Here is a 72,089-nt window from a genome sequence, read left to right on the forward strand (position 1 = left end):
CAACAAGCAGGATACAGGAACTCAGGTGCAGAGCTGCAGACGAACAGCACCTGATGGAAGCATCTGACAGTCTTTTAAAGAGTCCTTGGCGCAAAACAGCGCTAGCGTGAACGAGCGCGCGCGAACGGGAGCACTCCGGCGTCCCCTAGTGGGGATTTCAGCAGAACAGCCCTGGGAGAACCCCTCGTGCGCCTGCGCGCGCGCGCGCGCGCGCATGTTCGCCCGACGGCCACTGATATGTCCCTGACATCGCCGTTCTGTCAGGAAGGAAGGCATGGATCCTGGATTTGCAGAAGTAAAACGTTATATTTACAAAAAGGGGTAAAAACACTTAGAAAAGGGTGGATGGGTAGAAGCACATCATATTAGTAATATGGCGGGTGGTCCGGTGTTCTGGTGGTTCCAAGGAGTCTCAGGGATATCTGGAGGTGTGATTCTATGGCAGCATATTCTGAAGTGGCCGACAGATGGAAACCACAACTCTCCTGGATACTGGGAAGACAGCTAGGCTGTCTGAGACAACATGGAAGCCGAATCCAGGAAGTGACATCATCAGGAAGGGACCAACAACCAGCGTGGACAGCAAGCCGGAAGTGATGTCATCACTAGCTGTCTTCTCAGTATCCAGGAGAGTTGTGGATTCCATCTGTCGGCCACTTCAGAATATGCTGCCATAGAATCACACCTCCGGATATCCCTGAGACTCCTTGGGACCACCAGAACACCGGACCACCCGCCATATTACTAATATGATGTGCTTCTACCCATCCACCCTTTTGTAAGTGTTTTTACCCCTTTTGGGAAATATAACGTTTTACTTCTGCACTTAGAGGCGCCTTTTTTCTTTTCATTTTACTTCCAGAGTTTGCTTCTCTCTTCAAGTGAGCCGAAAGTGAATGAAGACCCTCTTCTATTTCTACATAGACTGATCTCTGCTTGGTCTGTTACTCAGAGCGCCCTAATGCCGCGTACACATGGTCGGACTTTACGACGGACTTTCCGAATGAACGGTCTTGCCTACACACAATCCACCAAAGTCCGTCGAATTCGTACATAATGACGTACGACCGGACTAAAACAAGGAAGTTCATAGCCAGTAGCCAATAGCTGCCCTAGCGTGGCTTTTTTGTCAGTCGAACTAGCATACAGACGAGCGGACTTTTCGACCGGACTCGATTTCGACGGATTGATTTAAAACATGCTTCAAATCTAAGTCCGTCCAACTTTTGAGAAAACAAAGTCCGCTGGAACCCACACACGATCGAATTGTCCGACGAATTCCCGTCCGCCGGGCAAAGTCTGCCGTAAAGTCCGCTCGTGTGTACGCGGCATTATACACACTTTTATATGGATCCTGTATTCCTGCAAAGCCGGTGTTCTGTCAGAACCGGTGACCCGTCAGATCACGGAAGTGACGTTCCATCAGCTGTATACTTACTGTGCATGCGCAGGTTTTCTCACCTGACAGAACACCGGCAGTCAAAAGGTGCCAGCGGACCAGCTATGTCTTGAATTTCACAGTCTTTTACCGAATAAAAAGTCTGTGGATATAAATTAATATAGTATATGGAGATCTGTCATGCTGTTTTCATGTTACATTTTCAAAGCCTAAAGATCTAGCACTGAGCAGTGCAGGGTGTACCAAAATGCCCCCCCGCAACCTTCCTACTGCTGGCTGTACCAACATGGCCTTTGCCACCTTCATACTGTGGGGGTGTACCAACATGGCCTCCGCCATCTTCTGCTGGGTGTACCAACATGGCCTCCTCCACTTTCCTACTGCTGGTGCCCGGCTTCTTTCAAAATGTAACATCCAAACCAGATCACAGATATCAATATACTTTATTTAATTATATCCACTCACTTTATTGCTAAAATGACTGTGGAATTCCACTCCAGACAAAGCTGTGACATGCTGGGTGTAGCAAGATGTCCGCTGCTGCCTTCTGACTGCAGGTGTTCTGTAACATTAGGAAACCCAGTAAGTATTCAGCTGACGGGACGTCGCTTCCGTTACCTAATCGGACGGGTCACCGGTTCTGACAGAACACCGGGAAAAAAATTCTATCTCTTCCCCTAGTACAAGCCCCTCCCCCACAGTAAGAAAACACTGGCTAAGCACACATTTAACCCTTTGATCGCCCGTTAACCCCTTCCCTTCCAGTGTCAGTGCATATTTTTAGCTCTGATCACTGGTTTTTTATTTACTAGTCCCCAAAAAGTGTCAAAAGTGTTAGTGTCTGATCGTCTGCCGCAATATCGCAGTCCCGCTATAAGTCACAAATCGCCACCATTACTGGTAAAAAAAAATCCCAGTTTGTAGATGCGATAACATTTGTGCAAACCAATCAATATACACTTATTAGGATTTATGGAGCAGAATACAGATTGGAATAAACTGATGAAGAAATTTGATTTTTTACATTTTTTTTATTGGATGTTATTACTGTTTTTTTATTCAAAATTGTCGCTCTTTTTTTGTATATAGCGCAAAAAGTTATATTTGTGGGAAAAATGACTTCAATGATATTTGTGTAGAGCGTGACATGACCGCGCAATTGTCACTTAAAGTAACGCAGTGCCGTATCACAAAAAATGGCCTGGTCATTAAGGGGGGTAAATCTTCCGGAGGTGAAGAGGTTAATATTAGAATTGTAGGGCAGTACACAGGCGGGAGGAATGTGAGGATATGTGACCCATGATCAATACACACAGAATGGAGATTTCTATACACACACATATATATAGATAGATAGAACGCACAGCTTGTCGCTGATCTACAGGGAAAACATGGAGCTGTTCTATCACTCCCCTCCCATATCCTATACTCCCCTCCCCCCTTCTCTGTCCGCTCAGGCTGAGAAAACGAAACTAAGAGAACAAAACACCAACCGAGATCAGAAATACCAGAGAGATGAGAGCAACTCTGTGCATGGTAAGTCACCCGTACAGAATAATAATGTATGGGGGAGCGATGTTCTGCAGAATTCGCAGGGGGGGGAGAGGTCAGTGATGGGATAATCTGCAGAATAGATCAATATGGATCTGTCAGGAGGGGGAGGGGAGGGAGCGATGTTCTGCAGAATATATCAATATGAATCTGTCAGGAGGGGGAGGGAGCGATGTTCTGCAGAATAGATCAATATGGATCTGTCAGGAGGGGGAGGGGAGGGAGCGATGTTCTGCAGAATAGATCAATATGGATCTGTCAGGAGGGGGAGGGGAGGGAGCGATGTTCTGCAGATCTGTAGAGAGGTCAGTGATGGAATAATCTGCAGAATAGATCAATATGGATCTGTCAGGAGGGGGGAGGGGAGGGAGCGATGTTCTGCAGAATAGATCAATATGGATCTGTCAGGAGGGGGAGGGGAGGGAGCGATGTTCTGCAGATCTGTAGAGAGGTCAGTGATGGGATAATCTGCAGAATATATCAATATGAATCTGTCAGGAGGGGGAGGGGAGGGAGGGATGTTCTGCAGATCTGTAGAGAGGTCAGTGATGGAATAATCAATATGTGTTTGTAGTATCATAATTGGAGTGACAATGGTCCAGCTTTGGGGTGCACTACAATAAGATAAGTTGGGGGGCTTGTGTTTGCAGAAAGGACATTTGGCTGCCATGTATATTGGGGGCTGTATTATGGGGTGAGGTGCCCCTGTGGTCTCCTTGGGGTGAGGTGCCTCCGCAGTCTCCTCGGGGTGAGGTGCCTCCGCAGTCTCCTCGGGGTGAGGTGCCTCCGCAGTCTCCTCGGGGTGAGGTGCCTCCGCAGTCTCCTCGGGGTGAGGTGCCTCCGCAGTCTCCTCGGGGTGAGGTGCCTCCGCAGTCTCCTCGGGGTGAGGTGCCTCCGCAGTCTCCTCGGGGTGAGGTGCCTCCGCAGTCTCCTCGGGGTGAGGTGCCCTCACAGTCTCCTCGGGGTGAGGTGCCTCCGCAGTCTCCTCGGGGTGAGGTGCCTCCGCAGTCTCCTCGGGGTGAGGTGCCTCCGCAGTCTCCTCGGGGTAAGGTGCCTCCGCAGTCTCCTCGGGGTAAGGTGCCTCCGCAGTCTCCTCGGGGTAAGGTGCCTCCGCAGTCTCCTCGGGGTAAGGTGCCTCCGCAGTCTCCTCGGGGTAAGGTGCCTCCGCAGTCTCCTCGGGGTAAGGTGCCTCCGCAGTCTCCTCGGGGTAAGGTGCCTCCGCAGTCTCCTCGGGGTAAGGTGCCTCCGCAGTCTCCTCGGGGTAAGGTGCCTCCGCAGTCTCCTCGGGGTAAGGTGCCTCCGCAGTCTCCTCGGGGTAAGGTGCCCTCGCAGTCTCCTCGGGGTAAGGTGCCCTCGCAGTCTCCTCGGGGTAAGGTGCCCTCGCAGTCTCCTCTGGGTGAGGTGCCCTTGCAGTCTCCTCGGGGTGGGGTGCCCTCGCAGTCTCCTCGGGGTGGGGTGCCCTCGCAGTCTCCTCGGGGTGGGGTGCCCTCGCAGTCTCCTCGGGGTGGGGTGCCTCCGCAGTGTACTCGGGGAAAGGTGCCTCCGTAGTCTCCTCGGGGTGAGGTGCCCCCGTACTCTCCTCGGGGTGAGGTGCCCCCGTACTCTCCTCGGGGTGGGGTGCCTCCGTAGTCTCCTCAGGGTGAGGTTCCACCTTTCTTTCCTGCACACAGTGTAACTGTTATCATTCCTGGAGAGCGCCCCACACCCATGTCACACCTCAGGTAACCAGAGTTCAGCTCAGCTGCATGAAATTTATTCTGTTAGCAGAACTAAGAGAAACCAAAGTCTAAATTTGGTCCTGTACACAGCGGTAGTAATAACGAGGTTCGTTCCTCGATGGCGGAGGATGACCAATACGCTACGACCATTACTGGTTCTGTTCATAAAAATGCGTTCAATCTTCTGGAAGATATGGTGATCAGAGAAGGCCATGATCCTCATATAACACATTGTCCTATCTCGTATCTCCTAGAATTGTACTGGTTTCTTACCTGCACTCCTCACATCCAATCTACACCTCTGGTGGGCACCTAGATCAGACCCATCCCAACATGGAGCCACTTCCTCCAGTCCCATGATGTCCTGCAGGTTGAGGAACAATACCATGAGTAGATACACCAGAAAATACAAACAACCCTACCATTGTTTCTTATTTTCATGCAGTACAGGGCAAAGGATCTATAATCATTATCATTGGGTTATATGTAGCTTTCTTCAGGTGAATGGACACTGGAAAAAGAGAATGATGAAAGGACCACCCACCTCTATAACCCCTCCCATATTCCAAGCCAGGACATCACCTTCTATAATCTCTCCCATTCCCAGCAGGGACATCTCCCTACATGAAACCTCCCATAACCAGCAGGGACATCTCCATACATGACACCTCCCATAACCAGCAGGGACATCTCCCTACATGACACCTCCCATAACCAGCAGGGACATCTCCCTACATGACACCTCCCGTAACCAGCAGGGACATCTACCTACATGACACCTCCCATAACCAGCAGGGACATCTCCCTACATGACACCTCCCATAACCAGCAGGGACATCTACCTACATGACACCTCCCATAACCAGCAGGGACATCTCCCTACATGAAACCTCCCGTAACCAGCAGGGACATCTCCCTACATGACACCTCCCATAACCAGGTACAAAAAGGTGGCCACTGCCCCCACCTATGACCGTTCTTTGTAGCAAGGAGCACTGGAATGGCAACTTATGTCACACAAATATAAAGGGATTTCCAAGCTCAAACTTACCAACCAGCCAGCAACCAACCATATTGACCCGTTTAACAATATGCGTTAAGAACAGGGGTTTAGTTTTATACATTTGCAAATACATACGTAAGCTGCAGGCCCCACCAAGGCACTCCGTTTCCTGCAGTCCCTAACTACTGAAAGTCTCCATCTTGGAAGCACATGCATTTATAATGGATAGGTAGGGGGCAGGTGAGCCTGGAAAGAGCCAACCCTCCTTAAAAGGTACAGGGTCACATTGTGGGTTAGATGGGTCAGTTTGGTTGGTCGCTGGCTGGGTGGTAAGTGGGAGCTTGGAAATCCCTTTATATTTGTTTGACCTCCCATAACCAGCAGGGACATCTCCCTATATCACCCCTCCAAAACCCAGCAGGAACCCGCCCCAATATAACTCCTCCCACACCCAGCAGAGGCATCCCCCTATATCACCCCTCCCAAACCCAGCAGGGGCATTCCCCTATATAACTCCTCCTAAACCCAGCAGGAACCCTCCCCAATATAACACCTCCCACACCCAGCAGGGACATCCTCCTATATCACCCCCCCCCCAGCAGGGACATCCCCCTATATCACCCCTCTCAAACCCAGCAGGAACCCTCCCTAATAAAACTCCTCCCACACCCAGCAGGGCATTCCCCTATATAACTTCACAAACCCGGCAGGGACATCCCCCTATATCACTCTTCCCAAACCCAGCAGGGGCATTCCCCTTTATAACTCCTCCCAAACCCAGCAGGGGCATTCCCCTATATAACTTCTCCCAAACCCAGCAGGGACATCCCCCTATATCACTCCTCCCAAACCCAGCAGGAACCCTCCCCAATATAACTCCTCCCAAACCCAGCAGGGGCATTCCCCTATATAACTCCTCGTACACGAAGCAAGGACATCTTCACTATATACCCACTCCCAGCAGGCACATCACCCTATATATCCCCCACTCCCAGCAGGCACATCGCCCTATATATTCCCCACTCCCAGCAGGCACATCCCCTATATACCCCCTCCCACTCCCAGCAGGCACATCCCCCTATATACCCCCTCCCACTAGGCACATTCCCCTATATATCCCTCACTCCCAGCAAGCACATCACCCTATATATCCCCTCCCACTCCCAGCAGAGACATCCCCGCTATATACCCCCTCCCGCTCCCAGATAGTGTCCTTAGGTGATTGACCTCTTCCATCTACTGAGAGAAGCTTACCTTCTTCCTATGGAGGTTTCTCTCTAATCGCTGGCGATTCTTTTATCAAGGTTTCTAAAGCCCCATAGCCTATGCAGCTTCTACTGCATCTTCCAGATGGGCCAACTCCTCGACAGAGCCTTGGGGGGATGGTACCCCAGCCCCCCTAGGGATTGAATGAGCGGGGCTGGCCTGTAATGTTGTTGGAATACCCTGGATCCTTCTGTAGGTGCTCCTCTTGGCACATAGTACAATGCATGGAGTTAACCACAGGGTGCTTTACTGGTTCAGGGGGTGTGAGGTGCCAGCAGCAGAGCTTTGTCCCTGAAGACCCCTGTAAGGGTATGTCCATCATGAAGGGTGGAGCTAAAAACCCTGTTTTTTAACAGTGTGCACAATGTGGATGCCCTTTAAAAATTGATGCCCAGAGTGCCTTTTATCTCCTTCACAAACCCTGGCACTCACTATACCTGCATGTTTCAGTCTCACTACTACAGCTGTGCACCCTCCCTCTTCCACCTTCTGGGCACACTTTGTCTGGCAGCAGCTCCTGGCTCTCCTCCATTGGCACAGCATAGCGGTTTCTCCACACTACCTGGGTTCACCTTAGTTTACAAGAGCTTGACACAGAGTACTTCCCCCGTCTGCACATCAACAGAGGTAGGGAGTACCTCTCTGGGGAGAACATTTCACAAAGCATGTCAGATTAGAAGTGCAAGGGAAAAGGGTCATATGGACTTGGTAGCTTAGACTCAAAGTTATTGTCAGGTGGACTTCCTTAGTCTTCAGCATCTGGGTCCCGGAGGAATGGAGTCTCCATCTGGAATTTTTTCAAGCCTCTTGCCACAGGCGGGGAACGCCAGATATGGATCTTCTAGTGCCCAGATTTACCAACAATCTGGACAGATTTGTCATCAGGTCCAGGGACTCTTGAACCTTTATAGTGGATGCACCACTGACCAGGCGGGAACAGTTAAATTCCACTCTACCCCTGAAGTTTCTCAGAAGGATCGAGATGCAAGAAATGATGGCGATTTTCATTGCACCTGTTTGGCCCAAAAGGTCATGGTTGTTAAAGTCCTCAGAGATAGGGGCCTATCTGACTTGATTTTTCTATACAGTCTAGGCATACAGTGAAGGCTAAGAAAATAAGCTTCTGACAGAGTCTATAAACACCTAGAAGGCCTATTTTCTTTCTAAATAACTTTGATCCTAGAAAACACTGTGTGTGACATATTCTGTCCTTTCCCTATGCTCAATCAGCATCTCATTTAGAGTACCACGAAACAACAAATCTCATCCTTGACACTTCTGTTTCATAAACCCTTGGCCTCCCAATCTCTACTTAAGGTCTATGTTCAGTGTACCATTCATATATCACACCTGTATACCCTCCTGTGTCACCATAGGACCTTAATTTGGTTATCTCAGTTCTTCAGACTTTGTCTTGTGAACCTATTAGAAACTTTCCTTAATCTGGCTTCATTCGCAAGGTGGCCTTTCTTATTGCTATCCCCTCTGCATGGAGCATCTCAGAGAGGGGCCTTGTCCTGTGAGGGACCCTTCTTAGTTTTGCACAAGGTTGTCTTAATGCCTAAACCCTCCTTCCTTCCACCTCAACAATGACATTGTCATTCTTTCTTTGAGCCCTGCTTTGAAACATCCAAAATTAATTTCTGCCAACTGCCTTGATGTAGTATGCACTCATATTCCCTCTTTGTATTTCCTGAGGGTTCCAACAGGGGTCTCCCAGATTTTCGCTCCACCATTGTTAGTAAGTTTATAGAAGTTATCATTTGAGTTTATGGATTGAAGAATAGGGTTCCTCCCTTCCCTGTTCAGGCACACTCCACCAGAATTGTTAGTGCTTTAAATTCATCAGGCATCCATTTCTGAGATTTGCAAGGCTACCGCCTGGGCTTCTGTCCACACATTTGTATAGTTCTACAGGTGGATGTACAGGCCTCCAGATGACATGTTCAGGCATAAGGTGCCACAAGTTGCTCTCCTTATTCTATTGAGCCATCTCGATCCATTTGTTATGTGGGCCAGTTGCCCACCCCAGTTGGATATTTTTTTGGTGTTTTATTGGTAATGTTACATGTTCTGGAAAATGTATAGATAGGCAACTGCTATCCTCATATTGATCAGTGGTTCCAAATTAATAAATTGTGCAGTAGGAAACCGACACAATGAAAAAAACGTGCTAAATACCGTGCTGTCCAAAGAAGGGGGGGGGGGGGGGAGCTGCCAGCACCGCAAATGACAATTGCAAAAAGTAAAATAGGAAAATGATGGTGCAGCGCTAGTGACAAGTTAAAATTTAAATGGGTAGTCTAAAGTGCATACATGACCTAATACACATCTAAAATATATCAAAATTGTAATAATTGTGAAGATATCAAACAGTATACATGTGTGATATTGAAAAAATGACAACAGGTGATTAAACCGATGTATCACATGCATATAAATTGCAGTGATATCAGGTGATTAAACCAATATATACCATACACATAAAATACAGTGAACAACTTATTATGAACTCAAAAGCAATAATAGAAAAAATGAATGAACAATGAAAGAGTCCACTGAGTGAGAAAAAAGTGTTTGATGAAAATGGAAGTGCCCAAAACATATGTATCTTGACGCCCCAAATGGTAAGTATCAAGCCACCGCAAAATGTGCATGAAAAAGAGGGGGGATAGAGCACCGCCACCAATAACACCGAGGCTTACCGGAAAAAGTGGATTCATTAGGACATACGCCTTATGAATCAAACAGACTTGTCGGTGATTCTTCACCAAAGATAATAAGGCCCAGATGGATATAGGTGTTGGTAGAATTGGGTAAAAAAAAAAATCTTCTCACAAGGACCACCAGTCGACAAGAAAGGAGGCTCCAAGATATATAAAATGTCTCATGGATTCAAACGTGTAAGATCAAAAAGGAATAAAAAACGCACATAGCGTGAATCCGCACAACACAAAATGTATTAAAAAATGAAAGATTTACACTCACATTTGGAAGAGGTAAAACAAGCGCTTGTTAATCGATAAAATGACGCAATGGGAACAGCAGGCTCGACCCAAAACAGACACAAAGATACACTCGGCATCTTTCCAATAACTGTTCTGTTTATTTGGCACAATTGATGGTTTTTATACACATGATTATATAGGTATCACAATATTATATTACAATTGTACTTTTATGGTAACAAGGGGCGTAACATAGGCAGGCTAATTCTAACCAGAACTTCAAAGAATGTAAACATAATCAAAACATTATTAGTGCAGAGTGCAATACATACAGTAGGCAAAGCATACAAAATAGAATACAGTTTTATACAGAATTTACAAATGTCTTTTACAATACAGATCTTGTGTCCCATACTGTGCTCCAAGAAACAAATTTCTTTAAGAAATCTTGGTTTTATCTTTGCTGGCCTACCCGATGTCAACTCTGCCACCTTGACCCTACAGGTCTATAAAAGAGTATTTATCATTCCCTATAGGCATTCCCTCGCTGTCCTTGTTTTTGTCGGTATCTGAACTCTAGGTCTGCACTGTAAATACACAATTTGTTTTGCTGCAGTACTCAGATGTCAATCTTGTATCTTTTCCCTCCCTCTTTGGTAGTGTGTTAGCTATGTCCCATCATACGTTGACACAAAGTAATCTGGCTGATCCTCATGTCAGCATAGTTCCCCCCCCCTGGGTGTCCTATACGGAGCGATTTTACAGAAGGTCTATGTGGGGTGATAAACACTCTTCATAGACTAGTTAAGAGGAGGCAAAGGGCAGAGTTGACTCACCACATGCTGACGTGAGGATCAGCCAGGAAAGGAGGATTTAAAAATATGCGAACAAATTTCCATAAACGAGGACCCAGACCATACATACATTCCATTGACACAGTAATGAGCCTGCCAAACAACATGTCTCCTCTAGCTGATGAATTCCGATGATGATCTTTCCATTGCTGCAACGAGAGGGAAGACATCTCCTACAGACAAAGGCAGGGATGGCCTCCTCACAGTTACACTCCCTGTAGTATCTGCTATCTCTGCAACCTGTTGGCACACCATTCCAGGTTAGAAGGAAGCTGGAGAGTCAATCCCGGTTTATTGCGTCTTTCAGGGCTGTACTGGTGAGATTGCTGAGAAGAGTTCCCAGGTCTGTACACCTGCTATGGGGTATTCAAGTCATAGAAGAGTTTAGGTGGAACAACCCATTAATGAAATCTGAACAAAGCATATCCCTCTATAGTGTGTACTTGTCTCAGTCCAGAGCACTAAGGGGTTGATTTACTAAAGGCCAATAGAGTGTGCACCTTGGAAAGTGCAGTTGCTCCAGAGCTTAGTAAATGAGGTAAAGCTTCACTTTGCAAAGAATACCCAATTACATGCAAGGAGAATTAAAAAAACAGCATTTTTGCTTGCACATGATTGGTTGATGAAAGTCAGCAGAGCTTCTGCTCATTTACTAAACTCTGGAGCAACTGCTCTTGCCGTGTGCAACTGCACTTTCCAAAATGCACAGTCTTTTTGCCTTTAGTAAATCAACCCCTAAGTGTCCTTTCTATCTGCTGCTTCCTTCCTCTGCTATCAGTATGAGTCGCTTCTGACAAGTTTTCCTGGCACAAGAGATAAAAAAGGTAACAGGGGAGAGGGCTCCAGCACACTTGTGATTGACAGCCTCAGCTCTGTGCCTGTGTGAAGGAGGAGTGTTACTTCGACTCCCTGCCCTGTTTTCTGAAATCTCAGACAAGCTGTATAAAATCTAGATTTTGGACGGCTATAGTGAAGAAAGGGTTGCAGATAAACAGGTACAACTTATGTAGGAGGATTTATTTCCTCTGGATATATATATATATTTATGGTCGGAGCCCTCCGTCCTGATAGATATGAAACACATAAACACGTCACAAGACTAACAACATAAATAGACCTGAAGTGTGCCCTGGCCTGCTGTATGGTAAACCCAGATCTGCTGGGCGGTATGCCAGAGAAGGGCGCATACCTTAAGAAAGTAATGGATATTTCTGTAGAGAAATTGTTTGAAGAGAAGTGCCTTGAGAAGGGGAATGGGTGGGTACCGCGCACTGGAACTGACACAGACCATTGTGGATGGTCTGGCTATATACCCTCCGGGCTCCTCCCATAATTTCAGGCCGGTAAACCGGCCTTCCTATTTATGGTCGGAGCCCTCCGTCCTGATAGATATGAAACACATAAACACGTCACAAGACTAACAACATAAATAGACCTGAAGTGTGCCCTGGCCTGCTGTATGGTAAACCCAGATCTGCTGGGCGGTATGCCAGAGAAGGGCGCAAAAAGACTTGGTTTAGGGAGGTAATGTTTTATTTAAGTTTATTGTCTTCTTACAGAGCGAGCTTGCAAAAGGCTCGTGACATTTCTACTTGTGGATTGGGAATATAGCGAGCAAAGCAGGTGGATTTCCACCTTCCCATTTTCCTGATCACGTGGTCCGGGACTCCGTTTCGTGAGGCTGCTGATGCTGCTCCAATACGGAAAGAATGTCCAGAATAACGGTTGGGGTCAAGGCCTAAGTTGCGCAGAAGGATCCTGACGTGAGTAGTGAACTGGTTGGTACTAAGCGGGCTGATCGGGAACGGCAGCAATGGGCTGTCCTGCGAGGGATCAAGTAAATGGGCTAATAGACTATCTAGGATGGCTACGGGGTACCAGGCGTTGTGCGTTCTGAAGAGCTAGATGTCAACCCCTGGACCGGACTGTTGTGTTTTGGATACCTCGAGGTGTATCGTGAAGTGGCTGTGGTGACGCGTGAGGTGGCGTCTGCGTAAGGCCCTATGACTGGTGCTGCTGACTGTGAATTCGCTGGGTCGTAGAAAGCCATAAAATGCCAGGTAGATGGCAGCTTGGATGACCAAGCTGGGCAAAAACCGAAAGGTGAGCGTGAGAGTATGGTGGACATGTCTCGAAACATGGCACTGGTAAATGGTAAGCGTTTACCGCTAACTTGGGGTTTCTGCTTGTGGATGCCTCGGAGGATGGCCTTGACCGCATGGGTAGCGAACAAAGATGGTTTGTTAGGATCTAGAAAAGAGGTGAAATGCTGGATGCCAGTTAGGTAGAGTCTAATAGTGTTGTAGGATAACTTCAGCTGAGTGTGGCAGTATGAAATGAAGGCCAGGATATGATGGAGATCTCCTGGTATAGCCCCGGGGTTAGCCTCTAGAAACCTGTGATAGCTTTTCCAGGCAGCATGGTAGCCTTTCAGGGTATTGTGAGATAGTGACTGGTTAATCAGACTAGTGGCGTCATGAAGATGTCGCTTCAATCCAGGGTTAGCTGTGACCAATGTGGGATAGCAGACATGGTCGGGTCGGCTCCAGGTTCCTGCGAAAAGAAGGTTGTGTAGTTAAAGCGAGATAGCGCGTCGGCCGAAGTGTTGCATTTACCGGGGATATGAACGCAGAGGACATTAAATTGGTGCTGTAGTGAGAGTTGCACCAGCCTGCGTAGGAAGGACATGATGGCCAAGGACTTGGAGCTACCTTTGTTTATAATAGAGGCTGTGGCTAGATTATCTGTGGAAAATGTCACTGTTTGTCCTACCCAGTTGTTGCCCCAGACGTGGGCTGCTGCAACAATGGGGTAAATCTCGAACATCGAGGAGGATTGACTGAACCCGGGGATCGAGAGTATTTCTGGCGGCCATGGTGCTGCGAACCAGTGGTGGCCAAAAATAGCTGCAAAACCTGTGGAGGCTGCGGCGTCCGTGATTATTTGGGGTGAAGTGGGAGACGCTGATGGGATAAACATCGAAATGCCGTTCCAGTTTATTAAAAAATCGTCCCACCTGGCTAGGTCAGCTACGGCTGCCTTGTCTAGTTTAAATATTAGGTCGGGGTCTTGTACCTGGGAAAGGAACACCAGGAGACGTGAGACGAAGGATCGCCCTTGAGGGATGATCCTTATGGCAAAGTTCAGCATGCCAAGGAGGGATTGCAGTTGCTTTTTTGTGCAGCCTTGCGTATTAGTAAATGTGTGGATGACTGTCCTGATGCGGGTCAATTTGTCGGGAGGCAGACTAGCTTGCATGGTGTGAGTGTTGAGTATGATACCCGAGAAGGTGACGATCTGTGCCGGGCCTTCTACCTTCTTATCCGCTAAAGGTACGTTAAGATTATGAAAGATTGTTCTGAGGCTGTTTAGATCAACTGGGGGCTCGTTGGGTTTCTCTATGAGTAGGAAGTCGTCTAAGTAGTGGATCACTTTCTGACAGGACGCATGTTGTGAGAGAATCCAGGAAAGAGACTGAGCGAAAGTGTCGAATAGCCACGGGCTGCTTTTGGAGCCGAACGTTAACTTGGTGGCGAAATAGTATAGACCTTTCCATTTGATTCCGTGCCACCGCCATAGGCACGGATCAATTGGCAACAATTTGAATGCGTCCGAGATGTCTGCTTTAGACAACCAGGCGCCTGCTCCTGCGAGAATGATGGATTGAATAGCTGAGTCTACCGTTGAATATTTAAGTGTAAACTCTTCTGAAGGTATTAGGGAATTTAAACTGGGTATATGGGAACAATGAGGCGCGGACAAATCATAAACTAAACGAAGTTTATTTGAAAACTTGCCCTTCACAAGGCCGATAGGGCTGACTCTCCATACAGAAAAAGGTGATTGTGTAAAGGGGCCGATTATGTATCCCCGGTCTAGTTCTGTTTGCAGCAGGGTGGTGATGGTTTCCTCGTCGGTAGCGGCTGACAGCAGGTTTTTGCATTCGTGAGTTGTGTTTGGGAGTGTGATAAGTCCGGTGTGAAAGCCTGTCGTGAATCCCCGGATGAGAAAGGCTGCCAGTGAAGGTGTTGGGTGTGAGGCGAGGTAAAACGCGAGCCATCCGACGTGCACTCGGCTTAGTCATTCGGGTTTAGGCTGTTTCATAGCGCAAGCGTACCTGGGGTGAGCTTTGTGGCATGTGAGACAGACATGAAGTAGTTTGCAGTGGGGGAAGTTACAACCCCCAAAGTTGAAGTTATTGCATATGGTTGCTCCCCCTAGTGCCTGGATGGGTCGTCCTAATCTGTCTGCCTGAGCCGGCTGAGTAAATGCCGTTGAGTGACGAGTGACGCTGGGAAAGAAGGGAGGGTTGGGGGGGCGTCTGCCACCTGACTCGGAGCACCAGTTGGCCGTATGGGTGGACGACTGGCAGTTGGTACAGAGTGGGGAACGTAGGCCAGCGAAATGGCGACAGAACAGCTCTGTATCGATGGTACTCCAGTTGGTTTTTACTTGAAACTGGGAAAGTCTAGCTGCTGCTTTTGCTGAAAATGACCTGTGATAGTCATAAAAGGAGCATCCCCCATATTTATAACCTAGATCTACTATTGCGTGTAGGTATAGGTCCAGCTCCTCTCTCCTGTTGGGGTTGACCGTGCATAGCACGTCTCTGAACATGCCAAATGCTAGTACGAACTCCGCAATATTGAGTTTGCGGGTAAGCCTATGGTCTTTGGCCTTTAGGACGACGGAAACGTCTCCCCACGCATAGGACTTGTTTTCGGCTGGGTCGTGTACTGGGATGAGGAGGGATGCCAAGTTAATGTCCTTCCCATCCATGATGTCCTTCCTGATGCCTGCTGGGACGAGATGTGCGGGGAGGACGTAGGTATAGATGTCGGGCGTACCTGTAAGGAGAGGCATGGGGGTGGCGGTGGTTACTGTAGATGGTGAGGGTGCAGCTTGCTGTACCTCCAGGGTTCCCACTCTTGTCTGGACATCAGTGACTGCTGCCGATAGTGTGGTCACCAAGGAGTGCAGCTGAGTGATTGCTGATGAGATAGACTGTAGTGATGCCTGGGTGCCCGATTGGGCTGCCGCTGGCGGAGGAAAAGGTATTCCCCTGCGCCGTAGTTCAGCTGTAAGCTTGGGGATGGTCCAAGCTCTGAGAGACTGTAAGTCGTCGTTTGCTGAGTCTGCCCCAGGTGACGACGGGGTGGAGGCGAGGTCCTCGCTGCTGGCCTGCGACATGGTGTCCGCTGCCTTGAAGTCCTAGTAGTGGAGTTTTAGTTTTTTGAGGTCGAGACTTGGGTCGACCGGGAAGCTGAGGAAGATACTGTCCACACCTGTTGCAGGATGGATCAACTGAAGAACTCTACTGACCTGAAAGGGGGAAGGGTTGGAGAAATCGATGAGTAGCCGTGTTGCTACGAAAGATGAATGGCTGTATGAAGCCATTTCGTAAATGTTTGCGGTGATTTACAAAGTAAAAGAGTTTTTTTTTGTTTTTTTGGAATGTGCGGTGGGGTTTTTTGCTGTGCCGGGGGTCTTGGATCACTGAGCCGGTATGCGACTGGGCTGGGATTGGTTTGAATGAAAGAAGCACGCTGTTGGTGAGTGCTTGTATGCTGAAGATCCGAATCGCAGAGCCGCTGTTTGCGACTGGACTCGGATCGGTGGGATGAAAGAAGCACGCTGTTGGTGAGTGCTTGTATGCTGAAGATCCGAATCGCAGAGCCGCTGTTTGCGACTGGACTCGAATCGGTGGGATGAAAGAAGCACGCTGTTGGTGAGTGCTTGTATGCTGAAGATCCGAATCGCAGAGCCGCTGTTTGCGACTGGACTCGAATCGGTGGGATGAAAGAAGCACACTGTTGGTGAGTGCTTGTGTATGCTAAAGATTTGAAGCATTGAGTCGCTTTTGCGACTGGACTCAGATCGGTCGGATGAAAGAAGCACACTGCTGGTGAGTGCTTGTATGCTGAAGATCCGAATCGCAGAGCCGCTGTTTGCGACTGGACTCGGATCGGTGGGATGAAAGAAGCACGCTGTTGGTGAGTGCTTGTATGCTGAAGATCCGAATCACAGAGCCGCTGTTTGCGATTGGACTCGGATCGGTGGGATGAAAGAAGCACACTGCTGGTGAGTGCTTGTGTATGCTAAAGATTTGAAGCATTGAGTCGCTTTTGCAACTGGACTCAGATCGGTGGGATGAAAGAAGCACACTGCTGGTGAGTGTTTGTATGCTGAAGATCCGAATCGCAGAGCCGCTGTTTTGCGACTGGACTCGGATCGGTGGGATGAAAGAAGCACGCTGTTGGTGAGTTGCTTGTGTATGCTGAGGATCCGAATCATTGAGCCGGTGTTGCGACTGGACTTGGATCGGTTGGTGATGTTTGTATTGCCAAGGATCCGAATCTTTAAGCCGGTGCTGCGACTGGACTTGGATCGGTTGGTGATGTTTGTATTGCCAAGGATCCGAATCTTTAAGCTGGTGCTGCGACTGGACTCGGATCGGTTGGTGGAGTTCGTTTTGCAGAGGATCCGAATCTTTGCGCTGATTATGCGACTAGATTCAGATTGGTTGTGGACGTAAGGGGCTCGAATGAGGAACGGAGAAAGGCAGTAAGTACGGATGTGTGCGAATAACCGAGTAAGACCTACGAAGTTGTAGGTGGTTTACGAAGGGGAACATAAAGTAACGGTTCGGTAGCAGGAAAGCACTACCTGCGACAGTGAGTGTGGGACAATTGATAAAAACCTACGACCAATCTCGAAGGACACGCAGTGAGTTGGTAGAGTCGGCCTCTGCAATGCATCTGATATGAATCAGTTTGTAAAACATATTAAATTAATCCGATATAAATCGGTAGTAAGGAGTATCTGATACAAATTGGTTGTAGAGTGTATGCCATCCCTTACTGTGAAACTGAACACCGACCAACCACCCATCCCCCCCAGGCTAATCCAGTGCAGAGAAGGCACCAGGTGGGCTCAACCACACCTCAATCAGCCACAGAAACCTATACAAACGATATATGCTGATCTCCTAATGAATGAGATGGCAACCCCATGGAGCATGAATTTTTTGACCAGTGAAGCCTATTGCGAGTGATATTGAGAACGACCGACAGTGACTGGAGGCTTGGGTCTACGAATGAATCGTATATTTGTCAGAAGGAACTTTACGAATGTACTATGCCTGTGCCGAATGATGTCGGGACATGAGCGACAACAACTCCGGGGCAGGTTTTTTCAACAAAAGGGGTGCAGGATAAGAAGCATAATAAACCGCAAGATTTTGCACATGACACGAAAGTTTGGATACTACCTGCGACCGTGAGTGGGAACCGCCGACGAAGACCACGAATGAAAAGCCGGAGTGCACCTGCGATTGAATGCACAGACTGCCCAACATGAGGTGAGCTGGGAAGAGTCAGCCCTGTGATGTGAGCTACCGCGCACTGGAACTGACACAGACCATTGTGGATGGTCTGGCTATATACCCTCCGGGCTCCTCCCATAATTTCAGGCCGGTAAACCGGCCTTCCTATATATATATATATGTATATGTACAGTATCTCACAAAAGTGAAAGGACCCCTCATATTTGTGTAAATCTTTTCTTCTATCTTTTCATGTGACAACACTGAAGAAATGACACTTGTCTACAATGTAAAGTAGTGAGTGTACAGCTTGTATAACAGTGTAAATTTACTGTCCCCTCAAAATAACTCAACACACAGCCATTAATGTCTAAACCGCTGGCAACAAAAGTCAGGACACCCCTAAGTGAAAATGTCCAAATTGGGCCCAAAGTGTCAATATTTTGTGTGGCCACCATTATTTTCCAGCACTGCCTTAACCCTCTTGGACATGGAGGTCACCAGAGCTTCACAGGTTGTCACTGGAGTCCTCTTCTACTCCTCCATGATGACATCACAGAGCTGGTGGATGTTAGAGACCTTGCGCTCCTCCACCTTCCGTTTGAGGCTGTCCCACAGATGATCAATAGGGTTTAGGTCTGGAGACATGCTTGGCCAGTCCATCACCTTTACCCTCAGCTTCTTTAGCAAGGCAGTGGTGGTCTTGGAGGTGTGTTTGGGGTGGTTATCATGTTGGAATACTGCCCTGCGGTCCAGTCTCTGAAGGGAGGGGATCATGCTCTTCTTCAGTATATCACAGTACATGTTGGCATTCATGGTTCCCTCAATGATCTGTAGCCCCCCAGTGCCGGCAGCTCTCATGCAGCCCCAGACCATGACACTCCCACCACCATGCTTGACTGTAGACAAGACACACTTGTCTTTGTCCTCCTCACCTGGTTGCCCCCACACACGCTTGTCACCATCTGAACCAAATAATTTATCTTGGTCTCATCAGACCACAGGACATGGTTCCAGTAATCCATGTCCTTAGTCTGCTTGTCTTCAGCAAACTGTTTGCGGTCTTTCTTGTACATCATCTTTAGAAGAGGCTTCCTTCTGGGATGACAGCCATGCAGACCAATTTGATGCAGTGTGCGGCGTATGGTCTGAGCACTGACAGGCTGACCCCCCCACCCCTACAACCTCTGCAGCAATGCTGGCAGCACACCTGAGACCTTGTAACACTAACGAGTCACATGACACCGGGGGCAGAAAATGGCTAATTGGGCCCAATTTGGAGATTTTCACTTAGGGGTGTACTGACTTTTGTTGCCAGCGGTTTAGACATTAATGGCTGTGTGTTGAGTTATTTTGAGGGGACAGTAAATTTACACTGTTATACAAGCTGTACACTCACTACTTTACATTGTAGACAAGTGTCATTTCTTTAGTGTTGTCACATGAAAAGAGAGAAGAAAAGATTTAGGGCTCTTTCACACGGGGGATCCGTATGTCCGTTTTTCATCCTTCCGTTTTCGGATGAAAAACGGACATACATGTATCCCTATGGAGCGTCGGATGTCAGCGGTGACATGTCCGCTGACATCCGACGCCGCTCCGATCCGAAAAGTGTAACGGAGGAAAAACCTACTTTTCCATCCGTTTTCGGATCGGATCGGGTGACGACGGACACTACGGTCCGTCATCATCCGATCCCCCATAGGGGAGAGCGGCGCTCTGACAGGTCCGTAGCTGCACAGCGTGCAGCGATGGACCTGTCATCTTTCTGCTCAGCGGGGATCGGCGGAGCGATCCCCGCTGAGCCAGCGGGTGTTCACGGGGCGGATCATCACTGATCTGCCCCGTGTGAAAGAGCCCTTACACAAATGTCACTGAGGGGTGTACTTACTTTTGTCAGATACTGTGTGTATGTATATATATATATATATATATATATATATATATATATATATATATATATATATATATATATAAAAAAACACTTTAAATGCTTTTGTAAATGTTCAATTACCTTCCATTTGTTATACTAATGTGTTATGTTTTGTTGTAGATTATGTATAGAAGAATGGATGATTTTCACAGCTAAAAATGGGTAAGTCACAGAGAATATTTTTTTTTTATTCTTATAATTTGTGAAAAATTCAAGGGGCACGGGGATTCCTTTGATGGGGGGGGGTGAGGCCCATGTAGAGACAGCTCCATGGCTGGTCTAGGACATGGTGGGGTCTTTGCTCATATTAGGATGGTTTTAGCTTTAGGCCCAGGCGCCCCATATTTTCTCAAACTTTTTAGGGCATTTACAGCTCATATATGTCAGCTTGTATGGAGGGAGGGTGGAGTCAATTAAAGCTCTCCACTGTGCAACTGTAGGGGGCTCAGGCTGCTTCCATTTAGTTAAGATGACCTTTCTGGCATAGAAAATGAATAGTATTTTGTGTGTTTGTGGTGACGGTGTCACAGATGCCTAGGAGGAGGATACGGGGGTCGAGTACCTATGTTTAGGCTGCCTACGGAGTTGATGCTTTGGACCATCTCCCACCAGAACGGTCTGATAAGGGGGCAAGACCACACCACATGGAAGAATGTGCCCAGTTCAGTGGTGCACTTAGGGCACCTATCAGTGTTAGCTGGGTATATTCTTTTGGGGGGTGTAGGAATGCTCTATGAAGGAATTTTAGATTGGATGTATCTGTCCCCAGCTGATATCATTAGGAGAATATATTGTTGGATCCCTTCTTCCCAATCATCATCCGCAAGAGAAGGTAAATCCACCTTCCATTTGAGAAAGAGTTGGGTCCCTCTGCCATCATCCTCACAGGATATACGAAGGTACAAGGAGGAGAGGATGCGGTTGGCTCTGCTGGAGATAAGAAAATGCTCCACAACATGTGACTGCAGATGGATTTCAGTGGGGAATTGGGCTTGTATCGCATGTCGCAGTTGCAGGTAGCGAAGAACATTCTTGTTGGGAGTTGGAAGGTGTTTTTTAGGTCGTCATAAGAGAGAAGTCTACAGTCCGGCATGATTTGTTGCATAAATTTTAGGTCATATCTAACCCAGACTGCTGGGTCTGGGATATATAGGAGATGGTGTAGCCTAGGATTGCCCCAGAGCGGAGTATAAGAAAAGAGTGTTAGGCGGGTTAAGTTTAGCAGTCATTTTTTCCCATACCCTGGTCGTGGTGCACATTGGAGTGGTCATTGCTACGTGTGCTTTTGGACCCCTAAACACTAGCTTGCTCAGTGCCGAGTAGGACCCCAGGATGGCTGCCTCTAGGATAGCTGATGGGTTATGTCGTGATTGTGTGAACCATTATGTTTCTAAATACATACAGAATTTTGGGGAGAAATGTCATTTTAAGGAGATTGATCCTCCCCACCGGTGTCAGGGGTAGGTTTTCCAAGCCAGGTATCTACATGTGAGTTGTTGAAGGATCACATTATCTGTCAGATAGGAGGAGATATCTGTATTTCAATGCCTAAGTATCTAAATTTAGTAGCAGACGTTAGGGGTATGTGAGGTGGCGGTTTAAGAGGCTATTGGGATATTGGGAAAAGCAGGGATTTGGTCCAGTTAATATGGACTCCCCCAGAAGGACCCGTACAGGTCAATCACCCACAGGGCCTCCTGAAGGGAGGTCAAGGCGTCCGGGAAATAGAGGAGAGCATGGTCCGTGTATAAGGAGATCTTCTCCGTCAGCGTGCCCACCGTTATCCCCTCCCTCGCCGCAGAGGACCTAATTAGGAGGGCTAGTTGTTTGATGGCCAGAGCAAATAGTCCCGGGGACAGCCCTGTCTAGTTCCTCTGTATAGATAGAAGGGGGGTGAGAGGGTACCATTTGTTCTGACTCTAGCTGAGGGGTTTTTGTACATCAACTTTATCCATTAAATAAATTTAGGACCGAAGTTAAACTTCTCTAGGACTTGTCAAAGAAACTCCCACTCAACCGAGTCAAAAGCCTTTTCGGCATCTAAAGAGGCCACAACCCCCGAGACCCTGTGGCTACTGCATGGGATAGGTTTGCGTACAGCCAACGTAAATTTTATGTCTGTGCCTTTGTCTGGTATGAAGCCCATTTGGTCTCCATGAACCAGGGAAAGGATGACCAAGTTAAGACGGTTTGCCAAAATCTTGGTAATTATCTTGGCATCAACATTAAGAAGTGAGATTTGGCGGTAAGATACACAGAGCTCAGGGTCCTTGTTCGGTTTAGGGATCACCACTATCACTGCCTCTGACATGGATGGTGGGAGGCAATGCTCCTCCAGCATAGGCAGTAGGAGTTCATGAAACTGCAGGGCAATGAGTTCACTAGTGGCCTTATAGAATTCTGCCGGTATTCCATCTGGGCCTGGGGTCTTTGCAGGTTGGAGTGAAGCAAATGCTAGCTGTACTTCTTAAAGGGTGATTGGGTCATCTAATCTAATATGCTCCTCGTCCGAGAGGGTAGGGAACTCTATCTGGGCCAGGAAGTCCTGCAAAGAGGCTGGTGTAAAGTCCGCTCTGGACGTGTCCAGTTGTTCATAGTAGTGTGCAAATCTGGCATTAATAGTGGGTCAGATTGTATGTGTCCCTGGTCATCCTTAATGTTAGCAATGTGAGCTATGGTGAAGCGTTCCCTAGCTAGCCACGCCAATAGTCTACCTGAACTTTCCCCTTGTACAAATATCCTCTGTGACAACAGGAGCTTCCGTGTTGAGGTAATTCTTAGCACTGAGATTTATTTTTGTAGCGTTAGCATGGCTGCATATGTCCCTGCATCTTTGGTGATCACATAATTAGCTTCCAGAGATTGGGCCCGTCTCTCAGCTTCCTCCAATGCAAGCCTGTTGTTCTTCCTAACCTTACTAATGATTGTACGGTATTGTGTGCGTGTGTAGGCCTTATAGGCGTCCCATACCGTTGGTGGTGGTGGGGGGGGGGCGTTCCCCTGTTGTGTGACCAGTAGGTGCCCATCTACCCCACAATCTCAGGGGCAACATGCTCATCAGTTATCCAGAAACCCCAGAGCCACCATAGGCTAACGCCAGCCGGCGAGTCTGTGGTAAGTTGTGTAGTAGCAGGGGGGCGTGATCCGAAATACCACGGGGCAAGATTTTGACCTCCCGGGTGTGGGAGAGTAGGGGGCCACTGGCATTGAACAAATCTATCCTAGAGAAGGAGGCCTATGTGGCCGAGTGACAGGTATATTGCCTTTCCCTGGGGTACCGCCACCTCCACACATCGCTGAGGCCATATTCATCTGTCCATCGGGACAGTGGGGAGTCAGAGGCCAAGTCAGGGTTAAGCTTATCTAAGCTAGGATTTGGGGGCATATTAAAGTCCCCCGCTAGCAGAATAGCAGCAGCTGGATATTGAGCCAATATTGGGGTTAGCTTATGGAGGATATTAAGGGAGGCCGGAGGGGGGTTGTATATCCCAACGATGACCATCTCAAGCCTGTCACACATTGTATGGAGAGCAACATAGCTCCCCTCTGAGTCTAAATGTAGATCTAGGAGAGTAAAAGGGAGAGACTTGTGGATCAGGACACAGACTCCTCTAGAATAGGTGGAATGGTAATAGGAACCCACCCATGGCTTTTTAAGAGCCAGCGTCCTGCTCCCTGTTAACTGCGTCTCCTGCAATATGCAGATGTGGGGGCTGTATTTTTTTTATGCAGTTAAATACAAGGGATCATTTTATCTTGGGAGTTCAAACCACAAACGTTCCAAGACAGAACCTTAAGGGGAGTCATTCACTTATTTTAGTGAATACCCGAGAGCACCGGATGAGCCTCAAAAGTACAAATATCCACCATAGTATATCAAGACATAGCAAAGGTCATTCTCACACATGCACATTTATGTGTTACCCACTCCCTCTAGTGGAGGGAAATTAGCATTACACACGGTAAGATCAGAAAAAAAAAAAAAAAAGGAAACAAAAAAAAACCAAACAGTGGAAAAACATGGAGTATGAACATTCACTCCAGTATTGTCCCCAACCCCCCACCCTGCACCTCCCCCAATATGTGGGGTGCCTTCCTCCCAAAACATTTTTTGACAACTGCCCATGGGGCACGTGAACAGTGGAGCACCAGAGCATCACTGTCAGGTCACCTTGGGGCTAGGTGACAGATGCACACCACGAGGTAGTGGACCCTACGGCTGACTGCTGCGGATTGAACCCTGGGAGGTTCTGGAAGCAAGTCTACTGGATCACTGACACAGATCCCACTGGGAGCTAGAGCATAGATTCCCCAGGGCGCGGAGTCTAAGAGCCAGCAGGTGTTCACCAGAGCCTCTAGTGGTGAGGATGGACTGAGCTGCAGTCTGGCTCCAGGTCGCCGCCCCCAGGGTCTCACAGCTCACGGTAGACTACAGGAGAAGAGGAAGGAGGCAGCAGGCTGGAACAACAAGGAAAGTAAGGGACAAGCCAAGGTCGGGGCCACAAGCAGACAAGGACAACAGAGTACACGCCAAGGTTCAGGGTCACAGGCAAACAGGGATGGTCGGGAACATGCCAAAGGTCAGGGTCACGAGCAGACAGGAATAGTTAAGAACAGGCCAAAGTCGGTAACAGGAATCAGATGTAGGAAACACAGGAAGTACACACAGAGGCTAACACACAATGGTTGATCAGCACTGCTGGCTTGCAGTGCACAGGTTAATATAGGGTTCCCTAATAGGGCCTGGGGTGGGGCCATGCTTAGAGGAGAGGTTACAAAAGCAGTCAGGTGAGGGTCAGCTGGTCTCTAGAGATGAACACATGGAAACAGGTATGCTGATCGACAAACTCTATTGCATAACCACGACAGTCACAGTTTGTACTCGGAGAGCCCAGTTAATGGAAAAATAGGATAAACGATCCCTGCAGATCAATGGTTCGCCCGGAGTGTTCCGGGGGTAGTACCCTTAAACTAGTTGCCAACTTAAAACCGTACCCCCTTCTGTCAGTAATGCTTGTAGGTGCAGGGAGATCACTCCAACACAGTACCATAAGTAGGCCCCCCCAAACAACAATGTCTCATACATAGTAGAAGCTCCTATAAAAAAAAAAGTCAGGGCCAGTGATTAAGGCCGGGTGAACAGAGGAGCTGATGGGACAGTGCACAGGTCATGTTGTATGTAGTTGAGGGATGTCTGAGCATAACAAAAAGAGGGGGCCATAGTGCCAGCAGGGTCCTCCTCTCGGGAGTGTCTCCAGCCATTGGAACGCATCTTCAGGGAGGGTAAAGGAATGAACCGTCTTCCCGTCCTGGACTCTCAATCGAGCAGGGAACAGCATGCTGTATTTAATCTTGCGATTGCAAAGGTCGAGTTTAACCTGATCAAAGGATCGCCACAGCTTTTGAGTGTCGACCGAATAGTCGGGGAATATCATAAGCTCCGCTCCCTCATGACGGAGTATTGCAATCTTCCTTGCTTCCCTCAGGACCAGATCGCGATCACTGAAGTTCAGGAGTTTGAGAATAAAAGTACGTGGAGGAGCTCCCGGGACTCCCCGGGTAGCAGGCATCCTGTGTGCCCATTTCACTACAAAAAAGTAAGAGAATTGGGCTCTCGGGAGGAGGGTACACAGCAGGCGTTTCGTGAATGCTGTGGAGTCATTGCCTTCCGCTCCCTCCGGCAGCCCCACTATACGGAGGTTATTTCTGTGATTCCGGTTTTTGGCATCCTCCGCACGTGCCTGCAGAGTCTTCATCTAGGTCTGCAGCGTGCGGAGTAAGACTCCATGTGCCTGCAGTGTGTCCTCCGCCTCCCCACGCGCCTCTCAGTCAGCCATGTGCGAAAACAGTCCATATCCCTTTTGATTAGACTGATATCTAGTTGCATAGTCTCAAATTTTCCCTGTTAGGGTAGTCTGGCAAGTAGTTATGGCCTGCATCAGAGCGTCAAAGTTAGTCTGCTCCCTCACCTCCGGATCAGTGTCCTCCATCTGGAACGCCATATTGACTGCTTTGGCGGGAGAAGGCCGTGCTGTGGGGGCTGTTTTAGGGGTGGTATGTGTCTTGCGGGACGCTGTAGCAGTTCTCCCCTTGGACATACCAGTCCAGAGCATAGTTTCCCCCATTTAGGTCAGGATTCAGGTAGTGGTCTGCAGGGAAAAGGATAGTAATCTGGACAAGGGCTCAGAGCTCTCTCAAGGCATGTTGTCAGAGAATCTAATTGACCAGACTGTGTGGACTGCACAGAGGAGACCAGAAACACATGTAAGTGAAATAATGGTGTTTATTAAACAAGTGAAAAGTAAAAGGAATATAAACAGTGCAAAACCAACACAACAAACCCACTACAAACAACAAAATATACAAGTAAATGGAGATACCGTAATCGTAAACAAAGCCAGGCCAAGGTCATACACAGGAGGTCAGCAGATGGGTAAGGACGGGAAACCAGCAGGAAGGGGAGAGGATGGATGGTAAAGCTGCAGGGTAGGGATCCAAGGGAATCAGGAGGGACACGAGCAGGATGAGCCTGGGATAGGGATCGGATCGGATCAGAGCAGAGCAGGACAGAACAGGTTCACTATCAGGATAAGGCAGCAAGGTCAAGGCACAGGGAGAAAGATACCAAGGCAAGCCTATGAGGGCTTGCCGGGTATTTATAAGGCTGTGGTAATTGACCTCATGTCACAGCTGAGCGCAGTGTGTGCTGTTTGCTCCACACTGCCAGAGTGCACCCGCTGGTTGACACCGGTACTACGGCCCAAGGATGCAACAGTGCCACCAGCAGGAGAGACCTCTTACTGCAGGTCCTAGGTGTTGGAAGACACCTGCTGATGGACACTGGTACTGCGATCCAAGAGACCGATAGCGCCACCAACAGGTAAACCCTCTCATGACACATGTCTTCTCCGGTGGCCATCTTGAACACGCCCCCTTGTCAACAATTTTGACCCAATTTCCTGTGCCTTTGCAGCTCACACATCCCCAAAACATCAGCGATCCACCTCCGTGTTTCACAGTAGGGATGGTGGACTTTTCATAATAGGCCTTGTTGACTCCTCTCCAAATATAGTGTTTATGGTTGTGGCCTAAAAGCTCAATTCTGGTCTCATCACTCCAAATGACTTTGTGCGGGAAGGTTTGAGGTTTGTCTCTGTGCTGTTTGGCGTATTGTAAGTGGGATACTTTGTGACATTTGTGTAGTAATGGCTTTCTTGTTCTACATGACCGTGGTTTGGTTTCCATAGAACCCCTCATTTTCCACTTCTTGATTAGAGTTTGAACACTGCCGATTGGCATTCTCAATTCCTTGGATATCTTTTTATATCCCTTTCCTGTTTTTTACAATTCAAACTACCTTTTCCCGCAGATCCTTTGACAATTCTTTTGCTTTCCCCATGACTCAGAATCCAGAAACGTCAGAGCAGCACTGGATAAAAGATACAAGAGTCTGTCAGGAGTCCAGAAACTCACTGACCTTTTATACACACCCACACTAATTACAAACAGATCACAGGGGAGGAGGGTTCCCTTTAATAGCCATTCAAACCCCTTTGTGTCAACTTGTGTGCATGTTATCAGGCCAAAATCACCAGGGTATGTAAACTTTTGATCAGGGTCATTTTGGTAGTTTGTTGTCATTATGATCTAAAAAAGAGTAAACACAGTTAATTGATAATAAATGGCTTCAGCCAAACACTAACCATGAGTGAAAGAAACAATTTTGTGTTATCCATATTCTCTGAAAAATGGCCAAGAAATCATAAATTCTGCCAGGGTATGTAAACTTATGAGCACAACTATAAATGGACCGCCTGTCTGTTTAGACCCGATCCAAATCAATAAACAGATGGGGAATGGATCCCATTCAAGTTTTTTAGCAGGTAGGATCAGATTTCAAAGGACACATCTCTTGACACCCGCAGCTCCATAGAAGGCAATAGATGGTCCAATTGGGGGCACCAAAAAACTGACAGGCGGACCCGATCGGTCCGCCCATGAGAAAGGGGCTTTACTTGTCCAGCAGGTTGTGAGTTTAAATGTAAGCTTTCTTTCTGAGCTAAAAGAGGGGCTGCTACCCCATCCTTCCAGGCATGTCGCCCCACTGTGCGCTCTGCCTCCTCCCACTGAAAAATGTCAGAGAAAAGCCATTTCTCTGCTTCCGGTTTCCATTTTGGCTGTATACTTTGAAAAAAATATATTTCATAATAATTTAATCTTGCAACAGACAATATAGTCCATTTCCATAATTGATGCAAAGTCCACCAGGTTCTGGTGCAGCTTAGTCTGAGAAACACCAAGTGTATATATACAGTCCCTGACAAAAGTCTTGTCACTTCTCTATTTTGTAGAAACTCCTGCTATTAACCCGACTTTTAATTAATCAATTGGTATTAGAAATAGCTCATATGAAAAGCTAAAGCCCACCCAAATGAGGTTTAATGCACTGAAATAAATTAGTTTCACGGAAAAAAGATCATTTAATCAAGACCGACAGGTCAAAGTTTGGCAAGACAAAAGTTTTGTCGCCTATACAGAAATTGAACAGCTTTACTGAAAATCCAAAAATATGTCAGCAAATTAAGTAGTGGTGCTGTGAGATCCAAATGTAATATCTTGTATCTTGTATGACTTCCATGAGCTTGAAGGACAGCATCCATGCGGTTTGGCAAGGATTCATACAATTTATTGATGAAGTCATCAGGAATAGCAAAGAAAACGGTCTTGCATGCCTCCCAGAGATCATCAATATGCTTTGGTTTCGTCTTCCATGCTTCATCTTTCATCCTACACCACATATGCTCAATGATGTTCATGTCTGGTGACTGGGCTGGCCAATCCTGGAGCATCTTGATCTTCTTTGCCTTAAGGAGCTTTGATGTGGAGATGGAAGTATGCGATGGAGCACCATCCTGCTGCAAAATTTGGCCTTTTTTATGGTTGGGAATTTAAGAGGTAGCTAAGATTTCTTGGTATTTTAGACTATTGATGTTGCCTTCCACCCTGCAGATCCCTCGCACACCCCCATACTGGTTGTAACCCCAGACCATGATTTTGCCTCCACCAAACTTCACTGTTTTCTGGGTAAATCTTGGCTCCATGCGGGTTCCAGTAGGTCTCCTGCAATATTTGCGGCGACTGTGGTCTAATTCAGCAGAAGATTCATCTGAAAAATCCACCTTCTGCCACTTTTCCAGAGTCAATCCTTTTAGCAGGCTGTGGCCCTTGGCAAATGCCACAGGGTTTTTCAATTGTCTTTTGTTTAGTGCTGGCTTATGGGCACTGATTCGACCATGGAGGCCATTTCGAGACAAAATCCGACAAACTGTTCTGGTTGACACAGGGACTTCAGGTTCCAGGTCTCGTGGCGCTCTGCTGCAGTGGAAAATGGGCTGGCCTTGGACTTTCGAGCCAACAAACGGTCCTCTCGAGCAGTTGTCTTGCGGGGGTCGGCCTAACCTGGCCTTGTCCAAAACGTCTCCAGTCCCAATTCTTTTTTTTATCCTCTGAACTTGACGCTGAGACACATTGAAGGTGTCTGCCACATCAGCAGTGGATCTGGTTTTCAGCCTCTTGATAATCAACACTTTAGTCTCCGGGTGAATCTTAGGCATGTTTGCAGAGGTCTAGTTGCAGTTGAGAAGGTCTAGTGTACTGGTGTTCTTTTTATACACACCTGAGACCTAATTGATCCATTATTAGTCACAGGTGAAGCTCATATAACAAGGCGACAACACTTATGTCTTGGCAAAAATTGACTCAATGGGCTTTACCAAGCTGTGAATATTAGAATACTTTGTCAATTTTGTTTTGCACTGAAACATTATTACAAAAGCTGTTGGGATTAAAATGACCCATTTCTTGAAACAAAATCTTGATTAGAAATATATTTTAGCGGCACTTCAGGTCAATTTGTACACAAGCGACAAGACTTTTATCAGGGACTGTACAGTTAGGTCCACATATATTTGGACACAGGCACAATTTTCATACTTTGGCTCTGTATGCCACCAGAATAAAATTAAAAAGAAACAACCCAAATTAATTTGAAGTGCAGACTTTCAAAGAATGCTTTTCCAGAACTGCTCTGGCTTTTTTTTAACATGTTTTTTGGCAAAGTCTAATCTGACTTTTCTATTCTTCAGGCTTATGAATGGTTTGCACCTTGTGGTGAACCCTCTGTATTTGCTTTTGTGAAATCTTCTCTTGATTGTAGACTGACAATGACACGCCCACCTATTGGAGAGTGTCCTTCACTTGTCTCCACCTCCTGGAGAGAGAGTGTCCTTCACTTGTCTCCACCTCCTGGAGAGAGAGTGTCCTTCACTTGTCTCCACCTCCTGGAGAGAGAGTGTCCTTCACTTGTCTCCACCTCCTGGAGAGAGAGTGTCCTTCACTTGTCTCCACCTCCTGGAGAGAGAGTGTCCTTCACTTGTCTCCACCTCCTGGAGAGAGAGTGTCCTTCACTTGTCTCCACCTCCTGGAGAGAGAGTGTCCTTCACTTGTCTCCACCTCCTGGAGAGAGAGTGTCCTTCACTTGTCTCCACCTCCTGGAGAGAGAGTGTCCTTCACTTGTCTGGATGTTCTGAATGGGTTTTTCTTTACCATAGAGAGGATCCTGCCATCATCCACCACTATTATTGTCCATGGATGTCCAGGCCTTTTTATGCTGCTGAGCTCACCAGTGCGTTCTTCTTTCCTCACAATGTACCAAGCTGCTGATTTGGCCACTCCTAATGTTGCTGCTATCTCTGATGGATTTGTTTAATTTTTGAAGCCTTGCAATGGCCTGTTTCACTTGCATGAACAGCTCCTTTGAATGCATAATGTAGGTTCACAGCAATAGATTCCAAATGTAAATACCACACTTAGAATCAATTCCAGACCTTTTACCTGCTTAATTCATGAAGAAATACCAAAGGAGTAGCCCACACCTGGCCATAAAACAGTTTTCATTAATTTGTCCAATTACTTTTGGTCTCTTAAAAAAGGGGATGGCTATTCTTAAGAGTTATAATTCTTAAACCCTTCCTCGGATTTGGATGTACATACCCTTAAATTAAACCTGAGAGTGTGACCTTTCAGCCCATATTCATTATATAACTATTGCTTGAACATGTTTTGGTAAATACCTGAATAATCTAAAATTGTGCCTGTGTCCAAATACAAATGGACCTAACTGTAACTCAGTATTGTGTGAGGCAGATCAATATTTTTCTTCAACTTAACATTTTCACACTGGCAGTTGTTCAATGCAAGAAGTAAGCTGGGGGAGGGGTATATAAACTTTCCTTTCATGGTGGGTTCAAGCCTTTACTGAAGATCGTGTCCTTTTGTTTCCTTCTTAGATTACATGACCGTATCTGTGGATGACTGGACGGAGGACCATGTTCGATCATGGCTCCAGACCATACGCATAAAGGACACGTATATTGATAAGCTATATGATGAAGAAGTAACCGGACCAGTTCTAAAAGAGATCAAAGATGACTTTCTTAAAACGATTGGAATGAAGCAAGGGCAGATTCAGCTGCTAATCCAAAAGAGAAATGAGCTATTAAGAGATCAAAAACTAAGCAAAAATGACCCAGGGGCTGGAAATAATACATCCAGTTCACCACCCTTGAATGTCCCCGGCAGGGTAAGAGACTCAGATGACGTTCAGCACTCATGTAAAACAAAAGCTGAAGCTGCTTCCACAGAAGTTCAAAGTGCCACCCAACCAGAAGCAGTCCAGTCTTCTACTAATGATGAACTTCTACAACCCATGCAATCCTTGGCACTGGGGAACCAACCAATGGATGAGAATCCACCAAATCCATCCAAACCGAACAAGAAGAAATGCATACAACAATCAGAACCTATAACCACAGCTATTTTCCGACCATTTGATAAACAAGTTGAAGGTTTCAAATACCTCAAAAACCAGGTTCTTCCCCCAGAAACAGGAGTCGACGATCTCATTACACCTTGTCATGAATACAAGTCACTTCTTATTGCAGCAAATTTGGATCGAGTCAGACTACAGGCAAAATTTGCCTTTGAAGTTCTCCGATTTGCTTGTGCCTGCCTAAACATGCGTACGAATGGCACGATACATTTCGGTGTGATGGACAGTGTAGAAAAGACTTACAAACATGGGCAAATAGTTGGCATTCCTGTAAATGACCCAGACTGGTACATAGATGCCTTGGATTGTATTGAGAAGTGTTTCCCTAAAGTAACAAGTGATGCAGCAAGATATTGCATTCGCCCCCCAAAATTTATTGAGGTTGTCGACAGGAATACAAATGAACAGAAATTTGTAGTGGAAGTTGACATTGTGCCTGATGCAAAGACGGTAAAAGGAAAAGTGTTTGAGGTGACTTTGCCAAAATTTAATGAAAAAACAAATAAAATGATTCAGGAAAAGAAAGCAATGTACCAAAGGATTGGTGCCAAGTCCGAACCTGTGGCAGAAGATGATAAGGTCGCATTTATTCAGGGACTCAAAAATGTTGATGAAATAAGAGAGAGAGCAGAATTGAACGTTAGCTGTGACACATCGGTAACCGAAGATTTAGGAAGAAAACTATCAGTTCTGTTGACTGATGGGAAAAAATACATAAACAACTCTCTCAGATACATACTGGTCACCAATGAATGCAGTGAGGCTCTTCTGCCTCATATCACATTTCTGACACGTTTAAACATTTTGTGTGTTTTTGACTTTGACCCAAATTCTGACAGCAATGGATTATGTGCTAAATATAAGGAGCACCACGCTGTAAACATTCATTCCTTAAAGAGCTATTCCAATGAAAGTGGGGTGAGCACAAGTGACCTCAAGAAAAAGCTTTCCCTCTTCAATCAAACTAGCTGGATATTTTGCAATGGAAGAAGCAACTACAGGGGGGAAGATGAGGCCTGCGATGAAAACACTTGGATTACAACAAAGAGGAAACTTCTAAAGAAAGCAGTTTCTTTTTTATGTGATGAAATTCTTCCAAAGGGGTACTTTATTGTCATCTTCTTGTTGTTCTCTCCCGTAGAAAAGCCCATTGTAAATACATTTCATGAATTCTACACAGAATTAAATGGGATGGAGTACGTACTATGCATTTCAGAAAGCAAAGACAATTACAAGATGTGGACCAGCCAGGCACAGGCTTCTTGTAAAATGGAGATCCTAGAGCAGAGAAGCATTGTGGGCATGAAGCTAAGTCATGTTGATGCAACAGTCCAAAGCCTTCTACCTTCATCATCTTCTCCTAGACAGTTAAGTGTTTCCACAAAGGGAGTGTGTATCCTTGCCAGACCAGATGAAGAGAAGATGCATTCACTGGAAGTGCTGTGTGAAAACCAATGTGACAATACAGGACTACAGACCCTGACCAAGGAGGAAATCGAGGAAATCGAGACTACCTTCTATCGAGGAGGAAAAGTCTGCTGGAAACACTTCTGGCTTGCAGAAAAGAATCTCTGTGAAAACCTTATTGAAAGAGAAGCCTGTAAGGAAGTTGAAACCATATTAAATAATATTGAGAAACGTGTCAGACTTCCTGTTGTCCGGATAAAAATTATTCACCAACCAGGCAGTGGTGGCAGCACGGTTGCACGGCAAATTCTTTGGAAAAAACGAAAAGAATTGCGATGTGCTGTAGTGAAGTCATCATTTCGTGTAATGACAGTATGTGAACATGCTGTAAATTTAAGACAATATGATGAAAAGGATATGAACCAATGTCTCCCTATCCTCCTCCTCATTGAAGACTGTGATGATGAGTACATTGATGACTTGAGGGATGAACTGATAAAAGTAATGGTGTCCAGGAAAGTTGTCCCTCTAAAACCATGCTTTATTCTGCTCAGCTGTAAAAGATCGAACGCCCCTGAAAATCTCTTAAGGTTTTCAATGCAGGAGACAGTCATCATCACCCACACACTGAGTGAAGAAGAGAAGACGAAATTCATAAGGAAAGTTGAAAAGCTTCAGAAGCAATTCTCACCAGAATCCATCATCATATTTATTCTAATGAGCCAAGAATTTGTTGAAGAATACGTGTCAAAATTTGTACATAACGTCATGCATAATGTTGACCACTCTTCAAATGTGACACGGCTAATGCGTTATGTAGCGCTTTTAAATTGCTACATTCAAAATTCCTACATATCCATATCACACTGCGAGGCCTTCCTAGGCCTTGAACCGCATACCTCAGAGTCAAGCTCTTTGAGGCAATACAACTTCAACAAATGCTTAAATGAACAAGCAAGGCTAATATTCATCGAACGGGTGGATCCCGCTACTTCTATTAACTGCATTCATATCATACATTCTCGGGTTGCGGAGGAAATCTTAAAACAGCTCCCTGAATATCCACAAAGTCAAATAGCCACGGACCTCCTTCAGGAAAATGTCCTGTTCCAGCACAGATTTGGCAGAGATGAATTTCTTGGATTCGTTAAGGACTTGCTTTTCCGGCGGCGTAAAATAAGTAGGGGTGACGGTGTGGACTCCTATATGTCCCCTCTTATTGAACATGTTTGTAACGTTGAAAAACAACAAGAGAAAGCTATTAAACTTCTGGAAGAAGCCTACGATCGATTTGACAAACACCCTCTCCTAGCACAGCAGCTTGCGAGGTTGCATTACAAGTATGATAAATATGAAGAGGCCAAACATTGGGCTGAAATCGCTAAATCTCAGCTGCCGAAAGATTCATTTATTCTTGACACAGAAGGCCAAGTGTATAAAAAGTGGTTTTTTTCTTTATTAGAAAAGAGGAATAATGCCGAACCTCTAGATAGTGCTGAACCTCTAGATAAAGTGTCAGACTACCTTGAACGTGCAATAAAAGCTATGCAGTGTTTTCGTGCAGCACAAAAAGCCGCAAGAGCAGAAATGGACACGATGAACAATGCTGGATATACTGGAGAAGTTGAAGTCGGATGCCGTTTGCTGCACCTGTTATCCACACTTGAAATTTTTCCTCAAAACAAAAATGGTGAGAGCTACGAACTTGTACAGTACCTCTTGACGGACTATATTCCAGAAACCATCAAGAAACCATGGTCCAAATATCACAGCCATTTAAAAGGCCTGCACAAAAACATTTACAATGCTCTAGACTGGATAGCTGAAGAACTCAATTACTTTCAGACTGATAAACTGAATGAAGGGGAAGATAACAGTGAAGGGGAAGACCGGGTATACACCCATCGAAAATGGCTGATGAGAAAAATAGAAGCATTTGCCAAGTTTTTTAGTTACCAGCTATCAACTTCTGATACCGATACAGAGAATGCAATCAACAAACTAGTTCAAAAGATGAACATTTACAGACTGGGAGGTGGAAGCACTACAACAATCCTTTCCATACTATCCGATAACAAGGATAATAGGTCAAAAGGTAAACTTTCCGATATTGTAGATCTGTACAAGAAATGCAAAGAAAATGAAATACTGGATGATGGTGACCTAATCAACTACATCATGAGTCATATAGCTTTGGGTTGTGTAGACCTAAGCTCCCCTAAACTTCTCTCTTTTCCGGAGTTAAGACAACTGAGCAAGAAGTTTCAAACACAGAGGAAGTCTTTTCCACCAAGTGCCTACTTGCTGCTGTTGCTGCTCTACTGGCCTGATGAGATAATGGATAGAGAGCCAGATGATAAAAAGGATAGCATCCTAAACTATGCTCTTCAGACTGCCCGGAGACTACATGGAATCAGGATCAAAAATGTCTCAGTTCGGAAGAAAAGAAGCAACGTACTATTTTTCCTGGGACAAGGCTTTGGTCTTCAGAAATTTCTACACCGTAGCACCGTAGAAAAACACATGGAAGGACCGGTAAATGAATGGAGATTAAAGTGGGATGATGGAGAGGTGGGAAAGTTAGAAAGAGTGCAGAGACTGCTTAAAACTGTGCCAGGATTTACTGAAAATGGGAAGATTTATGCAGAAGGACACTGCAAAAAACAAAGATTTGAAATTATTCCTATAAACAATTCTTCAGTGCCGTATGGGAATGAGAATGTAACCTTCTACCTTGGATTTACATATGCAGGGTTTGTGGCATACAATGTAAAAGTGCAGTAGCACAGCTGGAGTATGAGCCTCTGTAACCCTTTCCTGTATGCAGTACTTGTCAAATTAACCTTTATTATTATTATGTTAGGGTGTTCTCATTTTTTTCATGCTGTACATAGACTAATCTTAAAAGAAAAACTGGAGGATGCAATTGTTGACCATCTATAATCACCCACTGGCTTCAATACTTTCCAAGCCACCTACCTGGAAATGTGGAGAATAGAAGACTAAAATCAGATATGCTTATGTGCAAACTTCTTCCAAGGCAGTGACTGAAAAGTGTCAGCGTGACAGCCAGGTATCTAACATTTTCACAAGGATGAGTAACAGCGGCCTCCATGTTTTTCACGGTAGGCAGACAATTGCCCGTTTCTTGATTAAACCATTTTCAGATTATAACTCCATTATATTATTATTGTAATAAACTCTGATGTTATTTCCATGAGTAATGACTCTGACGTGTGCTTGTGTTTTGGACCAAGTCTTTATTGGAAAAAGCAAGAGCACTCAGTGATTGGTTTTACCCACTACACCTTACACCTGTACACCCCCCCCCCCATGAAACAGAGCAATTTTTATCTTGCATAATGTAGTCTCCTTCGGTTTCCACAAGTGGTTTCTGGCATAGGGGAAGTGAGGTTGTAGACAAGGCAAGCCATTGGGAACCTGAATGGGTTTCATCTCTGAACTCAAAGGCAGGCAATTCTGAAGGATGTTTTAAAGAGAAAGCATGGTTGCCGTTTTGTACGAAAAGCTGAAAGGGGTGTCCCCATTTATAGGACAGTCCTCGGTATCCAAGCCCATCTAGTAGAGGCTTTAGGGACCACCACATTTGCAGGGTTCTTTTGGAAACATTTGGGCACAATCAAAAATCAGTGGGTCCCTTATGCCAAGCTCTTTGCAGATTGCCGTCCTTCAAGGTATTAATGTGTAGGTAACACAACACATCTTGAGGTCAGTCAGGGGATCTGGGACCCAGAGCTCTGTGGACCCTGTTGATCGTTACATCTGTCTGATGTGGCTGGACTAGATAGCTATTAAAAATTGCAGTGACCGTAGAGTGGAGGTCAGCCTGGGAAATGACCTCCACAATGCCTCTGAGCCTTATGTTTTGACAATGGCTACGATTTTACAGGTCCTCAATTAGGAGATGTAGTTTTGCCACCTGGTGTTGTAATATGTTCACCGATTTATGTGGGACATTATATTATTATATGTATGTACACATACAGTCAATATTAACCAGGCCAGAATTCAGTTGACAATGGTCGATTTGTCCAAGCCAACTCAGTTTTAATATAACAGCTGAAGACCCTTTGATGTGGTAGTCTTATGCAAGTCTACCTAGGGATGTGAGGTATGGGCTGTTAACCTAATTGAACATTTCAAAGGGTACATTGTTTAAAAGGACCATAGAAGAAGTATTTATTGATAGTAATTAGACTTGAGGGAGGTAACAATGGGATCAAGGAGTGTTTTGGGTTGGCCTAGCGGAGGCTCCCTCCTGGGGGGCTAATATATCAGGGGGACTTGTTGATATTAATATACAAGAATACAGATTAGAAATGTAGGTATTCCAAGGGCTCAAAAGGGTGTTCAGGTGGTATCTGTTAATCTAATCTAATTACACATATCTAAGGGGACTTGTTGATGTTGATATGCGGGAGTGCAAATTGGGGTGGTTTATGACTACAGCTGTTCACGGCTGGGGGTTGTTGTCTGTCTGAAAGACTGAAGCAAATAAAAGTCCCAAACTGAAACAGCCAATCAAATTGCTCAGCCATTCAGTGTCTAGGGAATATAACACGGCATTCAGTCTATAGTTTTTAGTTAGGCTTGTTTGTGTGTGAACACACAGACCTAGGAACATGGGACTCTGAATTGTATCTACTCTGCTGGATATTTTTGTCATCTGTGGACTTTGTTCTGTGTTGGAAGTCAATAAAGTGCATCTCTCTGGAAGAATTGGGTTGCTGCGGAAGAGTACTTACTAATTAATTATCATACCCACGATACTATTACACATACATATATATCACTACACCTGGGAGCTAAGGTTTTCCTGCGTGACCTCACAGACTACTTTTTTCAGATCAGTAGTGTCCTCTATGGAAACAGTCAGCTTATTATCGACAGTTAGCATTTCTTGTTTCAGTAAAAGCAGCTCACCTTGGATAGCTGTCTCTAGTCTGCTTACTCGTAGCTCAGTCAGCTTTAGTAGGCATGGTATGAAGAAATGACCACAGTGCTTTTCCCCCTGGGGTTGCTGATGCTAACCAATTAGTATCTGGTAGATAACAACAAAAACCTGAGAATGCCCAGGAAAAAACTCCAAGCCTACTTACCACCAGCTCGCAGACAACCAATTAACCTGTCTAACAGTATGCCCTAAAAAACAGGGGTTCAGTCCGCACGCATTTACAAACGCATGCGTAAGCCACAGGGCAGGATTGGACTGAAGGGAGCCCACCCCTTCTTAAAGGTACAGGACACACCAAACACCCAGCAAATAGCACAATGGCTGCAAAGGTGCTGGTGCATTGCTGGACCAATACAGTATCTGGTAGAACCAGTGGAGCTGAACTTACTGTGGGTTGCAAGCAGTTAGGGAGGAGAAGAGTTTTGCCATGTGTCTCTTGTGGCAATGCAGCAGCTGGTGGAGGAGAGCTGACATTGCTGTTTTTATCCTCAAGGACGGGAGCCTGCTCATTCTCCCCATAGCTGGTGTCCAGAGACAGTGTAAGGGAGCGCGGGTGGTAGGGGGACAAGTTGCTGGGTGGTGAGAATGTTATGATTGTCAGCTTCTCTCTCTGGGTCCAGCAGTGCTGAGTGTTGTGTCTAAGGGGCAGGGAGCCCACCAGTCTCAGTTCCCATTGCCAGTACCATCTTGCCAACTTCTGGTGTGGAGGGTGGCGGCAGAGTTTGCCTCAGGAATCTATCCTTGGTGGCTGGAGATTAGGATAGGTTCTCTACCTTCTTCTGGTTAGTCATCCCTTAGCAGGGGAGAGAATGAGCCGGTAGAAGATCGCTGTATGACTGTAAATCAGTAGATGGCAGCTTTACTCCACCATGCCAAGACCACCCCAGAGCAAATCTCATACTTCTGCTATGAACCTCTTTATTTGGCAACAACTTTACCAATACTTAAGATATCAAAAGTGAAACATTGTTTTATTAAGGACAAACAAGACTTTCTTTTTGTGATATTTTCCTGTAAAAAAGATCTTTTTTTATGCGATCCTAAAATAAAAAAAAAACCCACAAAACTAAAAACAGCACAAAACCAGAGTTTGAAGGTGCACTCGCACTTTGTTTTTTTGTAGAAATTTATTGCCATATTGATGTTGGACATGTCTCAAAAATAGATTATTACCCGTTTCAAGATAGTCATATATGGCATACGATTGACAAGCCCACATGTAACACTCCATATTTGAAGTAATATGCTGATCATGTAATGTCGTATAACCAAACATCTATATAATATGAACACATATTATCAACTTTACATTAAGTAACTATATACTAGTACTTATTAATATGACTGGAACTACAAACTAGCTTAACTTAACAGTATATAATCCACAATGTATATTCCTTTAGCTACGTGGACACGTGTCTATTTTTGTCTTCTCATGACATTCTACACCAAGATACCCTAAATGTCATACTCAAATTGGCTACACCAGAAAAATCCAGCAATGCTCAGCTTTAGACGAAGAATCATGTCAAATCTATTGATCAAGGTCATTCACACATACTCTATTTATCATGATTAATCATAAAACCAAATATGTTTTGCAAGCTTGCCATGAATATAATATAACACCTATAAGTGCCGAATTATGAATTTGGAATAATATTCTAACAATTACCATCTCATCCACTGGACAATTACCTACCTCTGCATTTCCCTAAATGGGAAAAAGACCAGGGTACTATTATCACAGAACAGCAAATTGATTGGATTCTGCAGATGACCCACGGTGATTCCAACTCCAGTAAGATTCAGAATACGGGCATTAAAAACTTTTCACATTAGTTCTAAAGACCCCAAATTACATAAATACTGAAAAATTCTCACTAACCAATGCTCACCAGATCTCCTGATGATGGTGGGGATGGGTTTTGCTGCAGGTTAGTACCAGGTCAAGACTTCATGTCATGAACAGGTGTGACCAGATTGTGTGGACTGCAAAGAGGAAACCAAAACACATGTAAAGTGAATAAGAATAATGTTTATTTAAGATAAGTGAAATAAGTAAGTAAACACCCCAAATACAAATAGTGCTCAACCAGCCAACAGCAACCCACAGATAACAGATAATATATACAGCCAAAGGGAAGTACCGAAATCAAACACGTAAGCCAGGCCAGGGTCATACACAGGGGGATCAGCAACTGAACAAGGGCAGGATAGGAGAGGGAGATAATGGATGGGAAATGGCTACAAGGAAATAGGAACACAGGAGGGACAGGATCAGGATGGAATCGGGTACAGGCTCAGGTTCAGATACAGGTACAAGTACAGGTCACAGGTCAGGGCGCAAGGAAGAAAGATACCAAGGCAAGCATGTGAGGGCTTGCCGGGTATTTATAAGGCTGCAGTAATTGACCTCACGTTACACCTGAGCGCAGAGGGTGCTGTCTGCTCCACACTGCCAAAGTACACCCGCTGGTGGACACCGGTACTACGGCCCAAGGATGCAACAGTGCCACCAGCAGGTGAGTCCTCTTATTACAGGTCCTAGGTGTTGGAGGACACCTGCTGGTGGACACTGGTACTGCGATCCAAGAGACCGATAGCGTCACCAACGGGTAAACCTTTTCATGACAGTACCCCCCTCAAAGGAGCGGCCTCCGGACGCTCCAAATAGATGAAATTGTCCAAAGTTTATGGCCTCAAACCGAACAACAGATAAGGGCACATCAGGATGGGCATCGGGTACTTCAGGCTGGGCATCAGGCACTTTAGACTGGGCAGTAGATACATCAGAGCAGACAGCGGGCACATCAGAGCAGACAGCGGGCACATCAGAGCAGACAGCGGGCACGTGTCAGGGAAAATTTAAGCTTCTCCCTATAAGCATATAACTTCTTTGCGCTTAAAAGCACAAAAAGCTCTCTTATATAATGCTGGGAAAGCGCGCCTTTCTTTCTCTCCAAGTAACACAAACAGACGTTGGTATCACATCAAGCTCAGTGCAAATCCTGAACAAGGAGCCAAGTGGCTTTTATTTATACTAAACACATGGATAACAAAAGAGGCTGCTGACTGATGAAGTCACGTGGTCCGTGACGTCACGCGTAGGGACGGGACAGGCACCTTCCACTGACAGAAGCATACGAGCTCGCCGCTCGTTGGATGCTTGCGCTTTCTGTAGTATACTGTGCGAGTACCTTTTATACTTTGAATAAAGTGTGTTTTGGTTTAAAAATTACTACACTATATGGCATCCCCTTCCTTTCTTGGCCGCCCTGCCCCCTGAGGGTCCAAGATATACGGAGATCTAGTCCAGGATCCAGGACCGACCGCCATAGGAGCTGATACGAGCGGTGTCTGATTCATGCTGTAACCTCAGTTTTTTTGAGGTAAGGGGCCACTGCTTATTAGTGTTGGACTGCTGCATGAAGAGGATCTAATTTTTGGTTTATGCACTTCACATCTCCCACTTACTAGAGCGATTGGTCTATGAAGAAAGTTTGCTGCTCGCACTGATTCACTGAATGGCACTTTAAGGACTGATGAGCTATTGAAGATATTTATTTATTGCACAAGTCACTTTGTTTAGGACTGCATATATGTTTTTATGTCTTTTGCTTTTTGAGCACTGATGTGTTTCCACTGGACACTTTAGTACGCTCCGAGATCTTCTCTGACATACAGTTTAACACTATATTTCTTTTAATGCCTTTTGCTACATATTTGGGTCATTTATCTTTTGGATTTTATACACAATTGATTGACACTGCATGCTTCGTATTGTTTATGATGATAATATTGCATTTCATTCATGTGCACCAGTTTAGGTAGATTGATTTACCAATTTCTGTGAGAAGATATACCCCATTTCTGTTTCAGACCTCCTTTTATTACTGTATTCACTGGTAGCAAACCTCACTTTTTTTTGGGGCTAGTTTTATACACACGTACACTAGGAGCGGTAGAACACATCTGTTATTTACCTATTTATTCATTCTTTGGATTAGCGCAGCACCATCCTCACTATTTAATCTATGCAACAGTGCCACCAGCAGTTGAGTCCTCTTATTACAGGTCCTAGGTGTTGGAAGACGCCCGCTGGTGGACACTGGTACTGCGATCCAAGAGAGACTGATAGCGCCACCAACAGGTAAACCTTTTCATGATACTTCAGGATCTCCTCACCATGAGGTGAGCATACCAGGGTCCAGTAGCAGATAGAAGGTTGGGATCAAGCAGAAGTGTAGTCAACAAAAAAAAGCCAAAAAGGTCAATAACAAGTGGTTGCAAGATGGGATCAAGCAGAAGTGTACTCGAGAAACAAGCCAAAAGGTCGGTAACGAGTGGTAGCGAAGATATGGATGGAGCACAATCTGGTAAGCAGGAAGTGCAAAGGCGTGGCTTAAATAGGAAGAGTATGGGAGAAGCAAAGAGTTCAAGGTTCACTAGAAAACAAGGTACAAGACAAGGTCGTCCAAGAAATCGGAAAAGGATCTTAGCATCTCAGGTGGCTCAGTACAGAGATCTACAGCCAGATACTGCAGTTTTAGAGCTGGACTCTGTCACATATCTTCTGGCCCTGCCCAAATATGCAGGGCTACTGGGATCAGAGCAAGACCATCATTTCTCAACTGATGTCCAAAAACAATTTCAACCCGGCAGCATTCCTTGTACACGTGATACCCCTGCCCATAAAAAAAAATTATAAATGAAAGTAGCCACATAATGAAGTCCTGCTAGATAACTCCAGGCCTGCCCCTTTTTCAGGTATAGTGATGTAAAACATTAAAGCGATTCTAAAGGTTGAAGGTTTTCTTTACCTTCATGCATTATATGCATGAAGGTAAAAAACCTTCAGTGTGCAGCTCCCCCCCCCCCACGCAGCCCCCCAATACTTACCTGAGCCCAATCCCAATCCAGTGATGTGCAAGAAAGCAGCTGCTCTCCTGGGTCTCTCTCACCTCATTGACTCACACAGCAACGGGAGCCATTGGCCAATGAGGAGAGAGGCAGATAGCCATGAGGAAAGAGGACAATGAGGTGGCACATTTAGCACCTTTCGGGGGGGGGGAATCGGGTACCTGTTTTTGACAGGTACTCGTCCCCACTTCCAGGAGATCACGCCGCAGTGAGATCACGCATAAGTTCGCCCCCCCTCCTCCCTCCCCCGCTGCTGGGCCATTCAGGAAACCTAGTACGCTTCGTGAATGTGGAGTAGGGAACCGGCTGTGACTTTGGACTTGGTAAAACACAGAGGACCAACACCAGCAGATGACACGGCTCCCCAAATCATCACTGACTGTGGAAACTTCACACTGGACCTCATACAACTTGGATTCTGTGCCTCTCCACTCCTCCTCCAGACTCTGGGAGCGCGATTTCCAAATGAAATGCAACACTTTTCCACAGTCCGTAATGATTTGGGGAGCCGTGTCATCTGCTGGTGTTGGTCCTCTGTGTGTTTTATTAAGACCAAAGTCAGCGAAGCCCTCTAGCAGGAAATTCCAGAGCACTTCATGCTTCCCTCTGCTGACCAGAATTATGGAGATGCTGATTACATTTTCCAGCAGGACTTGGCACCTCCCACACTGCCAGATCAACCAATACCTGGTCACAGGATCACGGGATCACTGTGCTTGATTGGCCAGCAAACTTGCCTGACGTAAACCCCATAGAGAGTCTGTGGGGGAAGATGAGAGGCACCAGACCCAACAATGCCGATGAGATGAAGGCCGCTATCAAAGCAACCTGACCTTCCATAACACCCCAGCAGTGTCCCAGGCTGATCCCCTCCATTCCACGCCGCATTAATGCCGTAATTCATGCAATAGGAGACCGGCCAAATATTGAGTGCATCCTATACTGTACATGGACAGAATTCTCACTAAGACAACATTTCTGGACTAAATATCTTTTTTATTGGTCTGATATAATATTCAAATTTTCTGAGATACTGAATTTTGGGGTGTCATTAAGCCATAATCATCAAAATTTTACGAAAAAAATTCTTGAAATATATCACTCTGTATGTAACCCATCTATATAAAATATACGACTTTAAATTTTTTAATTGAATTGCTTAAATAAATTACCTTTTTGATATTTTAATTTTATGAGATGCTCCTGTAGATATCTAGGGAGAGAAGAAAGACAGGGATTTTATGTTGGTAAAGGAGATGAATAAGATTACTACTAAGAGGACTACTCTCTGAACATTGTCACCAGCCTGCCTACCCAGGACAAAACCCACTTGGTCCCTATAGACGAAGAGGTTTGGGTACTAATTGATGCAAGAGATTTTCCCTAGGGCCCCCCGGAGGGACACCAACAAATGGTTCCCAGGCCCAAGGGGCGGACATGTGGAAAGGAGAAATGGACAGGCAGTAACATGGAGGAAAAGAGGATGTGAGGAAAGGATGGAGAGGAAGAAAAAAAAAAAAAAAAAAAAAAAAGGCGGGGGGACAGGAAGAGGGAGACAAAACGCAGACAGGCAAATAGATAGAAATCCATATGTAATCTAAGAATCTTGTGAGCGACCACTAATGGCTTTACTTTCCTGGTGTCTCCATGGCAGCATACCTGTGATAGAGCTCCGCCTCTACTCCGCCCTCAGGACTAGTGAATAGCTTCTTGGGCAGCGAGGGAAAATGTTTCTTTGGAGACACTATGCAGGGCCGCCACTTGGTCTTCTCGACACGCGTTTTTTAAACATTATCATGTTGATCCCGGAGCTCTTACTACTGTAGAGATCGGGAGAAGAGCTGCTAAATTCCTAGTAAATATAAAAGTTGAACCTCTATTGAGTTAATAAATAACAAATATTTGGACATTTTACATTTCTTTTTTTTTTTGTGAAGTGGTGAAAACTGAAGGCAAAACTGTAAATAAAAACAAGTTATTCAAAAAATCCAGGAGGTTACCATTTTTCACTTACAGCTTTCAGAATTTGCGGGAGGGGAAGGAGGGATGCCGCCGGAGCAGGGATGGATAGGGGCTGCGGGGGCCAGTACGAGGGGCACATCTGGAACCCCCCCAAGCCCCATGCAGCACCTGAAGCCGGCGGCAGAGGAGGGATGCCCGCTTATGATGGTAGCTGCAGGGGATCGAAAATGTGGGAGGGGGGGTGGTGGATGGATCGGCTGGAGAGGGCTACTCAGTGCTGGGGGGGGGGGGGGGGGGGGGGGGGGAAGAGGGGTGAAGGGGATAGGAAAGGAGAGTGGGGGGGGGGGGTAGTTTTAGGTGGAAGGGAGCGGCGGGGGTGGAGAGGCTGGGGACAGGGAAGCGGCAGCATGGAGGGGGGCGGTCACATTTAGTGTTAGTAACTCTGATCAGTGGGTTGTAATTTGCAGAGTCTGCTGAACAATTCTGATCTTGTCATTGGAGTGACCATGAGCTTATAGGAGAGGGAGAAAAGAGACTTGGCCACCTGGGGGCGGTGTTGTAGGTCCACAAGATGTACGGACCTGGCAGTGAACGGGTTAAAAAGTATTTATTAAAACAAAAGCCCTTTTGTCAGGGTACTCACATGGTACAGGTGCTTCAGTGCCCCACTCTTTAGCAAGCAAAAAAAAATGCGAGAGCACAGGGCAAGGCCCAGCCCCTCGCCCTCCCAAACAGCATATTCAGGCATATGTCCGGGAGCTGTGTGGTGGGTCAGGCTTCACTCTCAAGAGAGGACTGGCCAACGGGGCAGAAGAGGCAGAACTGGAAAAAAACCTGGAGAGAGATAGAGAGGAGATAGAAGAGGAGATAGAAGAGGAGATAGAGAGATAAAGATAGAGATAGGGGGGGGGGGGGTGAGAAAAGGAATGAGAATGTAATGGAGGGTAATGGAGGCCTGTCCTGCCCCACTGCAGTAGCAAAATAGTCAACAACATATGTGATGAAACGAGCATAGACCAACGAGGAGCGTCACATCAGCCCAAACCCCGAGGGGCGGCAGTGCAAAACTGTATGCAAACAAGACAAATAGTTTGTAGCAAGAGATATACAAATAAACTGCCCCTGAATCTCTCTTACTCCACTGCGCCAAAGAAAAGTGCAAAGGATGTGTAAATGAATACAAAATGTGTGTACATACACAGTGTACAGTGAAAAAAGCTGCCACATAAATACGTAAACTGATCAGAATTCCAAAACTATATCTCTCACGTGTACAGATAGAGATAGCGGCGCTGATATAAATTGTGTACAATAATGAGTCAGAGCAGTATAATGCCGATCACCCTCTACTTATACATAAAAATAATAATAATAATAATAATAGTGTCATGAAAATTATTAATTTTATCATGAAAAGAAATTTCTTTAACACCCAGTGAAAAGTGTCACTATAGATAATAAATTACAAGAAATGAATGATCGAGTTCAACAGTTGTTTTTCAATCTTCTTGTGTAAAAAATCTTCTACTCTTCCACCACACCACCGTGATAGTGACACCACTCCCTCTGAAGAGCGCACTCACCAGATTGTATCGCCTCCCACTCTCGTGTTCGGCAAAACAGCAATTGAACCACACCTGGGTTGGATGTGATGAACCGTGACTCCAATCAAGCCGGCTCCATATGTGAAACAATGAATAAAGTGCTCCACATAGCGTGATACCATTCTGACAGATTTATTACAATCACTTCAAACACACTTCAATGGTTACACTCACTTCTAAACTGAAACATAAAAGACTTTAAAAAAAATCCACAGCAAGCGACAGGATCAGCGATCCAACGGTGCACCGCAGTCACAGCGCACCTGAAGTGTGATCTGGTGTATCTCTCACCCAACCTTCTAAGGCCCACCCATCCGATCGGTGTAATCCTCCTCAGACAGCGGCATCTAATGTCAGTGCGATGGAATGCCGTGTAACCACGCCCAAGACATGTTTCGTCAAAGACTTCTTCAAATGGGATTGGCTACACGGATGGTTCATCAATCCTTATATACTATCTATGATCAGTCATGTGACCTCCTGCTCTGCACATGCTCACACTTCATGTCCCCCTGACCGTGAAGCACAGGTACAAAGACTGAATGAATTAGTGGATCCCAAACATTTTTACGGTGTGTAGTTAGAATGCTGCATCCAGCATTACCATATATGACATATCCTAACTTATAATCCACCACTAGTTACAGTGCTAATGTGGAAAAGTAACCAATAAAAATGAATATTAATAAATTAAAATAAACATTAACAGGAGATCATGAATTTGTCTGGTTTAAAATACAAGCTATATAAATTAGTCATGATACTATCATACAGCCGCATAGGACAAACAATGACTGAAACACAATCTGATCCTATTAATACATTTATATTATTTATTTATTTTATTATCTATTCATTTACCACCTGCAGCCTTGGATGCCATTAATTGTCTGTCTAACAGACGGATGATCCCGGAAGATATCTTCTCCGCTAATCAGATAGTTACTGATGGCGAGGAAGATGTCCCAGGATCTCTAAAGAATTTGTAAAATCTTTTGGAGAAACAAGTTAAAACTTGGTGGGATGTTTTCACGTTTGAGGTGGTTTTATTCATTGACCACTGATGATATATCGTTATTTCCCTTTTTTTAAACTCGTCTGCAGTCATCCATATTTTTTATTAATAGGATCAGATTGTGTTTCAGTCATTGTTTGTCCTATGCGGCTGTATGATAGTATCATGACTAATTTATATAGCTTGTATTTTAAACCAGACAAATTCATGATCTCCTGTTAATGTTTATTTTAATTTATTAATATTCATTTTTATTGGTTACTTTTCCACATTAGCACTGTAACTAGTGGTGGATTATAAGTTAGGATATGTCATATATGGTAATGCTGGATGCAGCATTCTAACTACACACCGTAAAAATGTTTGGGATCCACTAATTCATTCAGTCTTTGTACCTGTGCTTCACGGTCAGGGGGACATGAAGTGTGAGCATGTGCAGAGCAGGAGGTCACATGACTGATCATAGATAGTATATAAGGATTGATGAACCATCCGTGTAGCCAATCCCATTTGAAGAAGTCTTTGACGAAACATGTCTTGGGCGTGGTTACACGGCATTCCATCGCACTGACATTAGATGCCGCTGTCTGAGGAGGATTACACCGATCGGATGGGTGGGCCTTAGAAGGTTGGGTGAGAGATACACCAGATCACACTTCAGGTGCGCTGTGACTGCGGTGCACCGTTGGATCGCTGATCCTGTCGCTTGCTGTGGATTTTTTTTAAAGTCTTTTATGTTTCAGTTTAGAAGTGAGTGTAACCATTGAAGTGTGTTTGAAGTGATTGTAATAAATCTGTCAGAATGGTATCACGCTATGTGGAGCACTTTATTCATTGTTTCACATATGGAGCCGGCTTGATTGGAGTCACGGTTCATCACATACAACCCAGGTGTGGTTCAATTGCTGTTTTGCCGAACACGAGAGTGGGAGGCGATACAATCTGGTGAGTGCGCTCTTCAGAGGGAGTGGTGTCACTATCACGGTGGTGTGGTGGAAGAGTAGAAGATTTTTTACACAAGAAGATTGAAAAACAACTGTTGAACTCGATCATTCATTTCTTGTAATTTATTATCTATAGTGACACTTTTCACTGGGTGTTAAAGAAATTTCTTTTCATGATAAAATTAATAATTTTCATGACACTATTATTATTATTATTATTTTTATGTATAAGTAGAGGGTGATCGGCATTATACTGCTCTGACTCATTATTGTACACAATTTATATTAGCACCGCTATCTCTATCTGTACACGTGAGAGATATAGTTTTGGGATTCTGATCAGTAAAAAAGACAAATAAACTTGAAATCCCATCATATGGAAAAGATAGCAAAAAAAAAGAAAAAAAAAAAAAAAAAAGGAAGGAGGGGGGACCCATGGAGGCAAAAGTCACCGTTCACAGAAGAGACATCCAGGTCCTAGGTGGGGTTCATCAGGCAGAAGTCCCTCAGAGTTAGAAGTGTGAGTCTGGGCCCTACCAGGGCGCAGTGAGCAAAAGGGTTCAAAAAACATGAGCAACAGGCCCAAACTCAAAAAGTGGGTAATTACAGGCAATGAGAGGTAAACCGTCTGGGAAGCCGGAATTCACAGAGGCAACCGTCAGTCACAGGAGGGCAGAGCCCAATGCTGGGGAAATCCAGGAACGCAGGTACAGCATGATGATCAGCCGGGATGCGAGTGTGGAGGGCCCGATTCTGAAGGGGAGCGAGGGCGAGATCTCTTGCAGCCCGATGCAGACTCCCATAGGTGGCCAAGTTGCTTGATGGCAGGTTGTGAGCCTGAGGACCGTGGCGATCCCGAGGCAGCTCCCCCAGAAGAGATGAGGTGCAGAGACTCTAATGTAAATTTTGCTTCCTCCGGAGTAGTTAATGAATAGCTATGGCCCTGGTAGTCAAAGAATAGCCAAAACAGAAACCCCAGGTGTATTTGATGCGGCGGTTCAGCAGAACAGAGGTGAACAGCTTCATCCGGTGGCGTTTTTGGAGGATTATCTGAGACAGATCTGAAAAGATTTGATAAAGGTAGTCTTGGAAGCACAGATCTGATCTCCATCAGGAGCCATTCCTTGGTGCAGTAATAGGTGAATTTGATGATATCTCTAGGGGGGCCCTCTGACCTCTTTGGCCCCAAAGCCCTATGTATACGATCAAATTTGAGACAGTTTATGGGGATAGCAGGAACCAGTTCTTGGAACGGCATTATAGCCATGGAGGTGAGGTTGGTAATGGTTTCAGGGATGCCTCTGAGGCGCAAATTTCCTTGGTGGGAGCGGTTCTTAAAGTCCTCAAGCTGGAGCACAGTTACCGCCAATTCTTTCTTCAGGTTGAGCAGGTCCTGCTCATGATTTTCTATGATGGTGACTGCAGCATCCATCTTGTCCTCCAGATCACTGGTGCGGCCCCCCAGCGCCCTGATTTCCTTAGTGAAATGGGTTGCCAGTTTAGTAGTTGCAGCTGAGAGCTCCCTCCGCAGCATGGCTTTAAAGCGAGATAAGAGCTCGGCATCCCACAGGGCTGGAGGAGGGGGCCGGCGATGCTGTCAGCACTCGAGGAGGGGTCCGGATCCTCGGACAGCAGCGGCGGTGACAGCTCCAGATTCGAGGCCTTGAGGGGGGGGGGGGGATGGGGGAACCTCACCATCTGGGTGTGACGATTTCAGGGCAGGAAGCGCAAGTGGTGCCCGTCCTTTACCCCATCCGTGCAGGAGCATACAAGGGAGCGAGGGAGAAGCAGCAAGACCAGGAGAAGCTCCATAGGAGGCTGATGTGTCCGGCGTGCGAGGAGCGGGATCACCGAGTGGCCATCCTGGATCGCTGCTCAAAGCAGCTCTCTATTTCTCAGCACTGTGCCGAAAATCAGAGCCCCTAGGGGCAAATCTGCTGACATTCTAAAGATTTACTGCTCCTCAGGGGCTCTGGGCTTCAGCAAAATGGCCACCCCTGGCATGGAGAAACAGACTAGATACTGGAGGCAATTTACAGCACACACTGATTGTAAAATGTATGTTCCTTGCTAAAGAACATTATTTTTTATCAAGTTGTTATGGGGTAAGTTCTATGGCTCCATATACTGAGTGCAACCAAGATGTGTATCCCACTAGATTGGCCTTTGGCTTTTTAAAGTTAATACAATTAGATCCATGCAGGAATTGTTCTGCAAAACATGGATTGGTGACACTTCTCTGCAGAATACCGCCCACTTTTGAATAATTCGTAGGCGTTTACATTGCCAGTCCCTCTATTAATTAGGGCACTTTCACACCGAGGCGCTGGCTGCGTATTAGCAGCGCTTTACTGTCGTTTTAGCAGAGATTTTCGGGCGCTTTTGTGGAGCGCTTGTAACCCCCCGCTAGCGGCCGAAAAAGGGTTAAAAGCACCCGCAAAGCGCCGCTGTCAAATCGCTTTGTAGGCGCTTCGGCATCGCTGGGCATTGATTTCAAAGGTAGGGGCGATTTAGGAGCGCTACATACACCGCCCCAAAGATGCTGCTTGCTGGACTTTTTTTTCCCTATCCTGCAAGAGCACCGCTCTGGTGTGGAAGGACTCGGGGCTCTCACACTGGGGCTGCAGAAGAGGCAGTTTGCAGGTGAAAGTGGCCTCACCGCTGTAAGTTTTCATGTGCCTACTCGGTAATGTTTGCGATTTAGCAGAAACTGCCCCCCCCCTTCCCTCTCCCTCATTAGACACGGCTTCCTTCTACTTAGGTTTCCCTTCGATCTCCTTTACTGCCCCATATTGGCCCTTTGGGTCCCCACATTGAGATTTGGCTTTTATGTGTCTGGCCTGGGAACCAGCTATGGATTTGCTAACTTTTGATAGTTGGAGAGATTCAGGCCGTCCTTCCTCTTTGTGAATTACAATGAGGGGTGCAGTCCGGGTGTTTGGGGAGAGAGGCCTCCTCTGAGTTACACCCCAATATACAGACCTATAACCCCCGGGCAGACAAGGGCTGTATTCAGTATGGAAAACCCCCCTACTCAGGTCCTTAGAAGAATTTTCTGTACACCGACAACATTTTAAATAAAGAATTAGATTTTAGAAAAGTGTTACTCTAAATAAAAAGTAGAAATTCTATAGTTTGTCTAAAAATGACAATAAAATTATGATTGTAGTACAAAGCAATGCAAGTTATGTACAACTGAAATAAGGGGGGGGGGTTACACCAAATTACTGCTTTTTTGTCACAAAAAAAAAAAAAAAAAAAAAAAAAAAAAAACACACAACTAACAAAACAAGAGAAGTTGAAAAACAGTGCCTTGAAAAAGTATTCATACCCCTTGACATTTTCCACACTTTGCCATGTTACAACCAAAAACGTAAATATATTACTCCCATAAATCAGGAACCCCAAATCAGAATTCTTCATACAATTAGTTGCCACAGAGCACCCCCTTAGAGCAGAGACCCCCATCAGTGATCAGTGTGCCCCCCTTACCTCAGGTATCCCCCTTCACAGCACAGAGTGCCCCCCCATACATCACTTGTCCCCTTGTCAGGCTAGGAGCACAGAACAAGAACACATACCATGAGCAGGTCAGCTGGGACTTGTAGTTCACCTCTGTAGATGAGGATAGATGATGTCTGGTGTTTGTAGTTCACCTCTGTAGATGAGGATAGATGATGTCTGGTGTTTGTAGTTCACCTCTGTAGATGAGGATAGATGTCTGGTGTTTGTAGTTCACCTCTGTAGATGAGGATAGATGTCTGGTGTTTGTAGTTCACCTCTGTAGATGAGGATAGATGATGTCTGGTGTTTGTAGTTCACCTCTGTAGATGAGGATAGATGTCTGGTGTTTGTAGTTCACCACTGTAGATGAGGATAGATGTCTGGTGTTTGTAGTTCACCTCTGTAGATGAGGATAGATGTCTGGTGTTTGTAGTTCACCTCTGTAGATGAGGATAGATGTCTGGTGTTTGTAGTTCACCTCTGTAGATGAGGATAGATGTCTGGTGTTTGTAGTTCACCACTGTAGATGAGGATAGATGTCTGGTGTTTGTAGTTCACCTCTGTAGATGAGGATAGATGTCTGGTGTTTGTAGTTCACCACTGTAGATGAGGATAGATGTCTGGTGTTTGTAGTTCACCTCTGTAGATGAGGATAGATGATGTCTGGTGTTTGTAGTTCACCTCTGTAGATGAGGATAGATGTCTGGTGTTTGTAGTTCACCTCTGTAGATGAGGATAGATGTCTGGTGTTTGTAGTTCACCTCTGTAGATGAGGATAGATGTCTGGTGTTTGTAGTTCACCTCTGTAGATGAGGATAGATGTCTGGTGTTTGTAGTTCACCTCTGTAGATGAGGATAGATGATGTCTGGTGTTTGTAGTTCACCTCTGTAGATGAGGATAGATGATGTCTGGTGTTTGTAGTTCACCTCTGTAGATGAGGATAGATGTCTGGTGTTTGTAGTTCACCTCTGTAGATGAGGATAGATGTCTGGTGTTTGTAGTTCACCTCTGTAGATGAGGATAGATGATGTCTGGTGTTTGTAGTTCACCTCTGTAGATGAGGATAGATGATGTCTGGTGTTTGTAGTTCACCTCTGTAGATGAGGATAGATGATGTCTGGTGTTTGTAGTTCACCTCTGTAGATGAGGATAGATGATGTCTGGTGTTTGTAGTTCACCTCTGTAGATGAGGATAGATGATGTCTGGTGTTTGTAGTTCACCTCTGTAGATGAGGATAGATGTCTGGTGTTTGTAGTTCACCTCTGTAGATGAGGATAGATGATGTCTGGTGTTTGTAGTTCACCTCTGTAGATGAGGATAGATGATGTCTGGTGTTTGTAGTTCACCTCTGTAGATGAGGATAGATGATGTCTGGTGTTTGTAGTTCACCACTGTAGATGAGGATAGATGATGTCTGGTGTTTGTAGTTCACCACTGTAGATGAGGATAGATGTCTGGTGTTTGTAGTTCACCACTGTAGATGAGGATAGATGTCTGGTGTTTGTAGTTCACCACTGTAGATGAGGATAGATGTCTGGTGTTTGTAGTTCACCACTGTAGATGAGGATAGATGATGTCTGGTGTTTGTAGTTCACCTCTGTAGATGAGGATAGATGATGTCTGGTGTTTGTAGTTCACCACTGTAGATGAGGATAGATGTCTGGTGTTTGTAGTTCACCACTGTAGATGAGGATAGATGTCTGGTGTTTGTAGTTCACCACTGTAGATGAGGATAGATGATGTCTGGTGTTTGTAGTTCACCTCTGTAGATGAGGATAGATGTCTGGTGTTTGTAGTTCACCTCTGTAGATGAGGATAGATGTCTGGTGTTTGTAGTTCACCTCTGTAGATGAGGATAGATGATGTCTGGTGTTTGTAGTTCACCTCTGTAGATGAGGATAGATGATGTCTGGTGTTTGTAGTTCACCTCTGTAGATGAGGATAGATGTCTGGTGTTTGTAGTTCACCGCTGCAGGTGAAGTTACTAGTAGAATCAGGCAAAGCGTAGTCTAGACAAGCTGGGTCATACACAGGAAGATCAGAGTCCAAACGGTACCGAATCAGAAGCAAGCAAACAGGGTCATACAGGAAATACACAGAGCAGATATCGGCTGGATCAAACACAAGGTAATCTCTAACACCAGCACTGATTGGATGCTGATACAAGTGATTTAAAGGTGAGCTGGCCAATCATTGTTGTTTCCCAGGTAAAGCTGTGTCAGGTGAGTTGTGCTGGGTCCTAAAGGGATCCTAGTACTGACACCCCTTCAGAGTCATCCAATAGATAAAATGCCCCCATAGATTGGTTGCCCCCATCAGAGTACCTCTATAGATCAGTTGCCCCATTAGAATACCCCCATAGATTACCGGCCCCCTTCAGATTGCCCCAATAATCACTTGCTCCCATTACAGTGCCCCCATAGATGAATTGCCCCATAGATTTGTTGCCCCATCAGAGTACATACAGCGCCTTGAAAAAGTATTCATACCCCTTGAAATTTCCCACATTTTCTCAGGTTACAATCAAAAACATAAATGTATTTTATTGGGATTTTATGTGATAGACCAACACAAAGTGTCACATAATTGTGAAGTGGAAGGAAAATGATAAATGATACAAATAAATATGTGAAAAGTGTGGGGGGGGGGGGGGGGGGGGGCATTTGTATTCAGCCCCCTTTACTCTGATAACTAAAATCTAGAGGAACCAATTGCCTTCAGAAGTCACCTAATTAGTAAATAGAGTCCACCTGTGTGTCATTTAATCTCAGTATAAATACAGCTGTTCTGTGAAGCCCTCAGAGGTTTGTTAGAGAACCTTAGTGAACAAACAGCATCATGAAGGCCAAGGAACACACCAGACAGGTCAGGGATAAAGTTGTGGAGAAGTATAAAGCAGGGTTAGGTTATAAAAAAATATCCCAAGCTTTGAACATCTCACGGAGCTCTGTTCAATCCATCATCGGAAAATGGAAAGAGTATGGCACAACTGCAAACCTACCAAGACATGGCCGTCCACCTAAACTGACCGGCCGGGCAAGGAGAGCATTCATCAGAGAAGAGCCAAGAGGTCCATGGTAACTCTGGAGGAGCTGCAGAGATCCACAGCTCAGGTGGGAGAATCTGTCCACAGGACAACTATTAGTCGTGTTCTCCACAAATCTGCCCTTTATGGAAGAGTGACAAGAAGAAAGACATTGGTGAAAGAAAGTCATAAGAAGTCCTGTTTGTAGTTTGTGAGAAGCCATGTGGAGGACACAGCAAACATGTGGAAGAAGGTGATCTGGTCAGAGGAGACCAAAATTCAACTTTATGGCCTAAAAGTAAAACATTATGTGTGGGGAAAACTAACACTGCACATCACCCTGAACACACCATCCCCACCGTGAAACATGGTGGTGGCAGCATCATGTGGTGGGGATGGTTTTCTTCAGCAGGGACAGGGAAGCTGGTCAGAGTTGATGGGAAGATGGATGGAGACAAATACAGGACAATCTTAGAAGAAAACCTGTTAGAGTCTACAAAAGACTTGAGACCGGGGCGGAGGTTCACCTTCCAGCAGGACAACGACCCGAAACATCCAGCCAGAGCTACAATGGAATGGTTTAGATCAAAGCATATTCATGTGTTAGAATGGCCCACCAGTCACAGTCCAGACCTAAATCACATTGAGAATCTGTGACAAGACTTGAAAATTGCTGTTCACAGACGCTCTCCATCCAATCTGACAGAGCTTGAGATATTTTACAAAGAAGAATGGGCAGAAATGTCACTTTGACAGCCTGTATGGGGTAGGAGCACAGCAATACACTGACAGCCTATATGGGGTATGAGGCTGTAACATACCAAAATGTTATGACATGGATCTATGCCTTCTCCTAGTAAAAGCCCCTCCCCCACAGTAAGAAAACACTGGCTAGGCACATAGGTAACCCTTTGATCGCCCCTGATGTTAGCCCCTTCCCTGCCAGTGTCATTAGTACAGTGACAGTGCATATTTTTACCTCTGATCATTGTATTGGTGTCACTGGTCCCCAAAAAGTGTCAGTTAGTGTCCGATTTGTCTGCCGCAATGTCGCAGTCCCGCTATAAGTCACTGATTGGTGTCATTACTAGTAAAAAAAAAAATCCCGTATTTATAGATGCAATAACTTTTGTAAAAACCAATCAATATACTATTATTGGGATTTTTTTTACCAATAATATGGAGCATAATATAGATTGGAAAAAATTGAGGAAGAAATTTTATTTTTTACATTTTTTATATTGGATGTTTTATAGCAGAAAGTAAAAAATATTGTTTTTTTTTCTAGATTTTTTTTGTTTATAGGTGATGAAATCCCACCAATAGAAAGTTCTATTGGTGGGAAAAAAATGACAGGAATGATATTTGTGTACAGCGTCGCACGACCGCCCAATTGTCAGTAATAGGAACACAGTGCCCTATCACAAAAAATGGCCTGGTCATGAAGGGGGGTAAATTTTCCGGAGGTGAAGTGGTTATGGTGGCGATAATCACTTTGATAAATGATCAATTTCTTTTCTGATTGATCTCCTTCAATAGGAATAATCGATCGATAGATGACAACCCATTCAATCAATATGTGACATTTGGGGAAGTGGATTTCAATGGAAAGGATACAATCATAATGGATAATAAATGTATTTCTGTTTCCATGGTGTAATCCCAGAATGTGATTGGTCAGAATAGTAGAGTGGGAGTGGTTTAGATCCCTCTGACAAGTCTTTATCACAGGGAACCAGCAAAAAGAAAAAACCTACGAGAAGACAAGAAGGGGTGATAAGAGAAACAAATGAGGCCAACAAAGATCGATACCAACCGTGAGATCGGGCTCAGAAGGAGCATCAAATGTTCTGAACTTATCAAAGAAGATCCTAAGCTCTTCTGAACGATCGCTTTTATCAAAGGGATTGGATTTTTCCCCTGACCGGCACTTATTTGGTACTATACTGGATATACAAGTGTGTGTGCGCTCTCATCCTTAGAAAGCATTTAAAGATTTGGTAGATGGATTGGATACAGGAGATGATCGTGACACTACTGCTGCCTGGGGTGAGTCTTCTTCCTCTCCCTCTGATCTAAAGGATCTTACGATCTGAATGTGTCGGGGGGGGTCGTACGATCATCCCCTTTTGGTTGAGATCTGACTTCTACCCGATGAGTTCCCGGGGGGGGGGGGGGGAAGACATGGACCTTTTTCAAAGGTTGGTTGAGAGACTTGACTCATGAGTTGTAGGAATCACTCCGGACCTGACAACCTTACTAACGAGAAGCTTTGATTAACCTTAGTAAAGACAATACCATAAGGAACGCTGATAAGGGGGGGCTCTATAGTAATCTTAGATTGTGAAATGTACCGGGGTGAAGAGATATGTTGGTTGTCAGATGAGAGGATCGCACATTCAGGAAGGATCTGTGTTCACTTCTGGATAGAGCAATGACAGCAGAGATCTTTTCTGGATGTGAGAGAGAGAGAGATGTTCATCCCCCCCAAGCCCCAATAACGCCCATTTGTCATCATTTACCAGAAGTGCATAAAGGATGTGATCCTCTGCTGGGCAGACCGATAGTAGCGGGCATCGGGTCCCTTCATGAGGGGCTACAATGGGTTGATCACCGATTACCACCATTGGTTTCTGCATTGCCTGGTTTTCTCAGGGATACAAAGCAGCTCCTTATGGATGTACAAAACTTTTTTTGAAAACTGACAATTTTTATTAAGTTTCCATTTTTTCCAACATGAAAAAAACAAATAGAAAAAAGAAAGGTCTTGCTATGTGACAAGTGGTATACATCAAGCGGGCTATTCATACACATTGTCACCTTTATCAAGACATGGTTGAAGCATATACCCTGTTTCCCCGAAAATAAGACCTAGCGTGATTGTCGGTGATGGCTGCAATATAAGCCCCACCCCCCAAATAAGCCCTAGTTAAAGTCCTTGTAGGTCTTATTTTCAGGGTAGGGCTTATTTGGGGGGTAGGGCTTATATTGCAGCCATCACCGACAATCACGCTAGGTCTTATTTTGGGGGAAACAGGGTATAACTGGTGAGGAACAAGACATGGTTGAAGCATATAGTTCTTGCCAAACCAATCTATTAACCTTCTATGAGGTGAGTTGCCATCTAGATAAAGGAAGGCCCGTAGACGTGGTGTATCTGGATTTTACAAAAGCATTTGACACAGTTCCCCATAAACGTTTACTGTACAAAATAAGGTGCGTTGGCATGGACCATAGGGTGAGTACATGGATTGAAAACTGGCTACAAGGGCGAGTTCAGAGGGTGGTGATAAATGGGGAGTACTCAGAATGGTCAGGGGTGGGTAGTGGGGTCCCCCAGGGTTCTGTGCTGGGACCAATCCTATTTAATTTGTTCATAAACGATCTGGAGGATGGGATAAACAGTTCAATCTCTGTATTTGCAGACGATACTAAGCTAAGCAGGGCAATAACTTCTCCGCAGGATGTGGAAACTTTGCAAGAAGACCTGAACAAATGAATGGGGTGGGCGACTACATGGCAAATGAGGTTCAATGTAGAAAAATGTAAAATTATGAATTTGGGTGGCAAAAATCTGAATGCAATCTATAGACTGGGGGGAGAACCTCTGGGGGGATCTAGGATGGAAAAGGACCTGGGGGTCCTAGTAGATGATAGGCTCAGCAATGACATGCAATGCCAAGCTGCTGCTAACAAAGCAAACAGAATATTGGCATTAAAAAGGGGATCAACTGCAGAGATAAAACGATAATTCTCCCGCTCTACAAGACTCTGGTCCGGCCGCACCTGGAGTATGCTGTCCAGTTCTGGGCACCAGTCCTCAGGAAGGATGTACTGGAAATGGAGCGAGTACAAAGAAGGGCAACAAAGCTAATAAAGGGTCTGGAGGATCTTAGTTATGAGGAAAGGTTGTGAGCTCTGAACTTATTCTCTCTGGAGAAGAGACGCTTGAGAGGGGATATGATTTCATTATATAAATACCGGACTGGTGACCCCACAATATACAAATACCGGACTGGTGACCCCACAATGTACAAATACCGGACTGGTGACCCCACAATATACAAATACCAGACTGGTGACCCCACAATATATAAATACCGGACTGGTGACCCCACAATGTACAAATACCGGACTGGTGACCCCACAATATAAAAATACCGGACTGGTGACCCCACAATATATAAATACCGGACTGGTGACCCCACAATATAAAAATACCGGACTGGTGACCCCACAATAGGGAGAAAACTTTTTCACGGAAGGGAGGTTGATAAGACTCGTGGCCACTCATTACAATTAGAAGAAAAGAGGTTTAACCTTAAACTACGTAGAGGGTTCTTTACTGTAAGAGCGGCAAGGATGTGGAATTCCCTTCCACAGGCGGTGGTCTCAGCGGGGAGCATTGATAGCTTCAAGAAACTATTAGATAATCACCTGAATGACCACAACATACAGGGATATGTAATGTAATACTGACACATAATCACACACATAGGTTGGACTTGATGGACTTGTGTCTTTTTTCAACCTCACCTACTATGTAACTATGTAACATATATAACTGGTGAGGAACAAGACATGGTTGAAGCATATATAACTGGTGAAGAACAAAATAAAAAAAGAAAAAAGAAAACAATGCATATCTGCGGATAAACAATGAGGTATGAGCCAATGACTCTATGCTATCACTTATTTCAAACTTTCTCAGATGTACTGTGGCAAAAAAAAGAGTAGAGAGGTTATGTAGAGCCAAGAGGGCTAAGAAGGGTGGGAATAAGATGAGAAGAGGGGGTTAGAGGTAGATAAGAGGTCAGAGAGAAGAGAACACCCATCGGGCCCTGAGCCTCCGCACTGTCTGGGGGAATCCACCTTAAATTCAGCTGGGCTTGGGACCTTCCAGCATATCCCACAGTTCCCGTACTTGGTTGTGTTTGTCAAGAGTATTATTTAGGGAGGCTGTCAAATATTTCATCCGTTTGACGTCCCTAATCCTGGTGTGCAATTCAAACAGAGAGGGGGGGTTCCCTCTTTTTCCATTTCAGGGCTATCAGGCATCGCCCGGCCGGTAGCACTTGAGCTAGGAGTTTTTGGGGGGTTTTAGAGAAGGAAGGAGGGGGGAGGCCTAAAAGGTATAGTTTAGGGTCAAGTGGCACCCATGCGTCAAAGATAGATTGGAGAAGAGATTGTACCATCTGCCAGTAAGGGGTGATCAGTGGGCAAGTCCAGTAGATATGATACAGCGCCCCCACCTCTCTGCGACAGCGCCAGCCTCGGCGATCAGCAGGGGGTATATAGAATGGAGCAGGTCGGGGGTTTGGTACCAGTGAGGATCTTGTATTGATTCTCTTTGTATAAAGTACATATAGAGCTCTTAGAGCCCTGTGACCAAATGAGCTGCCATGTCTTCAAGGGTATGACCTCACCCAGGGCCTGCTCCCATTTGCGCAGATGTACAGAACTTTAAATGGGATTCTAATTTTATTTGGATTACCTGTGATGTGGCAAGCTTGTACTCTTCCATCCCCCACTCCCTGGCTCTTCAGGCAGTGGATTCTTTTTTGAAACACACCAGTAACTATTCCTTGGTCCATCGAGAACTTATTTTGTGTTGTCTAGAGTATTTATTGACTCACAATTTTTTTTATCCCCAGTTCGATGGGGACCACTATCTCCAGAAGTGTGGGGCCTCTATGGGTGCCAAATTTTCCCCCTCCCTTGGGAACTTATATATGGGATGGTGGGAGAGGTCCTGCATTTTTGGCGCTAGTTGTCCCCATCGTTCTAAGATTACATTGTTTCCAACGCTCAGTGATGGCCGGTGCTGAAAATTTTTGGGGGACGCAAACAAACTGAACAATACTGAAACCCCTCCTCCATCAATTGCAGCCTCATTGTGCCCATCAAATGCTCCCACTGTGCCCATCAAATGCAGCCACTGTGCCCATCAAATGCAGCCACTGTGCCCATCATATGCAGCCATTGTGCCCATCAAATGCTCCCACTGTACCCCATCAAATGCTCCCACTGTACCCCATCAAATGCTCCCACTGTGCCCATCAAATGCAGCCACTGTGCCCATCAAATGCAGCCACTGTGCCCATCATATGCAGCCATTGTGCCCATCAAATGCTCCCACTGTACCCCATCAAATGCTCCCACTGTACCCCATCAAATGCTCCCACTGTGCCCATCAAATGCAGCCACTGTGCCCATCAAATGCAGCCACTGTGCCCATCAAATGCAGCCACTGTGCCCATCATATGCAGCCATTGTGCCCATCAAATGCTCCCACTGTACCCCATCAAATGCTCCCACTGTACCCCATCAAATGCTCCCACTGTGCCCACCAAATGCAGCCACTGTGCCATATCAAATGCTGCCAGTGTGCCCCCTGCTGGCCCGCCATCTGCACTTACCTGTCTCGGTGGGACAGCTCCTCGATGTCTTCTCCTGTCCTCTCTTCCCATCCTCTGCTATGATTGGATGCCTGGCATCCAATCACAGTGCCTGTCGTTTCAGCCAATCAGGTGACAGGTAACAGATCCGAGCACCTGATTGGCGGAGAGGCGGTTTAGTGTTAGGAAAGTGAATATTCATTCAGTTTTCTAACACACACCTGAGTGGCCTGCGAGCTCCCAGCATCTATTAGAGCCTACAACTTCGCCACTGTAATTCAGGCACCCTGTGCTCGAAAAGAAGCCGGGCACCTGAATAGGGGGTGGCAGTGGTGGCCATAGATAGATTTATGCAATGCATGAATCTATCTATTGGTGCTAGAGGGGATGGCAGAAGAGAGGGGGCAGCGCCACTGCCGTCGCTATATAGACGACTTGCTCTTTGTATGCACCAAGGACGTGGTGGACATTTGTGAGTGGCTCCTATACCTTAATGACAACAGTCCTAATCTAAAATGTACAGGCATCATGGATCTAAGACAGGTTGAATCTTTAGATGTTGTTTTGATAGGTGAAGGAGATAGAATCTCTTCTAAACTCTACAGGAAATCGTCAGCTGGCAATTCTCTGTTAAGAGCCGACTTGGGTCACCCCAAACATACCATCAGAGGCATTCCAGTTGGCCAGTTCTTAAGGCAAAGATGTGTGTGTAGCGATGAATCTGATTTTCAGGCTCGGTGGGTGACTATTGTGCCGGAGTTGTCTGAGGAGATATGGCAGGAAGCTCTGGATACTTATCTTGTATCTGTCATCTCCTCCACAGATAAGATGATTCAACTTCGATACCTTCACCAGATGTACTACACGCCAACTAGACTATACCGAATGAGTAGGGGGGACTCTGCAGTCTGTCATAAATGTATGGGGGCGGAAGGGCCCTTCATCCATATGGTGTGGGAATGCCCCAGAAGACCGTTTTGGTCTCAAGTGACCGAATTTATTTCCTATAACTTTGGACTACCTAATATTTGTTCTCCTTTGTGTTGCCTCCTAGGGGTCCTATCCTTTGGAGTAAAAAAACTGATAGCCAGGCGCTGGATTTATGGAGAGCAGATGACAGTAGGGATGTGGATAAAAGTAGTAAATGCGGATGTACTTTTATATAGGATGATGTATGAGGCCAGGAAGGTATGGTTTAGATGGGTGGATTCCAAGAACACAATGGAGGAAGAAAGGACCTAGAGTTGTGGACGTGCCTAATGCCCCGTACACACGGTCGGACATTGATCGGACATTCCGACAACAAAATCCTAGGATTTTTTCCAACGGATGTTGGCTCAAACTTGTCTTGCATACACACGGTCACACAAAGTTGTCGGAAAATCCGATCGTTCTGAACGCGGTGACGTAAAACACGTACGTCGGGACTATAAACGGGGCAGTGGCTAAAAGCTTTCATCTCTTTATTTATTCTGAGCATGCGTGGCACTTTGTGCGTCGGATTTGTGTACACACGATCTTAAATTCCGACAATGGATTTTGTTGTCGGAAAATTTTATATCCTGCTCTCAAACTTTGTGTGTCGGAAAATCCGATGGAAAATGTGTGATGGAGCCCACACACGGTCGGAATTTCCGACAACAAGGTCCTATCACACATTTTCCATCGGAAAATCCGACCGTGTGTACGGGGCATTAGAGTGTAATCCCAATGGCAGAGTTCAGCCGGAGGGTGGGAGTATGAGCATAGTGATCGGACGAACGAATACTGAAGTTAGAAGGGTGTAGTAGGCTATGTGAAGCTGTATCCCATTGCCCATGGCTTTCTAAAATAAACGTTGAAATCCCTAGGGGGGGGGGGGGTTTCTGCCCCCTCATGGAAGAGGGAGGATTGGTTACTTCCTCGGTCTAAGGGGCAAGTGGGGGGGGGATTGATTACCCTGATTGGTTTCTACTGTTTAAATAAAAAATAAATAAAAGAGCAACTGTTGTAAGGTGCAGGATAGGGTGGGAGATTCAGGACATTGTGGTTATTGAATGCTGATGGTTACATTATTGTCTGGATCTCTGTGGAATTCACTGCTGACTACACTTACTGTAATACCTACCCGATGTCTTGTACGTTTCATTTCTGATATGCTAAATAAAAACTTTTTGAAAAAAAAAAGAATCTGATTTTCAGAGAGAAGCATTAAATATGAAATTACGGTTTATAGGTAGACTCTGAGTCTGTCCTCAACAGGGCTTTTAATATTGGCGGCCATGCTGAGAGAAGTGACCTTCTCCAGGACAACACTGGCAGGATCAGAGATGGGGGCAGATATCTACATGGACATGAAAGAATGGGGTCCGTCAATGTCCCTGTATTCTCTACTCCCTATAGCTCTGAGGTCAACAACATTAAAAATACCATGGAGAAATATTTGCCAGTCCTGTGTAATGATCCTATGTATGTTCAGGTCTTGTCTAAGGGCGTTGGATCAGAGTCTTGGAGAGCTCCCACGATTGGTGGGTCCCTCTTCCATCGTTCACATTGGTTACCCTTCAAGGGATCGTACCGCTGAGGAAGCAGTAGCTGCCCGTGTTGCCCCTCCATACAACGGGGGGAATGGGATTCATTCCATTTCTTCTAACAAGGATTTCACATTTATTAACCGGTTCCCGACGTACGTCGGCAGAATGGCACGGCTGGGCAAATGGACTTACAGGTACGGCCATTTGAATTCCCCGCCGTGCCATCGCGTGCGCGCCGCACGTGCCGGCCGGGAGCTCTGTGAGTCGGGTCGTGGGTCCCGCGGACTCGATTGCCGCGGGGATACCCGCGATCGGCTCACGGAAAGGACGAACGGGGAGATGCCGATGTAAACAGCATCTCCCCGCTCTGCCTAGTGACAAGTGTCACTGATCTCTGCTCCCTGTCATCGGGAGCTGTGATCAGAGTAATGACACTGCTAGCCCATCCCCCTACAGTTAGTAATCACTCCCCCAGGACATACTTAACCCCTCCCCGCCCCCTAGTGGTTAACCCCTTCACTGCCATTTACACAGTAATCAATGCATTTTTAATCGCACTGATCGCCGTATAAATGACAATGGTCCCAAAAATGTGTCAAAAATGTCCGACATGTTCGCCATAACGTCGCAGTCACAATAAAAATCGCTGATCGCCGCCATTACTAGTAAAAAAAAAAAAATATTAATAAAAATGCCATAAAACTATCCTCTATTTAGTAAACGCTATAACCTTTGCGCAAACCAATCAATAAACGCTTATTGCGATTTTTTTTTTTTTTTTTTTTACCAAAAATATGTAGAAGAATACGATCGGCCTAAACTGAGGAAAAAAAATGTTTTTTTTTATATATTTTTGGGGGATAATTATTATAGAAAAATGTAAAAAATAATGAGTTTTTTTTTTTTAAATTGTCGCTCTTATTTTGTTTATAGTGCAAAAAATAAAAATCGCAGAGGCGATCAAATACCATCAAAAGAAAGCTCTCTTTGTAGGAAAAAAAAGGACGTCAATTTTGTTTGGGAGACACTTTGCACGACCACGCAATTGTCAGTTAAAGCGACGCAGCGCCGAATCGCAAAAAACGCTCTGGTCAGGAAGGGGGTAAAATCTTCCGGGGCTGAAGCGGTTAATTACAACACGAAGTTTTTGGTATATGTAATTACTTGTGAACAGTTCTCCGTCCAGTATGGAGGTCACACGACCCGCAGGCTAAGGGATCGCCTATATGATCATCTATATGATACAGCTAAGGATCGTTCTACTAACATAGCAAGACACTGGAATGTGTGTCCCGGGAAGGGGGTCCGTATCCAGGGAGTATCCAGGGAGTATCCAGAGAGTATCCAGGGAGTATCCAGAGAGTATCCAGGGAGTATCCAGAGAGTATCCAAGGAGTATCCAGGGAGTATCCAGGGAGTATCCAGAGAGTATCCAGGGAGTATCCAGGGAGTATCCAGAGAGTATCCAGAGAGTATCCAGGGAGTATCCAGAGAGTATCCAGGGAGTATCCAGGGAGTATCCAGGGAGTATCCAGGGAGTATCCAAGGAGTATCCAGGGAGTATCCAGGGAGTATCCAAGGAGTATCCAGAGAGTATCCAGGGAGTATCCAGGGAGTATCCAGAAGTATCCAGAGAGTATCCAAGGAGTATCCAGGGAGTATCCAAGGAGTATCCAGGGAGTATCCAGAGAGTATCCAGAGAGTATCCAGGGAGTATCCAGAGAGTATCCAGGGAGTATCCAAGGAGTATCCAGGGAGTATCCAGGGAGTATCCAAGGAGTATCCAGGGAGTATCCAGGGAGTATCCAGGGAGTATCCAAGGAGTATCCAGAGAGTATCCAGGGAGTATCCAGGGAGTATCCAGAGAGTATCCAGGGAGTATCCAGAGAGTATCCAAGGAGTATCCAGGGAGTATCCAGGGAGTATCCAAGGAGTATCCAGGGAGTATCCAGGGAGTATCCAGAGAGTATCCAGGGAGTATCCAGGGAGTATCCAGAGAGTATCCAGGGAGTATCCAGAGAGTATCCAGGGAGTATCCAGAGAGTATCCAGGGAGTATCCAGAGAGTATCCAGGGAGTATCCAGGGAGTATCCAGAGAGTATCCAGGGAGTATCCAGGGAGTATCCAGGGAGTATCCAGGGAGTATCCAGAAGTATCCAGAGAGTATCCAGGGAGTATCCAGAGAGTATCCAGGGAGTATCCAGGGAGTATCCAGAGAGTATCCAGGGAGTATCCAGAGAGTATCCAGAGAGTATCCAGGGAGTATCCAGGGAGTATCCAAGGAGTATCCAGGGAGTATCCAGGGAGTATCCAAGGAGTATCCAAGGAGTATCCAGGGAGTATCCAGGGAGTATCCAGGGAGTATCCAAGGAGTATCCAGAGAGTATCCAGGGAGTATCCAGAGAGTATCCAAGGAGTATCCAGGGAGTATCCAGGGAGTATCCAGAGAGTATCCAGAGAGTATCCAGGGAGTATCCAGAGAGTATCCAGAGAGTATCCAGGGAGTATCCAAGGAGTATCCAGGGAGTATCCAGGGAGTATCCAGGGAGTATCCAGGGAGAAGAGAAGATGGTGATATCTAAAAGGTGACAAATTCAGATTGGAAATGTATTGGATATTCCATCTCAATACTAGGAAGCCTATTGGCCTCAATTGTGAGTGGGATGTCTCGCACTTCTATGAGCGAATAGCGATATTTTATCATCCAGGTGTTAGATACTGTATCCCCCATCCCCCCTTTTTTTGGTCTTGCCTGTTCCTTTTCATTCATTTTCTCTTTTCATTTTTGTCTCCTTTTTCTTCTTCTAATTTTTTCAATTCCTGGATTTTTCACCTGATTATTTCATCTGATTGTGTAGATCCATTCTTTATATGGCTATAGGTGTATACAGATAATCTTCATGTGTTCTGGTCATTTAGGAGATTTCAGTTGGAGGTTACACGTGGTTTCCTTCGATTGGTACGTGTTTAATATCTGTTCCCTGATAAGGAATCTTTCTGTCCGTATATCGCTGTGTGATTCTGTCTGGGCTCTGTCTTGCTCAATGCCTTCTTTTTGTTTTACTTTTATTTTCTCTGGTTTTCTTTCCCTTCGCTCCCCTCCCCCCACCTCTTCTTATTCTTTATTCGTTGTTTTGCTGTGACAGTGGCTTTGTGTCTTTATTTTTTGTCATATTAGGACGCTTACATAGTTACATAGTTAGTCAGGTTGAAAAAAGACACCAGTCCATCCAGTTCAACCATAAAAAAAAACAAAAAAACAAAAGAAAAAAAATCGTACAATCCAATATACCTAATACTATACCCACAGTTGGAGCCATATACATGAACTATTATGATTCATGTGACTGTTACTATGACCAATTATTCATTTGTATTTATGCTATCCATGTATTTATGTATTTACAATCTTTGGCGTGTAAATTTGCACCATATGAAAAAAAAAATAAAAACTTGTGACATTTATGATGGGAGTGCACTAACATGCTTATATGTATTTGTTTTTTTCTTTACGCCTGTGTTATATCTTTTCATCATTTTAGACATGTTTATGTCATCTGATCTTTATAGATTGCCATCGGGAGGTATACAGATATATACATATATTGATTAATGGCCAGAAGCAGCTTATTTTTTAGCAATGGGATGAGGGGTAACTAGGAGAGATGGGGAAATAGGAGAATAGAAGCAAAGATAGGATAGAAATGGAAATTAAAAGAATAAAGAAATGATATAATAATAATAATATGAAATAAAGGGGGTCTTTTTGAGCAGCATGCACTTCTATCTATGCATATTATTCCCCTCTTCAGTCTATGCATTTTTTTTATCACATACAAAGTTTTATATTACATGTGGATGTTTTATGTCTGTGGTGTTTTTTGTTTTCTTTTTCTTCACATGTATTTTATGTGCAGAATTCTCTGTGAAGATTTTTCATTTGTGTAATGGTTAATCTACAACTTGATGTTCACAGGTGTTCTTCATTCGACGTTTAATGTCTCACATGATCTGTTCACTTGTCTAGATTATCTAGGTGTATATATATATATACCTGTATGTATGTGTGGCACTCTAGCTATGATTAAGCACCATACTTGGTGTGAAACGCGTTGGGTGTGCGGTTGCTTTGTATCCACTTATCATGCTGTGAACTTTGTTTTTACAAAATAAAGGTGAATATTGGAGTGCGACTATCCAGCATCATTTTTTCCCTATGTCTCTGTTGCACAGAGTCGGCACCCAATTTGACTGTGGAGACAGCTGATTCCAGGAGAAGCGATCGCCTTCGAGCGGTGAATTCCCACAAGTCTTTATCACTGTCTGGGGTCCCCGTAGTGGAGATTTAGCCCTCACTTCCTCCGGGGTCAGAAAGGCAGGAAGTGAGCAGAATCTCTCCCATAGCAATAAATAAGGGGAGGAGCATCTACTCTACACACAGCGGCCATCTTGGATTGCAAAGTCTCTTTCCTGAGATGAATGATTTCGGGGACCCCTAGAAATCCCTCAAATGGTTACAAGGGACCCCATACTGAGAGAAATATGTAGGCTGCCATTGCTGATCGCCTTCTGAAAATGCTATACTCCTGGCTGGCTCCGGCTTCCATGCTTTCTCCATCACTGCATTTCATTTAGAACTTCTTCCCAATCAGTGATGGAGAACGGACAGAAAGTATCAGACTGACAGCCAGGCAACCAGTAGATTCAGTCTCTGTATTCTCCCATAATAAACAATCCAGGGGCTTTACAAGACACCCCCCCCCCACTACCCTCATAGAAAACACTCTCATTTCTTCACTCACCCTCTGATTGGTTGCTATTAGCAACATGTATGTATACTTGTTCTAGAGAACATAGGGGCCCTATACATGAGATGTCAGCTAAAAAGGTAAACAACCTTGTATTAACCCTCAGCATTGGTGTCAGCGGACATCCCCCCAGCAGGAATATTACACCGACACCCCCCCATCCTGACACTGACACCCCCCAGCAGGAATATTTCACCGACACCCCCCATCCTGACACTGACACCCCCCAGCAGGAATATTTCACCGACACCCCCCATCCTGACACTGACATCCCCCCAGGAATATTACACCGACACCCCCCATCCTGACACTGACACCCCCCAGGAATATTACACCGACACCCCCCATCCTGACACTGACATCCCCCCAGGAATATTACACCGACACCCCCCATCCTGACACCCCCCCATGAATATTACACCGACACCCCCCATCCTGACACTGACATCCCCCCAGGAATATTACACCGACACCCCCCATCCTGACACTGACATCCCCCCAGGAATATTACACCGACACCCCCCATCCTGACACTGACATCCCCCAGGAATATTACACCGACACCCCCCATCCTGACACTGACACCCCCCAGGAATATTACACCGACACCCCCCATCCTGACACTGACATCTCCCCAGGAATATTACACCGACACCCCCCATCCTGACACTGACACCCCCCCAGGAATATTACACCGACACCCCCCATCCTAACACTGACATCCCCCCAGGAATATTACACCGACACCCCCCATCCTGACACTGACATCCCCCCAGGAATATTACACCGACATCCCCCCATCCTGACACTGACGTCCCCCCAGGAATATTACACCGACACCCCCCCCATCCTGACACTGACATCCCCCCAGGAATATTACACCGACATCCCCCCATCCTGACACTGACACCCCCCAGGAATATTACACCGACACCCCCCATCCTGACACTGACACCCCCCAGGAATATTACACCTACACCCCCCATCCTGACACTGACACCCCCCAGGAATATTACACCGACACCCCCCATCCTGACACTGACATCTCCCCAGGAATATTACACCGACACCCCCCATCCTGACACTGACATCCCCCAGGAATATTACACCGACACCCCCCATCCTGACACTGACATCCCCCCAGGAATATTACACCGACACCCCCCATCCTGACACTGACATCCCCCCAGGAATATTACACCGACACCCCCCATCCTGACACTGACATCCCCCAGGAATATTACACCGACACCCCCCATCCTGACACTGACATCCCCCCAGGAATATTACACCGACACCCCCCATCCTGACACTGACACCCCCCAGGAATATTACACCGACACCCCCCATCCTGACACTGACATCCCCCCAGGAATATTACACCGACACCCCCCATCCTGACACTGACACCCCCCCAGGAATATTACACCGACACCCTCCATCCTGACACTGACATCCCCCCAGGAATATTACACCGACACCCCCCCATCCTGACACCGACATCCCCCCAGGAATATTACACCGACACCCCCCATCCTGACACTGACATCCCCCCAGGAATATTACACCGACACCCTCCATCCTGACACTGACATCCCCCCAGGAATATTACACTGACACCCCCCATCCTGACACTGACATCCCCCCAGGAATATTACACCGACACCTCCCATCCTGACACTGACTCCCCCCATCCTGACACCCCCCAGGAATATTACACCGACACCCCCCATCCTGACACTGACATCCCCCCAGGAATATTACACCAACACCCCCATCCTGACACTGACATCCCCCCAGGAATATTACACTGACACCCTCCATCCTGACACTGACATCCCCCCAGGAATATTACACTGACACCCCCCATCCTGACACTGACATCCCCCCCAGGAATATTACACCGACACCCCCCCATCCTGACACTGACATCCCCCCAGGAATATTACACCGACACCCCCCATCCTGACACTGACACCCCCCAGGAATATTACACCGACACCCCCCATCCTGACACTGACATCCCCCCAGGAATATTACACCGACACCCCCCATCCTGACATCCCCCCAGGAATAGTACACCGACACCCCCCATCCTGACACCCCCCAGGAATATTACACAGACACCCCCCATCCTGACACTGACATCCCCCCAGGAATATTACACCGACACCCCCCATCCTGACATCCCCCCAGGAATAGTACACCGACACCCCCCATCCTGACACCCCCCAGGAATATTACACAGACACCCCCCATCCTGACACTGACATCCCCCCAGGAATATTACACCGACACCCCCCATCCTGACACTGACATCCCCCAGGAATATTACACCGACACCCCCCATCCTGACACTGACATCCCCCCAGGAATATTACACCGACACCCCCCATCCTGACACTGACACCCCCCAGGAATATTACACCGACACCCCCCATCCTGACACTGACATCCCCCCAGGAATATTACACCGACACCCCCCCATCCTGACACTGACATCCCCCAGGAATATTACACCGACACCCCCCATCCTGACACTGACACCCCCCCAGGAATATTACACCGACACCCCCCATCCTGACACTGACACCCCCCAGGAATATTACACAGACACCCCCCATCCTGACACTGACATCCCCCCAGGAATATTACACCGACACCCCCCATCCTGACACTGACATCCCCCCCCAGGAATATTACACCGACACCCCCCATCCTGACACTGACACCCCCCAGGAATATTACACCGACACCCCCCATCCTGACACTGACACCCCCCAGGAATATTACACCGACACCCCCCATCCTGACATCCCCCCAGGAATATTACACCGACACCCCCCATCCTGACACTGACATCCCCCCAGGAATATTACACCGACACCCCCCATCCTGACACTAACATCCCCCCAGGAATATTACACCGACACCCCCCCATCCTGACACTGACACCCCCCAGGAATATTACACCGACACCCCCCATCCTGACACTGACACCCCCCCAGGAATATTACACCGACACCCCCCATCCTGACACTGACATCCCCCAGGAATATTACACCGACACCCCCCATCCTGACACTGACATCCCCCCAGGAATATTACACCGACACCCCCCAT

General features: G+C 45.8%; 2 protein-coding genes across 2 annotated transcripts; one reads left to right on the forward strand and one right to left on the reverse strand.

Moving 5' to 3' along the window:
- Positions 1-2,789: 2,789 nt before the first annotated feature.
- Positions 2,790-36,513, forward strand: LOC141113795 (sterile alpha motif domain-containing protein 9-like). The gene is made up of 3 exons (XM_073607081.1): positions 2,790-2,935; positions 20,117-20,158; positions 31,345-36,513. Exons 2-3 carry the CDS (start codon positions 20,155-20,157, stop codon positions 36,075-36,077), a joined length of 4,737 nt encoding a protein of 1,578 aa, XP_073463182.1. The 5' UTR covers positions 2,790-2,935; positions 20,117-20,154; the 3' UTR covers positions 36,078-36,513.
- On the reverse strand, positions 10,024-15,929 carry LOC141114259 (uncharacterized). The gene is made up of 2 exons (XM_073607843.1): positions 15,235-15,929; positions 10,024-14,814 (listed from the first exon to the last, which is right to left on the reverse strand). Exons 1-2 carry the CDS (start codon positions 15,927-15,929, stop codon positions 13,230-13,232), a joined length of 2,280 nt encoding a protein of 759 aa, XP_073463944.1. The 3' UTR covers positions 10,024-13,229.
- Positions 36,514-72,089: the final 35,576 nt, after the last annotated feature.

This window comes from Aquarana catesbeiana, linkage group LG12, assembly GCF_042186555.1.
Source record: "Aquarana catesbeiana isolate 2022-GZ linkage group LG12, ASM4218655v1, whole genome shotgun sequence".
NCBI classification, from domain to species: Eukaryota; Metazoa; Chordata; class Amphibia; order Anura; family Ranidae; genus Aquarana; species Aquarana catesbeiana.

Bases quoted from the DNA above. Each gene is read 5' to 3' on its own strand.
- LOC141114259 (XM_073607843.1), bottom strand. From the start codon at position 15,929: ATGTCGCAGGCCAGCAGCGAGGACCTCGCCTCCACCCCGTCGTCACCT. The intron at 14,815-15,234 runs GTCATTTTCAGC...CGAATGACTAAG, and splicing joins TCCTTTTATGACTATCACAG to CCGAGTGCACGTCGGATGGC.